This window comes from Phytophthora infestans, genomic scaffold (genome assembly GCF_000142945.1).
Source record: "Phytophthora infestans T30-4 supercont1.3 genomic scaffold, whole genome shotgun sequence".
Lineage (NCBI taxonomy): Eukaryota > Oomycota > Peronosporomycetes > Peronosporales > Peronosporaceae > Phytophthora > Phytophthora infestans.
The window spans coordinates 1,451,674-1,521,982 of NW_003303756.1; the positions used below are offsets into that span (position 1 = coordinate 1,451,674).

Consider the following 70,309-nt stretch of genomic DNA (forward strand, 5'->3'; position numbering starts at 1 on the left):
ATGAGCTTACCCATGGCTTGGTACTCCTGCAACTAGACGAGGTAGTCCCGGCGCTTTCGGTTGTTTGCATCAGTATTCATATACTGTAAATCTTTGTGCATTTGCTTTAGCGTGAAGCATGTCCCATCGACGTGATTTCCTACTGTTTGCGGCACGACTATAATCTCCATCCCGTGCTCTAGGAAGCGGCTCTGTCACTGGAGAGCTCAGGGTTTTCAGAGCAGTGAGGAGGTGCTGAATTTTTACTCGCTCCCACCGATCGAAACCGGTATTTCAGTCTAGTAGCTGCTTCAACCGATTCCAACCGGCTTCAACACGATTTGTCGTCGTATTTACAGCGGAGAAGCAGTGCCGACGGCCATAGTTGGCCTACATACTACTGCAGCTTGTCCATTTGCGGGAAAAGTACTTTGCAAACCCCGGCGCAACAGATGTGACGCGACATTCAAAAGCCTCCACTCTACTCGAGAGCCGCTTTTTCGCAGGGATATACGTAATTTCAAAGAACATGCGCTCAGCCTCATTGCTAAGAGCGCGACACAAATGTTTCTTTTTCGCTGATCATCGTTTTGACGCACGCTGGACATGAAATCGATAAAACAAACTGAAACAGTGTTAATAACAGCACATATACTACATGGATACTTTTGTAAGCGCACACTTGCTTGCGAAAATGCTTTCCGTATTGTTGACCACTCAGTGACGTCCTTGTCGATGACGAAACTATGTAAACAACTCCACGATGGGTTGTTGCTTTTGAAGCAAGTCAAAACGGCCAACAGTGTCTCTTTCTTCTGCTTTAGACAAAGCAAATCCGGCATTGGTACACCACACTCAGCTGGTACTGTAGCTACTAAACATCCTGCAGTCATACACCGGCATACAAGGGTAGATTAGCAAGTTATAGTTCTTGATCTGCTCAAGTACTTGCGCAACGGCTTGGAAAGCTGAGCAACGTTTTGAAGTTGTCCAACTTTAAAGTGCTTCGCAGCTTCGTGACGTATCCACGTAGAATCCTAAGTTGGCGTAATTGTGCGTCCAGTCTAGATCTAGCGTCCCACCCCAGGGAGAAAAGATCTCGCGTTGAGCATGCGTCTGGTGAACGACGCCTATAGTTTGGTCCCAGTCGCCTTGTAGAAGCGCTCCTTGTAAGTTTCGTCCGCAGCAAACTCGAACATGACGTTCTTCAAGCCTTGGCTCTTCCGTGTCCAAAACGAGCATTCATCAAGTTGCGTATTTGTTGGGCCGATACAGGAAGCCCTAGGTCAGAAAGGCGTTAGAACCAACTCATCAAACCGTTCCAACACACCAGTACTCATAATACCGATTGAATCTGCCACGTAGCTTGTGATCTGTAACGTTTCAGTGCTTGTTTGACACAACGCATCCAGCATGGCGAGTATGGACGCATTCAATAAACCATTACATTGATTTAAGAGCCGTGTAAATGGCTTCGTTCCTACAAACATTATCATTAAGGCACTGGTCGGCTTAGTACATGAAAACTATTAGACATTTATATTTACGTACAAGAAGAAACCTATTTTTTGTTTCTTTTTTTTCGTCCAAGCTGGTCTACCTTCATTATCAAGTTCTTCTGAACACACGAAAGCTACTTGAAACGTTGCCTTGCAGTCGCGATAAAGCTCCATATATTTGGCCTTTTTTCCGGTGGACCTAGACTTCAGCCGGCAACCCCATGTACATGCATACTTACGGAAGGTATATTCTAAGTGTGCTGAAACTTGAAGGTCGGGCCGCTTCATGCGCTTACTGCTGTACAACTTGGCTGTTTGATAGTCTCTGGAGCGGTAAGCAACGACTTGCTGGCGCACGAACCACTTCAAAAAACGAAAAGAACGCGACTCACGAATCAAACGTCTTGCCAAGGATACCAGGGATACCCAATAGAGTTGTAAAACACAGTAAAAAACTGTCCGTACTCGCGTCAATCCAACGAATGCCCGTTCCAAGTTGGTCACGTACACGCTTGATTCGGTGGAACGGACGGCTGCGCTGGCTTCACGGGATCGCTTGCGTCGGCATCAACGTTGACCTCGTCACTGCGCTCTTCGTGGCTGTGCTGCGGCGGCTGCTTGTGCCTCTTCATCAACTTGCGCCTCTTCATCATACGGGCGGCGGGTAGCAGTGGGGGGGTCGCGAATTCGGGAATGACCAAATCTTGAGCTCTACAGATCATGAACCGGTTGCACGGCTAACCGTAATTTATGGAAAGTTACATTTTTAGCAAGTTGCGCAACGTGTTTTTTTTTAAATTGTCAAATGACTGCGGTACCGCATCGATCTTTCAAGCCTCACAACTATTCATCCATCTCGACAAATTCGTTCGGAGTACCTTTGGATTGGAAACGCATACGCGTTGTGCTTTACAAAGCTTTAACCATAAAGTTGGTGATATTTTTATATCATCACATAAATAAGGGGGGGCTGACACTATATTTTAACTGTAACATGTGAAGTAACCGAGGCCCAACTCGACTACCAATCCCATAAGTGCAGCTGTAGCACGAATCGTCCAATAGCGAGCGCATTTGATGGCGACGATGCCGACACATTTACCCTATAGGCTTCTTCGTAAGCTCTCACCTTCAGGTTCTTCACAACACTTAGCTCTGTGACCTGCTCTAGAGCAAACCAAAGCTCACTTAGTAGAACCGTCTGCATTAGAGTCGCTTGAGCTTCCCGACTACGCTGATATCTGTCGAAAAACGCCTGTTTTTCTGCAGTCCTTAGCTCAGACACAATGTCTTCCAAGAAGAAGGCGTCTCGCTCGTGATCTTGATGATTTAGCTCTGGGTCAGCGACTTTAACTGCTGCTTCAAAGACCTTACTCTCTGTCTGGAAGGCAAAGTTCAGACTGCGAAGACCTCCGTCAAGCCGTACTTCATGCGTTCTCCAGCTGATTGCAGGATTATTCTCGTCGAAGAAAGGTTTGCCAAAACTAATATCATGTGTGGAAGGTAACCCCCACTCCGAAAGTACCGTAACGTTGAAAGCGTACCGTATTTCGCATGTAGACCGATACACCTCATGTTATGAGGGAAAGGTTCCCTTTCGATGTTAAAAGCTGAAAAACAAAATCTCTGTTTTTAGACAGCTGTCTTTTCGATGAGAAACAAATCTCTATTTTTAGACAGCTGTCTCTTCGATGATGTCCTGAACGGCGAAGTCATCACTTTCATCTACCAGTTGCCCTTCTAGTAGTGAGAGTTTCTCGAGCTGGGTCACCAACTGACTCGACGCAATGTAGCTCGCACTCGGCTCGAGCTTACTTCGCTTGAACCCACTAGAAATTGTAGTAGCAGGAAGTGACTTCCACGCATGCTGAATCCAGTCACATACCAGGATCCTGCTGGGTCGACGCAGCTTGAATGTTGTGCCAGCAGCTCATCCACATCCGCTGGCTGCAAGGCAGCGGTCGCGCTCTTCGGCACTTTCATTAGCACTACGTTGATTACTTTTGTACGATGCGACGGCTAGATTAGAATAGAAGTGATAAATGGTGGCTCGCATAGCTCCCGTCGTCTTTAACATCACTAGAACCGCGAGCTTCTTGTCAACTGATTCAGCATTCAGCTTGTATTGCTGCACGTGGCGGCCACGTGCTCCTCGTCGGGGTCTTCCTTTTGGCTTGACACGAACCATTTGCTTGTGGTGAAATTTCTAAAATTTGATTGTCGTTATTTCATTTTAGTGTCGTGTATTGATCGACATGCGATTTCCTGGGATCTCAAATCTAATCAATGATTCGCTGCTGTGTGGGTGTATCGCTCTAGTAGCGGTATCGGTCTACATGCGAAATACGGTACCCATCAAAGATGAAATCATCTTGTACTTCACAGAACCACCGCGCCTGTCTTATGAGCGCGCGCACTCGCGGTCACCACAGCAGAATGGCCAAGCCGTGGGCTGCCTCGTGCCCGAGCATTTAAGCCACGAGGATATGTTATGACCCTCCCATTATGATACTGGGCCTGCGTCAATGGAGATCGGTCAACGGCAATTCATGTCGCACGACGAGGGCTTAGAGGGCAATCTGTGTTTTTTTTCTGCATGAAACCAGGACATCGCATGTCCAGCTGCCGCAAGTTTAATCGGGATAAGCCTTTGGGAACGGACCGGATGAATCGTCCTTTCGACTGCATGTGGGCGACAGACAGGAAGCCTGTGAGCCAGACGATTTTGAATGCCTGACTATCAACGCTGTTGTGGTTCTAGCTGCTGAAGAAGCAGGGTTCGGTCGGCAACCGTGAGGCAGTTATTCTGCTTGACAATGGCGAGGATCATAATGTGATTCACAAGGAACTTGGCAGCAACGTGCTTCGCAGGAAACGTGCCGTGGTGGAATGTTTTGACGGTCTTAGAAACGCTAATCGCATCGTGGGCAATAGAATACCGATGGTAGATCATCTGTGCGCGTTCGAGACAGCGGCCCCAGGTGAATATGGCAATCTTGTCTATTTCACTCACGTCCTTCATGCGCATAATCATCTTTCGGTACCTCATAGCTAGAGCACAACGAGTGGTGCTCTCGTGCGTGTAGTCGATATCCGTGGCTTAAAAAAGCAGGCGCACTTGGTCAAGGAACAGCTCCAAGCTCTCATCTAATGAGCCGCTATACTTTGGCATTGCAATACCCTCAGCTCGTTTCTCGGGTGCTGGACGGCTCACTAACTTGTCTGTCGGGTTTTGCTGCTGGCGCAGCAGCGTAGACACTTCCACCATCATACGGGCACCCTAGACTGAATCCAATTTGATTCAGGCCACTCAGCGACCGAAACGGCACCGCGCTGGAGCACAGGAAGGCTCAAAAGCTCATCTACTCACCAATTGGGGCAATGCCGACTGAAGCTGTTCGATAGCGCGCATACCGTCATTTTATTGAGTTCTTCTTGGCATGTGATGATTATATGAGGCTTGCATGTAGGAGCTGGATGTAGCAACCTAGCGAACTAGAACCCCTTAATCGTTTTAATTCATTCTACAAGCTTTTACCTCAAATAAAAAAAAAAAACACTGCAAAGCAATTCAAACCCCCTTCACTACTATCGCTTCCTCCTCTGCTGCATCTACGTCGCGCTGCGCTCTCTACATTCGATCTCGATATTTTGGTAGCACTTGACCGAAGTGGTTTGGTGTACTTAAGTACTGTAGCGTGGGGCTCAGGCTGAAAGCCTTTCCCTCATTGCACTTTGGAGTAAATGCAAGTTGCATTTACTACCAGCTGGCCGTCCTTGCACTTGCAGTTGTAATTACTAGACTTGATGTTCCATGTCAGTGCCCAGGAGGTTTGCTGTGGCGAGAAGAGGAATCGGACAGAGTACTCTAGTCACTTTACCTTTTTCTTTCTACTGAGCAAGCAATACAATCGGCTAAACGCTCGGAAGTGCCAGCTTCCCTAACTGTGTCTACTGTTTTTGCCTCGTGGACGTACTACAAAGTCGACTTTAGTGAACCCGCGCTCACACGATGAAGAAACCGGATCGTCGCGGCAAGACCGCTGAAGAGGATGCTTCAATACCCGGAGACATCAGCACCGTGGGTGTACCGTTGCTCATTCCGGTGGTCGCGCCCCGATTGTCTTCTATGTCCCACTCTGCGCAAATCAAGTGGATGAAAGCTCGCGCTGAGTATGAAGAGAGTGTCAAAGCCCGCGGCAAAGGCGATGATGAACTCTATGAGAGGCGGAAGGAAACTATCAAGAGTACCGTCGACGAAAGACTGTTGAAGGCTCTTTGTGTAATGGGCCCAACTCCAATTACATAAGTAGGTAGATATTTCTTTAGTTATTACATAAGTAGGTAAAGTGGCACACGGGTAGCGTGTGCCAAGGTGTCATCATCTGATTGGTTGAAAGTGAGGAGCCAGACTCACTTATTGACCAATCAGATATAGACATGTGTTTGAGTGGTTCACACGAGGCCAGGGGTAGCCGCCCTGGTCCTAAATAAATCAGAGTTGAATTTGACACAAACCTAAGACTTGGTTTTATTATTGCGAGCTTCCTCCGCATTACAGTGTAAGCTAGTAACGGTATCTCTTACCCCGTTACACCTGGTAGCACTTTGTAGTCCTTCCAACGACCAAGTCTACGATGAGCCAAGTCCAGATCTCCGGGGCGACCCTGGAGCATGCTGCATTCCCCCATCTCACTCGCGTGGAGTGGGAAGCGCTTCACCGCCTCGTGGCGGTGTCCGGAGACGCTGTCGTCGCATCGCTGCTGAGCTCAGCGACGCCCGACCAGCAACGTCTTGCAGCACAAGAGTTCATGGAACGCGAGCTCGCCGATGCGAATCGGCGGGTGTCAACTCCCTCGCGTCCATCCCAGAATGACGTCGTCAAGATGGAGACGTCTACGTATTCTGGCGCCGGTGAAAACCGGCTTCCGCTAAATCGGTGGTTCCGCGAGATCGACATCGCTATCGCCTCGCGACGCATCGAGGCGTCATCGGCCAAGATGAACTTCCTCCTCTCCCAGTTAACCGGGAAGGCCAAAGAATGGGCCCTTGGGAAGCTGGTTGTCGACCCCGAGGCTTTCCCGACTCTGGAAACTCTCCAGAGCGACTTGCGCCTCGCGTTCGAGCCCCCGCAAGATGAGTCTCGCGTTCGCGCAGAGTTCTTCGCTCTGCGGCAAGGGCAGATGTCCATGCGTGATTACGTCCAGAAGACGCGACATCTGGCGTCATGCATCGTGACCAAGCCAATCGACATGGCCTCGCAAGTCCACGTATTTGTGTTCGGCATGCGCGAGGGTATGACCCGCTACTGCCTCACCAGAGCTGAGCCCTCCTCTCTCGAGGAGGCGTTTGCACTCGCGATTCGCGAGGATTACATGGTCGCTGCATCGTACGCCGCAGCCATACCTGCGGAAGCCCGAGAGTCTACCCCCGAGCCCATGGAGATCGACGCCATCAACGCGTCGAGCAATCGACGTCGCGGGTCCTACCGCGGCAGCGCTGGGCGAAGCAATCGCCCCCTCATTTGCTTCCGCTGTGGGAAGAAGGGTCATCGCGCGGCGGAGTGCCGCGCGCCAGCTCCCGTCGTCTCTCACGTCGACGCGGAACACGCCTCGGTCGCTCATTCAAAAAACGACCAGGACCAGTAGGTGCGGGGCGCCCTACTGGCTTTAACGAAGGACCGGGCCCTCCGGTGGCAGCCCAACCTTCGAGCCCTCCCGTGCTCCAAGCACACACCAATGCCACCACTACGCCGGGCGACTCGAGACTGATCATTGTCAGCCTCCACGTCACCGGTGCCCGGCGACCACTGCGCGCGCTCCTTGACTCAGGAGCGACCAACAACTTCTTTCGCGCATCGTGTTTGTCGGTACTACCCAAGAACGTCCGCGTCCGGAATGGTCCGGGCGAGATCCAAGTCAAACTCGCAGATGGTAAGGCTCGCCGCGTTGCGCGGCGTGACGTGTCTTTGTCGTACACGTTCGACGGCTTCCGTAGCAAGGACGACTTCTTGGTGATCGAGATGAACTACGCGTTTGACTGCATCCTGGGCATCCCTTGGCTTGCGCGATATCAGCCAGAGATTGACTGGCTGGCCCAATCAGTCAAGCGTCGACGTGGATTCGACGTGAGCGAGGTCTTCACACACCTCTTGGTGGCGCCAAGAGACTGGCCCTACGTCACAGTCGTAGACAAAACAGCAACGACACAAGCAGTGCACAGAGCGAGCGATGGCCCTCTCTGCATGGCTTGTGCTACGTTGTTGGACGAAGAGCCCTCGCGGATTCGCGAGGTAGATGATGAGGTGGTTGAGCAGCGGCTCCCACAGTACAAGACGGTGGTCGAGCAGGGGCTCCCACAACACGAGATGATGGTCGAGCAGGGGCTCCCACAACACGAGACAGTGGTCAAACAGGGGCTCCCACACAACGAGACGGCGGTAGAGCAGAGGTTCCCGCCGAACGATTCGGCGGTCGAGCATATTGGGCTCCCGTCAAACGATGCCGCGGTAGAGCAGGGGCTCCCGCGTGTTCCCGGCCCGGTCGAGTACGGTCTCCCGCGCCTAGAGGAGGGTGATGCATCGTCGAGTAGCAGTGCGTCAGACTCGAGCGTAAGCTCGAGGAAGTCGAAGAAGAAGTCGAAGCGACGACGCCTTAAACCTCGTCGAGACTACACGACCAGCGATAGCCCGCCGATGGAATCGGTCAGCGCGCTGGAGTACGTGGAAGGAGGCCCGAATCGGTCGCGCAGCATCGCAATCGCGAGCCCGCCGCGCGAAGCGGCGGCGATCACACGCCTTCCAGGCTTGTCCTGGAAGAACTTTCTTCGGGACCTCAAGGCTGGAGACGTCGAGCAAGTATGTTTGGTCACCGAGGCAGTCTCGGTGGATGAGGCAGCAAACGCGGTCGCAACGGACAGTGTACGCTCACGTCCGCTAGGTGCTGAACCTAAGTCTGCTCGAGAGGAACGATTCCAAACGCAGTCTTGGGAGGCCTTGCGGGAGTCAGCGAATCCCGTATACGACACCGCCTGCGAGTACGCCGACGTCTTCCCGGATGAGATCCCTGCGAGCTACCGGCGGATCGTGGAGTTCAGCATGAGATCGACCTCGCGCCAGGTACGAAGTACTGCGTTACCAGACAATGGCCACTTCCGCGTGATCAAGTGAAAGCGATCGATGACTTCTTCGAGGGCCGCCGAAAGGCGGGTCACGTGCGTGAGAGTACCTCTCCCCATTCCAGTCCAACGTTCTGTGTGAAGAAAGCCACAGGGGGATGGCGTATCGCTCACGCATTCAACAAGTTGAATGATGCCACCATCCCCGCGCAGACTCCGATCCCTCGGAAGGACATGGTACTGGACTCCATGGCTGGCAGCGTTATCTACAGCGCCATCGACCTGACCGATGGATTCTATCAGATTCTGATGAGAACATCTGATGTACCTCTCACCGCCGTAAGTACACCGAGCGGGATGCTCTGGGAGTGGCTCGTGATGCCACAGGGCCTCAAGAACGCGCCTGCCACCTTCAATCGCATGGTCTCCCATGTGCTTCGCCCGCTTCGAGACTTCGCGGGGAGTTACTTCGACGACATCTTCGTGCACAGCCGTGCTGAGGGCAACCTCAGTGCCGTGGACGTACATCTGAAACACCTGAGACAAGTCTTCCAGGTGATGCGAGAGAACAAGCTCTACGCAAACCTGAAGAAATGTGTCTTCTGCGCACCGGAGATTCCGGTGTTGGGATGCTACGTGAGCAAGAACGGTGTACGCGCGGATCCTGAGAAGGTATCGTCTATCTGTGCTTGGCCAACGCCGACAAGCCCCACTGAGTTGCGTCAGTGGCTTGGTATGGCCAATTACTTGCACAAGTACACGAAGAATTACGCTGGGTTGATCCAGCCGCTGTCCTCGCTGCTGAAGAAGGACGTGATCTGGGAGTGGAAATCGGACCACCAAGCTGCATTCGACTCGGTGAAGAAGAGCTTGGCGTCTGCGCCGATACTGAAGCTTGCTGATGACTCAAAGCCATTCCACGTCGTCTGCGACGCGAGCGATTTTGCCATCGGCTGTGCGCTGATGCAGTTCGACGATGACGAACACGAACGCGTTATCAGCTATCAGTCGCGCCAACTGAAGCCAGCCGAGAAGAATTACCCAGTCCACGACAAGGAGCTCCTGGCAATGCGGTACGCTCTGATCAAATTCAGAGTGTACTTGCTCGGTGAACAGTCATTTGCGGTTTACACTGATCACGCATCGCTGCGGACAGCGATGAAGAGCCCTCACTTGTCGCAACGGATGGCCCGTTGGCTGTCATTCTTCTCCGAGTACAACTTCGTTGTTCACTACAAGCCGGGCAAGAATAACATTCTCGCCGACGCGCTGTCTCGGCGTCCGGACTACGATCCCCGTGAGGCGCTAGGACATCAGCTCGCTGATGAGGACGACGACGAATGTGCGGTCTGCGTGTCGTCAGGCATCAACTTGACGTTGACCACGCCCACGCTCCCGCTGGGCGACGAGATTGCTACAGCGTACGCTGATGACCCTATATACGGCGCCATCATGAAGCACCTGCGTGCTCCTAGTAGTGACACGCTAAGTGCCCTGTCCAAGACCACGCGGAATCAGATCGATCGATATCGACTGGACGGTAATCTGCTCAAGTACAGCATCGACAGGTTCGATGGACCTCGAGTCGTCGTCCCAAACGACGCTGATCTACGTGCGCGCATAATCCACGAGTATCATGACGCCCCGACTGGAGGACATCTCGGTCGCGAGAAGACGTACGCGGCTCTGTCGAGAGACTTCTATTGGCCGCACATGTACAAGTGGGTACGCAAGTGGGTCCGCACATGTGAAACTTGCCAGCGAGTCAAACCGTCTTCGACGTCTCAGGCCCCATTGCGCCCTCTTCCGGTCGCCACGGAAGCCTGGCGCTCCATTTCGATGGACTTCATCTTTGGTCTTCCGCCCGATACAGCCGGGCGCACGGGTGTACTTGTGTTCGTCGATCGTTTCAGCAAAATGGTCCATCTCGTTCCGGTGGCGGCCTCAATCACCGCGGAAGAGTCCGCGGCCCACTTCGTCGACGTGATTTTTCGTCACCACGGCCTGCCGGAGTCTATCGTGTCCGACCGCGACCCGCGGTTTACATCCGCGTTCTGGTCACGCCTCTTCGAGCTCTTGGGAACCAAATTGCTGATGTCAACTGCGGCACATCCGGAGACGGATGGACAAACAGAACGCGTCAACCGCGTCCTTGAAGACGTTCTCCGCAGCTATGCAACTTCGTACACGAGCTGGAGCTCGTTCCTACCGCTAGCCGAGTTCGCACTCAACAACGCCGAGCACTCCTCGACGGGTATGACGCCGTTCTTCGTGAACAACGCACGCCACCCACGTGTTCCGGCACTTCTCGCCGTGGGTCACCCCACGGATGCTGGCGGCTCCACCCTTGGTGGGGGAGAACCTCCTTCGGTCGACATGGATGCTGAAGCTGCGCTCAGCTCTAGGGACAACGTGTCCGTGTCGTGGTCATCACCGGTACGTGAACCGGTGTCTCAGCACGCACCGGTAGCCTCACCGGTGTCAACAAGCCTGCCGGCGCACTCGACTTCAGGGTTATCTTCGGGTGTAGCCAGTGCGAACGCCCTGACTCGTTCTCCGTCCAAGCAGTCCATCGAGCCTCCTCGGCATACTGCATCTCCGATAACGAGATGGACGTCGCAGAACTTGATCGATCCAGGCCGCAAGATTCGTGAGCAAGAAGTTACCACGGCAAACTATACACCGAAACCCTCGGTGCTTCCTGCCGATCGCTCGGCAGTTGCGGAATTCGTCATGCAAAGGCAATCCATCGCAAGGTTCGTCCGCGACGCACTGCAGAACGCAGTGGACAAGCAAAAGGAACAAGCTGATAAGCACGGTCGAAAGAACGTGAATGTATTCAAGATAGGAGATCGCGTTCTCCTATCGACCGAGGGAATCCGCGCTTCCGCCGTGACCAACCTCGGCGCCAACAAACTTGCCCCACGCTTCATCGGTCCTTTTCGTGTAACCAAGGCTGTGGGCGACGCCTACACCTTGGGCATCCCGTCGTCACTTAGACTCCACCCGACGTTTTACGTCGGGCGACTCAAGCGGTACTTCCCTGCGACGATTCCTGATTCGATCCAGCAGACGGAGCATGCGTCGGGCGACCAGCCCGACGAGCCTGACGCGCCAAAAAGCCGTCAGCCCCTGGCGCCCGCTCTCGCGGACGATCTCCCTGCTGGGCAGAGCCAAGCACATGCGCCTCCAATCCCCGTAGGCGAGATAACAGCTCCCGATTCGACTGACGAAGCTCCGACGCGATCTGCTCAGCCCGCCAGGCACGATCTTCCGCCCGCTCAGCCCCAACCTGAGCGTCCAACGCGCGGTTCGAAGCTGCCTCCACCTCGCCCTGAACGTACAGGGCGTACGCCGTATCATCGTGAAGGCCCACCACCGATAATTGACTCGGTGGGTGACGCGCGCTGGATTGTGGAGCGTATCGTTGACCATGAAGATCCCCACAGCTCGACCGCTCAACGAAACGTCCGTAGTCGTGCTCCTCGCGCGGTTCCGACCGCGCGCCGCTACTTGGTACGTTGGCTCGGTTATCCCCCAGAACATGATACGTGGGAGTCCCGCGCCAACCTTCTCCACGACGTTCCGGACGTGGTCCACGAGTATGAGACCATGCTACTTGAGAAGAAGAAGTCCGCGAGTCACCCCGCGGAGACCGTGAACGAGATCGAGAACGGCCACGAGAACGACCCGCACGAGGAGGCGACAACGACGCCGCGCTCCGACGCGTGCAACGTCGGCGTGAGCCGCCGCGATTAGCCGCCTGATCCATACTGGACAGGGTGTGCTCGTACTTCCCGATCCATCCCGACTCCTCTCCGCTGAGTGGCCGCTCAGCGAGATGTTCCCTCCATTCGCGCTGAGTCGGACGGGTTGAAGTACCACAGGACTCACATCCCTCTCTCACGTGCACGAAGCAGAGTCGGTCCACATCCCATGCGTTGTTGCAGACCTTCACGCGTAGCTCTCCAATCAAATGATCCGCGAGGATCTCCTCGCGATACGTCAACCAGTCGACAAAACTTTCTCCAGCACGCGACATCCGGTTCCATCGCCGGATGAAGGCACACCAGGAGCGACGAAGTCCCTCACGATCAGCGCCTTCAATGTATTTCTTCCGCGTCGCGCGGAAGCGACGAGAGTGGTTCTTCATGGTGTCGAGCGTATCCGGATTCTCCGCTCCTGACAAGTCGTACAGGTCCCAGGGAACCAGGGCGTCGTCCATCACGCGCGACCGCGTGCTTCCGGCGCTGATCCTCGTGACTGTCGGCTCCGCCGGTGTCTCGGCTGTCTGGGTTACCGCCGCCGTTAGTGTGTCGATGCTTGCTGCTGTCACCAGCGTCGCGCTGGTGCTAACTGCGTCGTGTTGTCCTCGGCCATCTTCGCTCCGTTGGGTTTTCGAGTTTTCTTCAAATGTGTTCCGTGCGCTTATGTTGCGTAAGCGCAACTTAGAGAGGAGGGTGATGTAATGGGCCCAACTCCAATTACATAAGTAGGTAGATATTTCTTTAGTTATTACATAAGTAGGTAAAGTGGCACACGGGTAGCGTGTGCCAAGGTGTCATCATCTGATTGGTTGATAGTGAGGAGCCAGACTCACTTATTGACCAATCAGATATAGACATGTGTTTGAGTGGTTCACACGAGGCCAGGGGTAGCCGCCCTGGTCCTAAATAAATCAGAGTTGAATTTGACACAAACCTAAGACTTGGTTTTATTATTGCGAGCTTCCTCCGCATTACAGTGTAAGCTAGTAACGGTATCTCTTACCCCGTTAGACTTTGTACCTACCGCTGGGGCGGAATTTCACCCGACGCTGTGACTGATGATCGAATTATGTCTGAAGTCAAGGCGATTGTTGAACGTGTTATGAACGACACGCTACCCGACATTGATCAGCTCTTTGGCAAGAAGCTACGCCTCAAGATGTCTGAGACTGATGTCAATGAGCGTGTGCTACAGTTCATCATGCTGTGTAACCAATTGATCGACGAACACGGCTTGGTGACCTGTTTTGAGGGACAGCACGGCCAAAAGGAAAAATGTAAGCTGCTGATTGAGTCACTGACGCCCAGTGAGCTCAAATCGGATGTGAAAGCTATCCGTTTCCAAGTGACAGAGGCACGTTGTGACGAGTTCAAGCTCCACGACTTGATTCTTGAAAAGGCGTTGGAGCAGGATCGTGACTTTCGTCGTCGCAAACACTCACGCTATGAGGAGCAATTCGCTAAGTTTGCAAAATTGCAAAAACAACAGGATCATAAGGGTTTGAGTGATCAGCTTGGCCGCCACCAACGTGGTAATTAAGAACCTAAGGAACATGGAAGCGGAGATGCTCGAGCGGCAAGGTCTATCGTTAAGCAAGACTCGGAGAAGAAGAAGCGGTCTCCTGTACCGAAGGACGGTTGTCTGAAATGTAGTGGCCCACACTATGTATCGAATTGCCCAACTGCGTTCCCTGAGGAGAAGAAGGAACTACCGAAGAAGTTTCATACTTCTCGTCAGGACAAGAGCAGAATGAAGCGAATCAAGAAGCGTTTGGGTGGAGTAAACACCATAATGCTAAACGACGTATGTGAACTGCAGTACTGTGCGGACACGGGCTCCGATAGGTGCCTGTTGAGTCAGAGCAACTTCAATGATCTCATACGTCTCGACGACAACGTGAAGTCTGTCCCGTTGAGCACACCAGTGATTGGGAAAGCTGTCGGTGGCCATGATATGGAAGCTTGTGAATCTGTACTGCTTACAATCCAACTACACACTGCAGCTGGACCGGTGGAGCTTGCAGAACCGGTTGACTGTCTCATTATTGACGAAAATGATGACGAATTTATCGTAGGCAACGACGTGCTACTCTCTCTTGGAATTAATGTGGACCGACAACTCGAGCAACTTGCTGGTGGTAAACTCGAGGACAACGAGGACCCTATCTCGGGTGATGATGACTTTCGTCCTGGTCATGCAAATGATGTTGACATCCAGGAAGGGCTTGAGAGATTGTTCACTGCTGGGCTTGAGAATGGGTTTCCAGAGGTTTGCATTGAGGAACTGCGTCGGGTCACGAAGAAGCATGACATCTGGCGGCTAGTACTTTGTGACGACCCTCCTGCCAAGGTGCCGCCATACAAGCTTCGCTTAAAAAAGGATGCAAAGCCTTTCCGGTGCAAAGCTCGACAGTATGGTCCTTTGCAGAGTGCGTTCCTGAAAGAATTCAACAATACTTTGGTGGGCCTTGGCTGGGTTTACAAGAACCCGAGCGGCCACTGGGCTTGTGCAGCACTGCCTCTTAAGAATCCGAAAGTGAATGAGTTTCGCCAAGCAGTGAATTACAAGCTGCTGAACGCGATGACTGAAGCCATTGCCGGTGTCATGCCCAACTCGAAGACCAAGTTGGGGTGTTTGAAGGGCAGGAAACACCATGGTCTTTTCGATTTCATCCGCAGTTTTTGGCAGCTTGCTGTGGCGATGGAAAGCAGAGAGCAGCTCTCTTATATGACGGATGAGGGTGTGTTCACGCCGACTCGTGTGATGCAAGGAAGCTGTGACTCGGCTTTGCATTTTCAAGTCTCAATGGAAAACTGTTTCGCTGAGCTATTGGATCAGCACCTGCTGATATGGATTGATGATCTCTTGTTTTACTCGGATACAATCGAGGATTACCTTGTTGCGCTTGAGCGGTTGTTTGACTTGGTCAATGAACACGGATTGCAGCTGAGCTTGAAGACGTCTTCATTGTATCAACGCTCTGCTACCTGGTGTGGAAAAGTGATCAACGAGGAAGGTGTCCGCCATGACCCGAAACGGATTGAAGAACTAACTTTGATGCCGGTACCAGCCACAGCTGGACAGCTACAACAGTTTACCTGTGCAACGAGCTGGATGCGAGACAGTCTAGCTGACTATGCTCGTATTATTCGTCCGCTGCAATTGGTGTTGGATCGTGCACTAGCTGGTAAGCGAAAGACGAAGCGTGTTGCTCGAGGATCAGCATTTCTTTGGCTGATGGTGATTTTCACAGTTTTTAACAGGTCAAGAAGCTCCTGCAGAGCTCGGCCATGATGACTCATCCGCATGAAGACGCCATCTACTGCTTGTTTACATATGCTAGCGAGTGTCCTTACGCAAGTGGATAAATGGAAACAAGGAGTTGCAATTACAGAGCAGAAACATGAGCTACTGATCTGTAAGAAAGGTTTTTCACTGGTGCTCAACTTCATTGGAGCGTCATTGAGGAGGAGGCCCTACCGATCGTGCACTCCTGTGAAGATTTTGACTACCTGTTGCTGAGGCCCGGTGGTTTAAGTTTTTTTGTGACCACCGGAACCTCATCCATGTATTTGCTCCCGGACAAGCAGTAAAGAAGCGCGTACGCGGTAAATTACTTCGGTGGGCGATAAAACCCATGGAGTTTCGCTATACTATCGTTCATATCGAGGGTGCCAACGATTTGTGGGCAGATATGCTTAGTCGGTGGGGTGGGGCAGCTACTTCTATGATATCTACGACTACGATGCCTAGCCTGAAGCGAGTCACTCGCTCACAGACCAAAGTTTCTCGCAAGCCTTTGTTTCGATCTCTTGATCAAGAGAACTTCACCTGGCCGACGTTAAGTGAATCGCGGCTACGCAAGCGGCTCATGTAGCTTCTGTTCCTACAGCTAGTGCTGCAGATGAACATGGTGTCTACCGACTTGATGACTGTATTTGGATACCTGCTGCTGCCACATCTCTCATCCAGCGACTTCTGATTATCGCCCATTATGGGGCACAGGGTCACCGTGGTGAAGCCGTGGTCTTGAACCACATCCGCCGTGTCTTTTCGATTGGGAATTTCTGCTCTAGTTCGTCGCTTCCTACGCTCATGTTTGCTCTGCCAGCATGTAAAAGGGGGCAGGGTGGTGCCTAGACCATGAGGTGAGCTGTACCGCTCTGACATTCGCAATGGAGCTTTGCACTGGGATTTTCTCTATTTGGGTGATGGATTTGGCTCATGCAAGTACCTACTACTACTGAAGGACAACTTTACCCATTTCTGTGAGTTGATTGCATGTGATACACCAACAAGTGAGGTTGCAGTTGATGTCCTGCTTGGGTGGCACAGTCGGTTTGGTGTACTCCCTGTATAGGTCAGTGACAGTGGCTTGCATTTCAAGAGCCAAGTTCTTGCCGAATTATGCAAGCGACTGAAATGTGAACAGCAGTTCGTAGTGGCGTATAGTCCGTGGACCAATGGATCCGTGGAACGTGCAAACAGAGATATACTGCAAGGGCTACGTGCAATGATTATGGAGTACAAGATTTCGCACAACGACTGGATCTATCTTATACCTTTGGTGCAAGCTAGCATGAATCCCTCTCCGGTGGCTTCTCTAGCTAACAAAGCCCCTGTTGAGGTATTCACTGGCTTGCCATGCCCAGCGCCAGCGCCAGCCTACATCCTGCATGTACCTGACGATCAACCTAAGGCAGTATCTATTTCGAGTACAGCCATCGAGAAATCTTTGGCAAAGCTACGGTCTAGTATTGCAGACATGCACGGTGCTGTCAAGGACAAGCGTGAGAAGTTCACTTTTCTGAGCAAAAGAAAGTCCCGAGGTGCAAAAGAAGTCAACTTTTCTGTGGGTGATTATGTCCTAAGATCACGTGTCGATAAGCGACGACACAACAGGTTGCTAGTCACCTGGATCGGTCCCTACGTAGTTACCCGTGCGGACTCTCATTCGTTTCGTATTCGGCACCTCGTTACCGACAAGGAGCAAGATATGCATGCTTCACGCTTGAAGCTGTACGCGGACAGCGACCTGGAAGCTACGGAGGAACTACTGGAGCACGTCGCCTCCCAGGGCATTGTGTTGAAGGTTGACCGACTTAGCAAGCACCGTTGGAACGAACAGAACCAGGCTTTTGAACTCCTAGTGAGTTGGTGCGGCTTAGAGCCCATAGAGGACTCATGGGAGCCTTTGAAGCCTTTAGCACAGGATACCCTGTGCTAATACGTACCTACGTGGAAGCTGCCGAGGACGCCAAGTTGGCGACAGCTTTGCAGAAGCTGACCTCGAGCTAGAGATCTTCGTATGCCACGTTGGCAGTCACAGTGTGAACAAGATCCTTACTATTTCGGCAGTTGCCTTGAAGTAGTGAGACGTACAAGGTCAGTGGTCTGTGCATCTATGACTCAGCCTGTGTGATTGTAGGCATAAGGAAATATGAATTTTAGATTATGGTACAGTGTCCCAAACATGTGGTACAGTGTACCAAACTGACGTTGCAAGATTGTATTATGAAAATACCCATATTGCCTGTTTGCAAGTTGTGAACAAGACTTGGGAGGGAATTGTAGCGTGTGGCTCAGGTTGAAAGCCTTGTCCTCATTGGTAAATGCAAGCTGCATTTACTACCAGCTGGCCGTCCTTGCACTTGCAGTGTTAATTACTAGACTTGATGTTCCATGTCAGTGCCCAGGAGGTTTGCTGTGGCGAGAAGAGGAATCGGACAGAGTAGTCTAGTCACTTTACCTTTTGCTTTCTACTGAGCAAGCAATACAATCGGCTAAACGTTTGGAAGTGCCAGCTTCCCTAACTGTGTCTACACCATTTCAGGTTCGTTCGCCCCACCGCAGGAGCTCGATACAACCACCCCTGAGCCGACTTGCACATAGTACCAGGCAAATCTCAGTTCAAAACACCCAATGCCTGAGTTCAATACACACAGGTGTCTCTTTTTGTTTTTCTGCCAATTTCTGCGAAAGTACCAGCTTTTGTCATAACTTTTGTCGTTTCGAGACCATTCGAGAATTCGAGACCATTGAAGAATTCAAAGGCATCCTCCATCCATTCATCGCTTCGCCTCGCGCCCACTTTCGTTTTGGCAGAATGGGTAACACTTACCCTGAAGACGTTCGTGCACGTGTCCTCAAGGCAGCGAAGAAGGGTGAGAACTGGCGCTTGGTGCCAGCTGACAACGGCGTTGTGGTGGAGACTGCGCGGGCTTGGGTGCGACGGGCAAGACGCTTAAATGCCTTCACGGCTCTGGTAGGAAAATGACAAAAGTTGGTACTTTCGCAGTAATTGGCAAAAAAATAAAAGAGACACCTGTGTGTATTGAACTCAGGCATTGGGTGTTTTGAACAGAGATTTGCCCGGTCCTATGTGCAAGTCGGATCTGGGGTGGTTGTATCGAACTCATGCGGTGGGGAGAACGAACCTGAAATGGTGTACTGTTTTCGTCTCGTGGACGTGCTACAAGTACTTTGGAAACACCTGACACACCCGGGAGAAGTTTTCGTCGTTGACGTTAGCTACACCCATTCTAGTTTGTTTACGCTGAGGGCGTGGTCGTCGTTTTGCTGTTGGTAGTCGCCTTGCCATTTCGTCACCTGATGCACTGGCCTCCTTACCCATTGGTGTGATCAGAAGTAGTAGTTTTGTTTTTTAACTGCCAGGCTGTATTATAATACCTTTTAGGATATATAATCATAATACTGCTACAGCTACCTTAGTGAAGTACTAACGTTACGTTTTTTCAAGAATTATTAAGAATAACAACGTTAGTGAGAGAGATACTACTACTACAGTACTAGATACTCATTTTACTACAGATTCAGTAGTTGTACGTTGTATTATTTTAATACTACAGTATAATGCATGTACTGTAGCGAATGAGTCACCAGTCACTACAGTGACGACCACCAAAGTACATGTACCAGTTCTTTCTGCAACGTTTCTTAATTTGCTTTACTGATGGATATCATTCCATTCATAAAGCAATGACCACAAAACTCTTAATATTCAGCGACGTACAGGCACACTGCTGTTCCGATCTCGTACGAGTTACCAGTGTACTTCAGCAGACCCGTCTTGCTGTTCACCGCGAACACGTACATGTCATTCGAATTCTGGTTCGCCACGATCAGCCAGTCGCCATACACCGTGAAACCGCGCGGGACATTGCCACGAGTGCTTTCAAAGCCCAGAGACGTCAGAGTGCCGTCGTTCTCATTAATTTTAAACATCGCGATGGAATCGTGGCCACGGTTCGACGTGTACAGGAACTTTCCGTTGCTAGACAAGTGGATGTCAGCGCTCGTACTGGTGTTCTTGAAATCCTTTGGAAGTGTCGAGATCTTCTGCAGCGCAGTCTTTGAAAGCAGAGCCGCCTTCTTGTCGATATTGAACACACCCACAGTGTTGGAGATCTCGTCCACAACATACGCAATCTTTCCATTCGGGTGGAGCGCCATGTGACGCGGTCCTGATCCGGGCGGACGGTTCACGGCCTTCAGGGTCTTCAGCGTCTGTTTCTTCTCGTCAAGCTTAAATTGTAGCAGCTCGTCGCTACCGAGATTAGCTGCGACGACGTTCTTGGAGTTGGGAAGCCATGTGGTGCTGTGGATGTGACCCGAAGCCTGCTGGTCCATGACGACCTTGCTTCCCTTCGGGAATTCCTGATGGAAGGATTCCTTTGCAAGAGAGCCGTCCGCGTTCAATGGGAACATGGTGAGACTGCCACCGTAGTTGGAGATGACAACGAAGTCCTCTTGTGGGCTCAGTGAGATGTGCGTTGGTGACCCACCGTGCGTCTCGAGCGTGTTAAGCAGCTCAAGTGTGCCGTCATCGTTCAAAGTGAGAGCCGACACGAATCCGGTTTGGGTGCCAGGGTGCTTTTTGGACTCGTCACTGACGGCGTTAATCGCGTAGATAACGCGTTCGCCCGTTTTGAACGTCTTGGTGGTGCCCTGGACGTACATAGGGTTGATGCCAAGGGGCGTGACTCCCCAGGGAGTCAGAGATCCATCCGTCGTGTCAAATTTGTACGTGTAGATGCCCTTGCCCGTGCCATTAATCCAACCTTCGTCGCGCGTGTAGGTTGCAGCGAACAGAATCGGCTGCGGGTTACTTTGCTGTTGTGGGGGCGAGCCAGCCAAAGCGCCGGTCACCGCGGCCACGAAGGTAAGGGCGAGAGTCGGGAGGTGCATCTTGTCACTCGACGATTCGGTTCAGCGCGATCTCGCAAATAGAAGAGTGAAGCCGATTGTCCTTCGGCCGCCCGCAGAGTTCTATCCACTGATTAAAACCGTCACACAAGCACATGATTCTTCTAAAAGGTTACGTCGTAGCACAACCGTCATCTTGAACATCTTGTGTGCAATATGGGCACATCCGATTTTAATCATAGGAATCCACAGCGTTCTTTACATTTGCGGGAATGGAGGATGCAAAACTCCATCTGTGGTCGAAAAGAACAGAGGCCCTCTGTTCTTTTTACAGAGGCCCTCTGTTCTTTTTACAGAGGCCCTCTGTTCTTTTTACAGAGGCCCTCTGTTCTTTTTACAGAGGCCCTCTGTTCGTTTCGATCACAGATGGAGTTTTGAGAGGGTGCATTGGAATGGAGTTTTGTTAAATCACCTTAGTCACCATGGAATGAATCCTCCGAGCTGTGGTAACGCTTCCAGTAATAATGAGAGAAGTGTACTCGTAACTTTGAGCCTAAAATAAAATAATGCAGACATACAGTTGTGTTCTAAAACACGTAGCGAATTCTAAAACTCAGTCATTGACATACGGTTCACATACACACTTGGATGCTGTATTTGACTTACAACAACTCGGCTGCCATCTGGTACATGTAAATCACTAATGATGATCACGCGATTCCAGTAACGTTACAGAGAAATTGATCCCAACTTCCTTGCTAACAGCATTTGGCGGCAACCATCATGCCAGTTACGGTACCTGCGTCTTCCTACTATTGTAGGCGACATTGAACATTGGGCCAGAAATTATAACCCATACTATACAGACTGTAAGAAGTCTAATAATTGTCTGTTTGATATAAATAAAAGTGCTATATATAACTTAGTGTCTTGAGAGGGCGGTAGAACTCATCAATTAGCCAGAAGCATCCTTTAAGGTCAGCGAAAATGTCCGGCAAGCACGAGTTCTGCCCAGGAGAGAAGCGGGTGATTGTGAACAGCTACGAGTATTTCAAAAGCCAGAAGGAACAAGGCCTCTTCAAAGGCATCAGGACATGCCAACTGGTCTCTGATTGCCTTGGTTGTGCTCCCAACACCGTTGACTCCGTGGTTAATGAGAAAAAGAATAACCCAGACCCTGATTTTGAGGTATATCAATTATAACTGATATTGTAACATTTCCTTTTCAAACTAATATTTGTACAAAGCCCAGAAGGAATTAGAACAGTAGATGATAAAAACATAACAAAATCCATGTATAATACCTTTATCATTTTTTTCACCATCCTGCTGGCAGAATTGAATGTTAAATCGACAAGGGCAATCTGCGACCGGGCGATGTGTCATCTTCCTTTTTGACATATGATTTTAATTCTAGACCAATCATATCTGTGGATTTGGCGCGCCTTTCCCCCGAAAATGACAGTGTTCTGAGAGGGCATTTTTAAACGACTGTAGCTCCAAAACGGCTGGGAATTGGCTAAAAATTACCACAAATCGAAATCTAAACGCATGATTGCACCCTATATCTATATGTCGATATAGGTTTTCCTAAATGTAGACCACTTATGCCTCTCTACTGTAGATTCTGGCCCAATGTTCAATGTCGCCTACAATACATGTATTACATCAACGCAATTATTAAAATGTGCAGGGTGGAACGCTTTAATGGAGGTCGTACAAGCAAAAAATCGTTCTTAGTCCACGTAGGTTAGCCTTGTATCTAGACTCTGCCCAGAAGATTAAGTCTTGTCGTCATCATCGTTATCGTCGTCTGTAGTGACCTCTTGTACAACCGACGCCCACTGTGCCATTTTGTTCATTCCATCGATTGTCAGCAGCTCCACAAACTCTGGACGTGCCTGCCACGCGAACATCCACTCCTGCTCGCGGATGTAGTCGTCCTGGTCCAGGTCGGCTTCACGGAAGATCTGATTTACAGCGAGGGGGATTTCTTTTTCCACCTCCTCCATCAGTTCCTCAATGGCTTGGACGCTACTCGCCATGGCAGCGTCCTGGACAGAAGACAATTCTTTGACCTGCTCGTTCGCCATCTGGATTTGAATTTGGTCTCGCAACAGCTTAGGGAAGAGCTTCTTCACAGCTCGAATCCGTTGCTGCATCGCTTCAGTCAATTCTTCGCGCGTAATCTTGCCATCCCCTGTTTTGTTGACAATCTCAAACAAACTGTGGGCTTTCTGCTCGAACGTGCCCTTAGTCATCAGATACACGCCCACTACGAACTCATCCAGCGAGAGCCAATCCTTTGGGGTGGCATGGGTCTCGAAACTGGAAAACACGGCTCCTGCAAGAGCGGCGCTCTCACTAACTTCCTTCATATCTTCGTACTCGTCGCTTAGAGCCATACAAGCTGCTGTAAACCCGCCATAGTATAGTTTGCCGTCCTTGTCAGCGTAGTCGGTGAAAACATCCGCCAAGTCGCTGTACGTTTGCGCAGAAATACCACCTTTGATGCGGCGTGATGCATTGGCCTTTGCTACACGTTTAGCAGCTTCGTCGTCTTCGTCCATCGCAGCGGTAACCTCTGCGACGTCATTATCGGTACTCTCACCCGCGATAGTGTTCGCAGTGGACTCTTTCGTCATTCGTGGTGGCTCTGCCTTCTCAGCGGCTTGAGGCACTGGGCGAGGTGCTGTCCCGTATTTTTTTCTCGCACGACCAATAAACGCATTAAGTTGCGTAAGTGCGACGTCATCGAAGAAGAGCTGGATGGCATTCGCGTGGAGGAACGACGATACTTCGAAGGTCACTTTGAAGTCCACCTCACAGCTTCCAGGTGTAGCACACGGCTTGAAAACCCATTCACTGTCATTATCAACAACACACAATCCACCTCGCGATGAATAACTACACAGCTCCCTCAAGGAATATTAAGGCATGTACTAACCTCTCGATCCGCTTGAATGTCGGTGAGTCAATCGCTTTCGTTGCGATTTTATTGGGTCTAAAACATACCCCGAGTTAAGAACAATCTACTTGAGCACACGACAGATAGATACGACACGCACCGGATCATGAGCACACGGGACGTGTAGGACTCGGTAAAGAGTTTGAAGCCTACGCGTAAAGCCGCCTCCATGACGTTGTCATTGGGCCTTCGCAGCACGCGTGACTCAACGCAAAAGGGCAGGAACTCGTTGTAGCGATCCACATCCGCCACCACATCGAACATTTCGGTGCAGGAGAAAGGCACGACACGCGTCTCCGTGTGTGACTTGACCAGCGAGCGAGATGGCGACGGGAACAAGAAGAAGGAGGCGCGGCTGAGCAAGTACGGGCTTTTCGTCCTCAGCACGCGCAGGCGGTGCGGATGCAGCCGCATCGCCATCGTCACCGCTCAATTCAGAGTGAGACGTTTGTGTGATTAACGTCATTTACGGGTTTTCAACCAATCAGAAGACAAATTGCAAAATGGCTGCCAATCATTGAAAAGCTGCGAGACTGTGAAATGTCGTCGAGCTACTTCCCAGATGTGCGTCGAACGTGGCTGCAATGGCTGCTAGTGGGGTCTTCACTGGAGAAGCTGACGTTGCCTTCTCTACCGTGTAGACGATCCCGTCGACGGTTCCGTTGACGAAGGAGCTGGAGGCGCTGCTTGAGTTTTTGACGAACCAAAAGCCTGTGGGGGTGGGCGATCGCGAGTTCAATGGTTGGTGTCCGTGATGGTCTATTGCTGGCAGGGTTGCTAACTATTTCAGTCGTACGGACAGAGCTATCCCACCTGAGCGAGAAGGAGCTCGACGTCAAGATCCGCGAGCTTGAAAACTGGAACTTCCGCCTCAACCTCGATGAAGGTTCGTTTCATACACGCTCTAATTTAAGATTGAACAAGAATAGATATGACGGTCACTTTGCGACGATATCCCAGCAAAAGCGATGCAAGAGAGTATCAGCCTTGGCATCGCCGGAAACGTCCGAAAACCGTAAATCGCCCAGAACCCATGATAATAACTGTACGTGTCTATAATTAGTTAGAATTCCGTCGCGTTTTAGCGATTATTGCTGTTAATCAATTGAACCGCTGGAAGCATCGACTTTCTCCAAATAGTTTATAGTCTTTATCTACATTATGGCTTGTAACACAATACACCTCAACTTAGTAATAATTTATTGTCTGAGTTTCGCAGATTCAATATATTGTGGCTCTTCCAATTGTCAATATCAGCTATCTATTCTATGTTATAATTGGCAATAGATGATAATGCAGTATTGCTCAAACCCCGGCAGCACCAAAACCTTTTTCTTTCGGGATTGAGGAAAACACCTCGTCCGGGTCGATGCTGCCCATGTTGGGCACCACACCGTGTACGGGTAAGTGGAGCCATTCGATAAGGTCACGCAGACCCAATACGGCCTTGGGGTCCTGTGCGATATGCGTCTGGATCTTGCGCTCCACCCACATGGCCCAGCCCTCGTTGAGCCCGAAGTCTGTCCACGTGAGATTCGTCATCAAGCTGCCAGTCTACAAATGCGAGATCTTGCGCACCACCACGTCAACCAGCGAGCGGTCGCCGGCCAGCAGCGTGGGCGTCACGAACGTCAAACGAGGGTTCTTCATGCCTCTGTACGGGAAGGAAGGCGGCAGTCACAAGAGATGGTATCGTTTTCACACGTATTCCTGTCTTGTGATCTCCTCGGCGTGTTTTTAAAAGGGCCTCAGTCTGTACGAGCTCATGGGCGCCTTGCTTATCACCGTCGGTTCGGTGCACACGCGACTACGCGGCCTCTAGTCTACACTCTGTAATACGCCCGCTACAATGATCACGAGATACGAAGGAAAAGGCACAGACGGCTGGCAAGAGACATGGTACGTCACGTCCACAATGTTGTGGTGCTTAGGCCTGATGATCCTCAATGGCGCTCATGAGACGTGTGCACCCATCCGGGGCGGTAACAGTAGCCGAGTACATGAATTAATACTCCGGCGTGTCCGGACACGGCATGCGTGTATGGCTTGACACTGCCTGAAAAGGTACGAGCGCGTCTTGTCCTCCGTAGCCACTGCGTGCCGTGGAGATGGTGCAATTCACACGGATCTTAGTGGCGGGGTGGAGCACGGACACGACAAGAGAGCGGCCGGCTACAAATATTCTTGACAGTAGCCGATGCTCGATCGTCAACGCATCCATAGGCTCTGGTCGTACTGCTCCATACAGTAGTTCCCAGTAGTATCAAATTAAGGAGTGAAGACAACGAGCATAAAGGAAACCAAAGTACGCTCGTCTGCTTGAATATTCCTCATGTGCTGTGAATCTGTTTCAAATGAGATCTGTCGATGAATGTAATGCACGAGCACAAGCCCCATCAATCAGTCACCATTGGCTCACCACTCTCTGGCATCTGACTGGTTCTGGTGGTACAGTACACATCTCGAATTCGCAGTTTGATGCATTCCGGAGCACGACACATCGTTCGTGAGTGGACATTTTGGGTGCAGAATCCGTTACCGGCTCGGCGCTTGCGGCAACAACCCGAAAATGTGCAATTCGATCTTCCTTGACTTATGCTGACGGCACAAACCACTTAAAAGCGGTGACGTACTGCACCCCAGAGCACTGTAGCTGGGTCTCACCCCTCCAAGGCCTACGTAGCTACTACAATCAATCCGCCACTTGTGACATCCTGGATCTAGGCAAAGGTTTCTTCCCCCTTGTAGGTGGCATCGGCCTCGGGTCCGCGCAATCTTGGAACAGCTACCATAACTGCATGGAGGTAGAGCTCTGCCGTGTCTATTGCTTCCCGTTAGCGACGGTAGTGCGGTCTTCGCGCTGTCATTTGCCCGAGCCGTCATGGCTGCGACATGACCCTCGTAGTTTTGTTGCAGCATTCGACTTTACATCTGGGTCTGCCACTATCCTTATCACACACACATCTCGGAACTGATCAATGCTGGTACATCCTTCCACGCGGAAAAGGCCGAAGCTACTGCGCTTGTTACATAAACCCCTCGAAACTGCGGATGAAGAACGACTTCTCGGCTACCGAGCGATTGACCACCGTGCTTCCTGCAAAGCCCACCAGATCGGGCGATGTTGCAACAACCTTCATGATGACATTTGCAAGTACCGTTGAGCTGGGCGTTGCGCTTCCGGAAATTCTCGCTGACTCTGCCCTCGGAAGTACAGCTTTCGTGCTTACAAGGACTATAAGTACGGCAGCATTTTATCGTTGCGCCCCACTTTTCTAGAAGTTGTATTTCTGCGGTGGGTGTCCCAAACACGATCTTGCCAGAACCCGAACTCGACCGTAGAAACCTCACCGAATGCAATGTCACGACATCTGAATTGCTTCTAGCAACAATTGTTCGTCCACTGGGCTCGCCAAAACCACTTCCAGTCGGCAAACCCTCTTCACCGCCAAAATTACTTCCTGTCGCGAAGGCTCTTTCTCCGCTCAGTTCACCTTCAGAAGCAAGCAACATTTCAATGAATGTCCTTCCGTCTAAACCGGCCAGTGAAATTACGCCTCTAGAAGCCATTTGTAGCTGTAGAGCACCCAAGACGCTCAGCTTCGTGGCATAGCGAGATAATTCGGCAGTGTAGATCCAGCGCTTCCCTCTTCAACCGCTTAGTCTTGTTCTGATATCGCAGAGCTTAAACGTCTCTTTTCTCGATGTAGTGACACAGCTGCTCATACCGAAGCCGCTGCGCACTGCTGTGATTTGAGGAATGCCAATCTACAAGCATTGATCAGTTCCGAGATGTGTGTGTGATAAGGATAGTGGCAGACCCAGATGTAAAGTCGAATGCTGCAACAAAACTACGAGGGTCATGTCGCAGCCATGACGGCTCGGGCAAATGACAGCGCGAAGACCGCACTACCGTCGCTAACGGGAAGCAATAGACACGGCAGAGCTCTACCTCCATGCAGTAATGGTAGCTGTTCCAAGATTGCGCGGACCCGAGGCCGATGCCACCTACAAGGGGGAAGAAACCTTTGCCTAGATCCAGGATGTCACAAGTGGCGGATTGATTGTAGTAGCTACGTAGGCCTTGGAGGGGTGAGACCCAGCTACAGTGCTCTGGGGTGCAGTACGTCACCGCTTTTAAGTGGTTTGTGCCGTCAGCATAAGTCAAGGAAGATCGAATTGCACATTTTCGGGTTGTTGCCGCAAGCGCCGAGCCGGTAACGGATTCTGCACCCAAAATGTCCACTCACGAACGATGTGTCGTGCTCCGGAATGCATCAAACTGCGAATTCGAGATGTGTACTGTACCACCAGAACCAGTCAGATGCCAGAGAGTGGTGAGCCAATGGTGACTGATTGATGGGGCTTGTGCTCGTGCATTACATTCATCGACAGATCTCATTTGAAACAGATTCACAGCACATGAGGAATATTCAAGCAGACGAGCGTACTTTGGTTTCCTTTATGCTCGTTGTCTTCACTCCTTAATTTGATACTACTGGGAACTACTGTATGGAGCAGTACGACCAGAGCCTATGGATGCGTTGACGATCGAGCATCGGCTACTGTCAAGAATATTTGTAGCCGGCCGCTCTCTTGTCGTGTCCGTGCTCCACCCCGCCACTAAGATCCGTGTGAATTGCACCATCTCCACGGCACGCAGTGGCTACGGAGGACAAGACGCGCTCGTACCTTTTCAGGCAGTGTCAAGCCATACACGCATGCCGTGTCCGGACACGCCGGAGTATTAATTCATGTACTCGGCTACTGTTACCGCCCCGGATGGGTGCACACGTCTCATGAGCGCCATTGAGGATCATCAGGCCTAAGCACCACAACATTGTGGACGTGACGTACCATGTCTCTTGCCAGCCGTCTGTGCCTTTTCCTTCGTATCTCGTGATCATTGTAGCGGGCGTATTACAGAGTGTAGACTAGAGGCCGCGTAGTCGCGTGTGCACCGAACCGACGGTGATAAGCAAGGCGCCCATGAGCTCGTACAGACTGAGGCCCTTTTAAAAACACGCCGAGGAGATCACAAGACAGGAATACGTGTGAAAACGATACCATCTCTTGTGACTGCCGCCTTCCTTCCCGTACAGAGGCATGAAGAACCCTCGTTTGACGTTCGTGACGCCCACGCTGCTGGCCGGCGACCGCTCGCTGGTTGACGTGGTGGTGCGCAAGATCTCGCATTTGTAGACTGGCAGCTTGATGACGAATCTCACGTGGACAGACTTCGGGCTCAACGAGGGCTGGGCCATGTGGGTGGAGCGCAAGATCCAGACGCATATCGCACAGGACCCCAAGGCCGTATTGGGTCTGCGTGACCTTATCGAATGGCTCCACTTACCCGTACACGGTGTGGTGCCCAACATGGGCAGCATCGACCCGGACGAGGTGTTTTCCTCAATCCCGAAAGAAAAAGGTTTTGGTGCTGCCGGGGTTTGAGCAATACTGCATTATCATCTATTGCCAATCATAACATAGAATAGATAGCTGATATTGACAATTGGAAGAGCCACAATATATTGAATCTGCGAAACTCAGACAATAAATTATTACTAAGTTGAGGTGTATTGTGTTACAAGCCATAATGTAGATAAAGACTATAAACTATTTGGAGAAAGTCGATGCTTCCAGCGGTTCAATTGATTAACAGCAATAATCGCTAAAACGCGACGGAATTCTAACTAATTATAGACACGTACAGTTATTATCATGGGTTCTGGGCGATTTACGGTTTTCGGACGTTTCCGGCGATGCCAAGGCTGATACTCTCTTGCATCGCTTTTGCTGGGGGATATCGTCCGTCATATCTTTTCTTGTTCAAGCTTAAATTAGAGCGTGTATGAAACGAACCTTCATCGAGGTTGAGGCGGAAGTTCCAGTTTTGAAGCTCGCGGATCTTGACGTCGAGATAGCTCTGTCCGCACGACTGAAATATTTAGCAGCCCTGCCAGCTACATGAGCTCGCGATCACAGGCTTTTTGTAGTAGTTCGTTTCATACACGCTGTAATTTGTAGAAATTTGAGATTGAACAAGAATAGGTATGAAGGTCACTTTGCGACGGTAACCTCGATGCAGGATAGTGATAGTATCAGCCTAGGCATCGTCGGAAACGTTCGAAAGCCGTAAATCGCCCAGAAGCTATGATAATAACTGTACGTGTCTATAATAAGTTATTAATAGCCTCTCGGCGAACGTAGAAGCTGCTCGTCTTGCTGAGCCGTGCGGTAATCCCAGCCTCGGGCGATTATTGACAGGGCACGTTTCCCTGAAACATTCACCTCAACTTCGTACTGTACCCATTAACTTGCCTCGTCATATCGTACTTAACGTTAGTGCATACGCCGAAATTAATCTGGCGGCGGTGTGACCCGCTCGTCTCCGCACATTCCTCGCAACACGCTGACATGCAAACACGGCGAGCGGCCGGCAGCAGCTCCGTGGCCGCAGTGTCTGCATCTGCAGCTGTAGCAATAGCTCCCGCTTCAACACCCAAAATTGTCAGCAAGAAACGCACACGACGCCAATGCTCAAACCCCGACTGCACAAAAGTGGACGCTGGCGGAGGCTTCTGCGTGGCTCATGGTGGCGGCAAGAAGTGCTCGTTCCCGGGGTGCACAAAAGGCTATCAGACCGGCGGCTTCTGTAGACAACACGGTGGCGGTGCTCGCTGTCAGGTGGACGGGTGTGGGAAGGTGGACGCTGGCAGAGGCCTGTGTCGAGCGCACGGCGGCGGAAGACGCTGCCAGATCGCTAACTGTCCAAAAGCTGATGTTGGCGGAGGAAGATGTACAGCCCACGGCGGGGGTAAGCGCTGCTCAGAGCCAGGATGCACCAAAATCGACCAGGGAGGAGGCAAGTGCCGAGCTCATGGCGGCGCAAGACGATGTCGCCGACGCAACTGCCAACAACCAGCTCGAGGCTCGACGGGATTCTGCCCGGAGCACGGTGGCGCTCGTGTATGCTCAGTATTGAGCTGTAGACGACTGGTGCGTTCACCAAATGATACTGGAACGATGTGTGCGACGTGTGCAAGGAGTCAAAAGCAGAGAGCAGCAGTAAAGCCCACACAGGAAGACAACAGTGATCACTCCAATGAAAGTCCAAGAAATAGTGCAATACCTACACCAGAAGGCTCGGGTGCGTCAGTCTTGGCGTCGTTCATACCATTGTCTCCGAATTCAGCCAATGCGCGCTGTGACGGCTCTCAGGCTGCCAACTGCTTGGACAATGGCTGCGCACGTAGTTTTGGAGGCAATTGCAACTGTGTCGAGGGCTGCACGTGCAATAGTCCAACCTCATTGTCTACGTCCCGAATGCTTCCCATGCTGGCGAGTAGCAACACCATCACACGCGTTGCTGCATCCACGAATCAGACAATCGGCACCGAATTTGAACCCCTTGGCTCACCGACGCCGAGAGCTACAATGATGCCGCGAGCTATTCTACAGATCAAGCCACATTCGAATTTAATGGGGATCGAGACTATAATGGCAATGCTGGGGTCGATAGCCGGAGTACGGAGTATTCACCTGATTCCAGAAACCCCATCTCGCCCAACTTCCACTGATTTTGACCCGGATAACGAGAGAGGAGGTGCTGATTCTACATGTAGGTCACGACTTGTCGCTGTGCGTGGAGGGCAGTCATTAGACCTAGAAAAGAGCTTGGCACCCCTGAATACTCTCCAGGTTGCTGAGATCAACGTCATCGAACAGTCGACAACTTCATGGACGCGAAAAGAAGTGGTGCTTCGTGTACCTGACATGATGTGTCCTGCCAACTGCGGTTCGTCGGTGCTGAATGCTATCCGAGCACTGGGAGGAGTGGAGGCAGCTAGACTGCGCTTTGAGCACCGTCAGATTGTTATACGTGGAGATATGAACGTCGACGCCATTCAAACTGCTGTGTCTGACATTGGATTTGACTCGGAGGTAAATGCTGAGACTCCTCTGCCTCGTCGATTTCGGTTTCGCGTCGATGATCTGGGTGACGTGGGTCTGAATGGCGTTAAACTCAAAGATGCCTTGAAGGCCGTGGAAGGTGTTGAAAATCTCGTGCTGTTGACGGATCGAGTTGAAGTTCTGGTAGTGGCGATGCTGTTGGACGCCAGCCCTCTCTTGAAAGCTGCTGAGCGTGTTGGGTTTGAGATGTTGGAGTTGTCAGAAGAAGCGTGGGGGATCCCGATGGAGGTTGTGCCGACATCATCAAGCGATACAGGATCCAACTCAACGAATGAGTACTATCAATCCCACAAGTGCGATATGCGCGTTTGTCCTCAAAACGGTTGTCCGAGGTATATGACTACCGTAGCACATACGGCCGCGCTTGCTGTTGGCTGGGCCGTGCCAGGGTGTGGCATGTCCGTCGGAGGTGAGTGCACATGCGGCGATAGCTGCAAGTGCGTGGGTTGTCCGGAGCATAACCCCGTGTCATGAGTTGCTCTATGTCCTGGTGTGCGTGCTGTTTTACCCATCTTTAACGTAACCTCGAGAATTAAATATTCTTTCTCCATGCTGGAATTGCGCGTGGCTGAATTGGAATGTGTCCGAAGCTCTTGAACTTGACGTCGGGGATTGCTTTCTTACCCGGAATGTAAGCGTCATGCGCGCTTTGACGTTCTCTTCGTCGTTCTTTTCTCCGAATCTCTTCCTTACTAAGACCTCGCGCTTTGGAAGCTTCTGTCGCGTTAAACACCATCGCTTGTTTTGGCACAGGGCTAGCATGTTCGTCCGTTGTTTTAGTCTCTGGACGAGGAGGTAGCTGTTGTTGCCGCTGTTTTCGTTCTTCAATCTGTTGAAGCCGTAGACGTTTTGCCTTCGCGTACTCAATAGCGATTCGAGACCGCTCGACTAAATCCTCGTTCGATGTCTACCGCACAAAACCACCATTAAGTCAGGCAAGCAAGCGCAGCATGGACCACGTGAATGAAACGTACTGGAGAAGAAATTGGCACGGGTCCTAGCGACAGATCATCATTTGTACAAAGACGGTTTACAGTGCGATCCAACATCATGGCCTCTTGCTCTTTCTGCATTTTGTACAGTATAATTTTCTGCTTGGCATCCAATTGCTCTTGTTTCCGCTACAATAGTTACGAAGGAACCATACGCTTTAGCAGGACAGCACACCGATAATCACCCTCGTATACTTTACCTTTGCTTCTACCGCGTCGCGTTTCTTTTGTAGCTCTCGTCTTCGCTGTTCCTTCTCCACTTCTTTCTGTTTCTTTTCTCGTTTCCACTGTTCTAACAGGCGCTCCGTCTTCTCTCGTGACTTCAACTTTGCTCGATCACTATGTCCACTGGAGGAAATATCACGAGTTTCTGGTGTTCCATCACGATCTAAATTATCAGTTCCGTCGGCGTCAAAACCACAGCTAATAATATGCTGGCGGTCTTCTTCCTTTCGCGCTTTCCAGTCCTGGATCACGCGCTTTTTCTCCTCTACCAGCTCGAGATGGCGAAAATACCACTCGAAATGCGATCGTACAGAGCTCTCTGTCTGAGTGACAATCTTTCTCATACACCTGCGGAGGAATCGTGCAACTCTTGTTTCATAGTCGCTCAGTGTATTGGTTTGAGGTTGCCCCTCAGAGGTGGAATCTTGGTTCGAAGCACTTTTTCGCAGTAGGCTAGTCTCCGAGTCTTCGGGACCAGAATTCTGCAGTAATACTTCGTCGGTGAGGCCGCATCTTACCAACAGTGAGGTAAATGCGGCATGCTCACGACTATCCCACCCACCCTTTAGTCCACCGGACCGAAGAATTGCTTCGTTTAGCCTACGTACCCGATTCATCATACCAATCTCATCTGGAGTACCTTCTCTCACAGTTCGATCTTCCTCTCGGTTTTTATTGCTGCAATTCACACTCTCACCGCCATTATTGCTGTTGGGTTTCTCGGTATGTAAATTAGACGAGCTCTTGGTGCTTAGACGTGTCATTCTTGGACCCAAATACGCAGAGCTGGCACCACCTCGACTTAACCTCGACGGCGTCTCATTCTCCCAACCTTCCATCTTCTCCATAAATGCAGATAATTCTTTCTCGATCACCTTCTCCTTTAGCATATGCCCCTCAAAATGTTGCAGTTGGTCCAGCTGAAACTGCGCTAGAGCTGCTTCCATGACGTCAATTCTTTCCTGGAGCTCCGAGAAAAATTGGTCTCCATTCGCGATCTCCTCTACCTTCGCCTGGACATCGCGCAGCTTGCTACTCAGCTTCGTTAGCTGATGTTTCATCTTACGTACATCTTCCACTCTTAACGTATCCATCTCTTCAAGCATCTTATTCACTTCTGCTAGCGAAACAAAACCTGAGGATGAAGTGGAGGTACCCGCGCTAGCAAAGAAACCCTGCCATGCTGTCCTATACTCTTTCTCTAGCGTCGCCACTCTAGTCTTGTACTGCAGCTGCTTCTCAATCCATTCAGCCTCCAGTTTCCCCATCCGTTGTCTACTATTACTCTTCTCGTCTTGATTTCCTCCTCTTCTCCTTACTGCAACTATCTTTCTCGTCGACTTGGTCCGTTCTGGCTGTCGCGACTCATCGCCTGGCCTTTCACTGCGCTCTGTTTGAGCTCCTCGACGAGCAGCTGTCACTTTATCTCGCAGTCTAGCGGATGTAGAGCTATTTCCTTTATTCTGCAGACGCTCTTCTACTATAGCATCCACCGTACGAGAGGCGATGGGATCTACAGCCTGCTGAGCGTCGTAGAGAGAGGTAGAGACGCCCCCACGCTGCTTCAGATGCTCCTTGTGCACCGCGTTGTCGTTAGCCTCTCGTAGCCGACGCAGACGTCGGAGCTGCTGTCCGCCTAGCGGCTGCGGGTGTATGGTCTGGTGCATGGCGGACGTCGAGTGCGGAATGCAGAGTGAAGGTCAGCGTCGCTTCAACTTACGTGTTAAGAAAATTCAGAGAAAAAGCAAACGACTATTAATATTAATAGCGAAAATGAAAGCAAGGCCTGGTTACTGGATTGGTTGCTGTGAATTCGTGAAGCTTAGCGGAACTGAGACTTGAGCACCAGGAGACGACCGTCAATGGCATCTACTTCCACATCACAAATCGTGCGAAGAATGTCCTTGAGCAGCGCCTTGTCGTTGTCCGTGATGATCAACTTCTTCAGCTTGCGAAGCAGATCACGCGTGCGCATACGTCCACCGTAGCGGATCAATTCCTGCTGCACACCAGCCTCCGTCAGTTTGTTCTGCGACGAAGCGGCTGATGTCTTAGCCGCCTTCGCCGGCGTGTCCTCCTTCGCGCGACTATCGTCTTCCTTGCGCTTGCCAGTGACACTACCACCAGCTGCTGCCGGGCCCTTCAACTTGCTATTCGCGTCCACAACATTGCCATCTGCGGCACTAGTTCCAGTCTTGACCTCGCTAGAAGCAGCAGTCTCACTCGGTGCCGTGGAGCGGTCCCGGATGATGTTTCCACCCAAGTCGCGCTTGATGACGTCCATGTCCTTGGCGGTGAAGTTATCGTCTTCTTCGTCATCATCGTCGTCTTCCTTCTCCTTGTTGTTCTCCAACATCTCTCCGTTCTGGGCACGCTTGAGCAAGTCCTTCATTGCCTGGCCGGTCTCTGTCAGCTTACCTGTTCCTTCCGGGTCCACTTCAAACTCGTCTTCTTCCGAGTCGGACTCGAGTCCCTGGGGTTGGTCATTGTGAATCTCCGCGTCACTCTCGTCGTCATCAAATTTTTCTTCAAAGTCTCCTCCATCTTCGCCCGTAGCTCCTTCTCCACCAAGAGGCTTGGGACGCGCAACACGACGAGGACGCGCCTCCGTCGCACCAAAGATGTCGTCCCCCTCAGCCTTGGGCTTAGAGGAAGCCGTGGGCAGCGCACCGGTGCGTACACGTGAAGCACTGACGGTGTCCCCTCCAGCATCGTTTTTATCCTCGCCTGCGAGCTTGTGCTTCATGAGCCAGCGCTCGACGGCGCGTTTCTTCTCATTGTTCATCTCCTCAGCCTCATCCAGCGTGAGCGTACGGTAGTTCAAAGGCTTCTTAAAGCGGAACCATTGCTCCACGGGCATGACGCTGAACTCGTCATTGTGGCGATTCTTAACCAGCAGCATGTACGTGGACGACTGACCGCCCTCAAAGGTGCCGTTATACTTGTTCTTCCCCTCGCTGTCCTCGATGACCCAACCAGCCGTACGTGTGTCCTTACGGCGGCGACGACGGCGCTTGCGCAGAGCCGGGTTGTAGCCAATGGGCGTTTCGTCCTCCTTCTCTTCCTCCTCGTCCACGCGCTCGGGCTCACGATACATCATGACGGGCTGTGCACACGAGCTGAAATGCGGAAGTTCCGGCAAGTCAAAGCGAGCGATGTTGTAGCGCTTGATGGAAGGCGTCGCGCGCAGCACCAGCGTATCCATCTCAGGGGTGGAGGAAGCAGCAGCGCGACCATTGCGGCCATTGCGGGAGTGTGGTGGACGACTCATTTTGAGGACGGAAGGTAAATAGCTCGATGCCAAGAATAATACTGTACTTCCTCTCCGCAAATTAAAAAAATAAACTTTTTTAAATTAAATTTTTTACGAAAAGAATCATAAAGCTTATTTTCACAAAAAACAAAAAAATTCGGAAAAATAGGGAGCTGGAGCTGAGGATCCAGAGACAGTGCGCAAAATACCCAAAATTACATAATCACGTTGAGCCAAAATACTAAAATTCAATTTTAGATGAATTCGTGAATTAGTAAGAAAAACGCAATGCCCAAATACCATATCGAGGAAAAATAGATTGCAAAGTTCAATTTAACTGAGCCATACTCTAAGTACGACAACAGCTATCGCACGGACGGTCGTTACATTCGTGCTGTACCAACGAATTCGATTTATTCTCGAAGATGTCCAGCTCTGCAACAAAGACACCGACGGCAAATTTAAACAGCACAAACTCGTCTTAGGCCTTCAAAACCTTGCCAATCACTGTGCAGGAATTTAAAAGCTTCAGCTTAGCTGGAGCTGCACTCCACGCATGGAACAAAGCTCGTGGACTCGACGTACCAGCTTCGCACAACAAAAATAATCTACAGAAAAATGTCAACGCGACTATCATTGCGATTGATATGGGAAGTCCGAGAGCACACGGGCCGGCATATGCTGCATCGGGCCAGCTCTCCATGGGCTATGGCTACTACCGCTGCTGCATATTGTACACTCTCGTCTTTACTCCATCCATGCCAGTAGGGTGACGCCCTACCTCGTTAGTTGCCTTCGTCTTGCCCATATGTGCCGAGAAGATGTCGGCGTGCCAATAGTGTAGAACGGTTTTGATTAACGCCAACGGCACGACTGAAACGCTTATCGTTCTGGCTAGTCTTGCACGCACCCCCAAGTGGACGAGTCACGTCAAGGCCGCTCTTGTTTAGGTAGTGCGGCGACATCTTCAGTACGCTTCTCCGTCCGTTTGCGTAATCCAATCCAAGCGCATCAACCAGAGGAGCACACCCCTGCAAGTCTACCCCCTGTTTATCCTATGTGAGAGGCCCCAGATTTCCTGGAGCGCTCACTATCGGCCGGCTGCTCTCGTAAGTCGCACCCAGAACGCCTGCTTCAGGGATCTTCCCGGCTGAGATTGGAACGCGGGGGGGGGGGGCGTCGTTTCAACTAAGTGTTTTGTAATCCAGAGTAGCTGTTCCATCTGGCTGGGGCGTCGTGTCCTGAGTCGGCGTGTTACCTGAAACAGCAGGGCACCCGTGATCCCCATGGAGCAGGTCGGCCATTCAAATAGCAACCTACATCGTGCGAGTCCGTTGGATGGTACAGCCGCGACAAGCCATACGCGTGTCCCGTCGACGCCCCCCGGGTTGTGATGAATCTGAATCGTAGCTGCGATAACTCCATCGGCCAACGAGCCTACTTGGCATGTCTAGCCTAGTCATTTTACCAAAATTCCACGTCAGCGCTTAATGATCAGTGTACAAGTCTGAATTAGCGTGGCTGATATAACGCCTGAGCTTGCGCGTCGCCCAGTCGATCCCCAATCACCTAATCTCGGTTTCTTTCCGCTTATCTTGTAGATACAGTTTCTTTGGGACCCTACCAACATCTTGCTCACATACGCAGTGGCCCTGTCATGCTTGAATGAGGCACGCCCCTACCTTCATGTGTAAAACGTCTACATACATCTTAAAGAGCGCCTCGAAATTGAAGTTAACCAGGATGGGAGACTTCATTAAAGCTCGTTAGAGTTGACGGAACGCCACCTCATAGCCATCCTTCCATTGAAATGCAGCTTCTGCTTCAGCTGTCCCAGAGGTGCTGCAATGACCGCAAAGCCCGGTATGTAACGCCTAAAATAGCTGGAAATGTCCTGGAACGCCCTTACAATATGCAGATCATGAGGCCTCTTGATGTTCATCATAGCCTTCCCTTTTCAACATTCGGCATGATGCCAGTACGCGTGCCAATATGACCTAGGAGCGCTACTTCGTCGCGCCCCCATGACACTTGTTCATCTTTAGGTTGAACCCCGCAGCTCTAAGGCGCTCCGGAACTTGACGTACGCAATTTAGGTGGGTCCGGAAATTGTTACCGAACACCACACTGTTATCGAGACACACGAGGCAAGTCCTCCACTTAAGGTCGACGAGAGCGTTCTCCAGCGCTCAAAAGCTGGAACGGCGTTGCACAAGCCGAACGGAATGACTAACCAATTATAGAGTCCAAAACTTGCTCGTAAATGCTGTCTCTTCGCGCTGTGTCTAAGATCCTTAAAACGTTCCAATACCCAGAAGCAATATGCCTCGTGTATAACTAGGAGACGTTCCCAATAACGTCCAAAATGTCATCTGTCAACGGCATCGGATAACTGTATTTCACAGTGACAACGTTCTGTTTATGCCGAACTGATGAGTTCCGTCATTTCTGGCTTCTTCAGGATCTCGACAAAACAGTCTTGCAGGTCCCTCAGCATCTTCCCAAAAGTCCACTCTTCTCGATACCTATCGACAAGTCTTCAAAATCCACATCAAAGCTGTCTTTGGCAACGTTCTCCATGACCGCGGCCATTTCTTTCACAGGCGTTCCAACCTCGGTAGCCAAGCGATCGCTCACAGCCCTTAAGGCAGCTCTGACATTCCTAGGCGTCCTCCCTCTCGTTTGGAACGCGTGCCACGAACGCCGACTTTGGAAAGATAGTCACGGCAGCGACATAAGCACAAGACGGATCTCAACTACTTCAGTAGAGGCGTTACACACCCGTCACGGTAAAAAGCGTCCTAGCGACTCTCAATGACCCGTCCGCTCCTGGAACGACTTCCACCAACACGACGGAGTTGTTCTTTACCGTTCCGAAGAACACTCGATCTTACTGGCGCTTGACAGCCAGGTTCTAAGCATACCGACTATGATACCGTGGCCGCATACGTTTCTTCCACCCTCCTTTAGCCCAAAGGGATCACATCCCCAGTCCTTCTGCTTAGGGGCTGCCGTAACTTTAGCATCAGAAGAAGACGTTGACTTGAAGAGTTTGTAATGCAAGTTCGTTATCCTAAGGAACTTTAGTACAGCTTTACAGCCAGGGCCAATGCGTTATTACCTTGGACTAACGCTTCTGCTTCAAAATCCGAAGTTTTTTTATTTACTTTATTGCGGCCAGACCGCCTAGGTGTAAAATGTGTACGTTTAACTATATAACATAGTTAAACCTAAACAAATGTATAACGTGTGCCTTTCCGCCAACGTATTGAGATACATTGTTAGCTCTTCACCTTATGTACTGAGCATTTGTTAGATCTCGCGTACACCGTACACTGTGAGTCCCACATCGTGTAATCCCGTCCCCCCACTAAGATGGGAACCCACCCCTTCTCAAAAATTCCTTAACCAGGTCTTGTCTTGCCAAGACGTTAGAGATCACTACCTCTCACGACACGTTCCATAGCTCACCGAGCTCATTAACGCTTTTGCATCTTGGATGCACAACTCCACACACTCGACCCACGGCCCAACTGCTTCCGCATTCCTCCCCAGATGGCCTTCGACCGTCGCTCACAGCCAGCGCCAGCTCGCAGAGAACCGTCCGTCCTCTCCGTTTAGAAATCCAACTCGGGAGTACCATCGCCGTCACGGCACGCGCTCCACGAGACGCCACACTGACAAGAACAGCACTCCGTGCTCGCCGGAGCCGCGTACCCAGGGTAGCCGACCTCCTATTCGAAGACCTCTAAGTGGGACATGTTGATTAGGATGATCCCATGGACAGTGAGTCACACTCTAACCCTGCACCCCCTAGATCTAACATCAATGAGTGACGCTCGCCACCACAGCGTGTGCTTCAAGCATCCTATCCGCTACCAGAACGTGACAAACCGTGTGCACCTTGCGCTATACTACGCCCCTACTATCTCGGTATGAAGAGACTGATCGCTTCGATTCGATCACCAATGGCTTGGATATGGCTTAAAGTCAGCCGGTATCCGCGCAGCCGCTCTCCCCCTAGTCATTTTGACCGGTGGTTCGGCCACTCACGAACCCCTCGCGTCGCGCCTATGGGTTTGCGACCCGTGATTCTGCTGAGAGGTCGCGCCATGGTGCTCAGCTGCTTGGACACGTATGGCTGTAGCCCGGCGGCCTCTACCGCGACTGGGGGAGTGCGGCATCACCAGCTCCGTGGGCGTTCTCTGACACTACCTATCACAGCTCCCCAGGAGTATCGGGAGCGCCTTCGGCCCCAGCTGAACCAACCGTCGGATCCAATCATGCTCACAGTCCTTGTGGTCCTGAGCCCAGGCGAGGCTTCAGTCTCTTACGAAGCGCCGTTTGTGAACTGGACCGAGCACGCTCGACCCCTCCCCCCCCACCCACCCAGTTATGCGGCTCTCCGAGCGAGTTTTGCTGAAACTGACATTCGTTTGGATCGGCGTCAACGCCTGGACTTCGCACAGTCAAAAGCACGACGACGGCCCTGGACCTCGTCCTCAACACCATGAGGCCCCTCGTCCGTCCGCCTCCGCTGCGAGCACGACTCTCGCTTACGATTCTGCTTCTCCAGCCACCGAAAAGATCCTAAGCTTAGCTGCTGACATCTCATCTTCCCTGTCTACCGGGAAGCGCTCCGCGCCTGGCGACGTTGCCGTACACCGAGGTCGAGGGCCGAAATCGGATTTGCCCGATCATAAGCGTCCACGACGTCTGGGTAACCCTAAACTCCCACGGTTTTTGTCAATGCGGATACCTTCGCCACTTCACCCGAGACTGGGATTGGCCCTAGCGTCGACGTCGCGCCACAAGGCGTCCCACATGATAGTGTGGAGCTGTTCATGCTCGTCGAGCAGCGCAGATGAATGGGCCTCCGCTGGAGAACCGCGCTGCAAGTCGTAGCGACGTATTTGCGCTGGAGCGACGTGTGGGATCGGTGAGACGATATCTGTGGGATACGAACGACGCCTTGAACCGGTTTGCGGGCGATCTCGAAGAGATACATAACCGTGTGGACTTGGTTTGTCCAGCGGCGATTGGTTTAGAGCCGGGTCTCTGGTCTCGAGCGTGAGGTTGCTCAGCTGCACGGCCCGCTCAACCTGTTGCTACGGTTTCGGCAAATAGCCCCTCGGGCTGTGACCCTGCCACCCGCTGTTGCTTCTGTCGTCGTGGCTCAGCCACTCGCTTCTGCCTCGCCTATTGTCGTGGCCCAGCCACCTGTAGATCCCGCTTCAACGCCTCTGCGCTCACGTGAGCGGGATCTCGATATAATTTGAGCAAGCTCCGTAGAAGGCTGGATGCGCCCGCATCTTCTTCGGAGGTTTAGCGTGTACGCCAGGCCCTTCTTTCCTGCGACTTGAGCGGTCAGATGAGCCTAGGTCTCAGTTTGGTCTTGAAAACCGCAGACACTGCATGTGTAGGTAAGTTTTTGGCGTTTAACAGAACAAATTCCCCAACCTCAACTTTTCAAGAATGCCTCTGCTTGTCGCGTCCGCATGCTCTTCTTGCAGGCTTGGCTCTCGGCCATAGTGTCGTGTACCTGACGAATAACGCTAATTCTCAGCGAGACAAAGTCATTGACTTGTTTGTGAAACGCAACAGGGTTGATATTAGCAGCCGCTCGGCTATTCCTCCACCACTAAGTAACATCTCAGCAACTGGGTCGGGGGACCGAAAACGTTTTCGTAGGAGAACGAGTAGATGGTGCAGTGCACTGAAGGCAATTTCATGTTTGTTGGCGGCGGCGTATAGCTGCGGTGAGAAATGAGACGCACACTCAGAGGGAATGATCCCCGGGAAGTGAACCAGTAACAGTAGCCAGCGGTCGAGCCCGAAGTGGGGTTGTGAGCTCTACAAGAGCAACACCTGCGCGTGTTGCTGCCTTCAACGTTTCAAAATCCCGTGGATTCGACGACGATGAAGTCGTACGACGGCTCGGCTTAAAAGGGCAAACTGAAGTTGGTGTTGCATGGCATCTAAGCTGATACTGAAGCACATGCATGATATGCGTTGTATAATCATTTCAAATGGATGCGTTTGTCAGCGTATCGGAGATGTTGCTCGAACGTAAGTGCAGCTGGGTCATGATAAGTGGTTCAAGGAGACTTCAGTCCTGGGGGGTATGAAATTTTCAGCTGAAATCCGAGTGTCAATCTCCTTGCAAGGATCATCTGGCTTTAAAAACAGATTGAGAGCAGCCTACCATCTCGTAGATAAATGGGATAAAGGGGTAAATACGTCTGATGCTCTTCTCCTCGTGGATGCTCACGCGATACATAACTAATTCATTTACTATCGACTTTACGCTCGGCTCAGAACATCCACATTAGCTATTTCATTGCTCACTAACTCGTTGCGCTAAAGCTGTTAGCAACGGATTGAACAAGAGCATCGCTTCTCGAGGCCAGCAAAGCGCAACTCCTCACTATGTCCAGGTCGCTGAGATAGATGCTCTAGGAGGCCACCCAGCTACTCTCGGTTCCCGAGTGCCTCCAGATCGGACACGATATCTTACCATCTCCAGTATTCTAGCTTTAACGCTTCGAGCTTCCTCCTCGGTGTCGCTCCAATTTCCAGAGTCAGCTAAACAAAGCGTTCCAGCACCTGCAAGAACACGTATGCCCCTATCAACGCGAGTCGCTTCCTGTGCGTCGCTTCCAGCGATGCTTGGCGCGAGTTTGTCCTTGTCTTTCGTGGTTGGAGCAGCGACTCGGGTAGTAGCGGTGACGATCATCCTCCGCTTTCGTCTCTTGTACTACCCTCGTGTCCCTCACCGGACCAACCATGGGCACTCATGGTGTTTCCCCTTCCTTTTTTTCTTCTTTTTCCTTTGCCAAGGGGCGGCTCAATTCGCACTTACGTTCCTGCGATTCTTCGACAAGAAAACATCCTGCTTCTCCACCAACTTGTCACGGTAATCCTACTTACTTGTATCTAGCAGGCTGACGTAGGAACTTAGGATAATCACGTAAATGTAAATTGTTGTTGAATTTCTGAGCACTTCTCTCGTAAGAAGGAAAACTATGACTGAACCTCTACCTAAAGCCCCAAACTGAGGACTACGCAACTTACGTAATCGTAGACCACTCCCACGTGGAGGTCCTAAGTAGAATTTCGCCTCGAGCGCTCCACTCTAGACTTAGAGCGCTATCCATTTTGTCCGAAAATGCAATTGCTTGGACGTGGTGTACAATATCGGCAACGAGCAGACTTTCTGCATACGGTCGGCGAGAATGGCGAGTCCCCCTTCTAACTTTGCCCCATGATATTTACTTACTATTATTAAGGCCAAACAGCTTAAGGGGTAAATGTGTCTGCTTAGCTATCACCATCGATAATGTAGCGGGGTTACATGGTGTGGCGCACACAGGAGTACGAGGTAGCCGTGGAGCTATCAATCTCTCAGTACCTAACTCGGCGAGACAAAGACTCTGAGTACATAGGCTGACAGCCACGCGTCATGCATGTGATTAGGCTTAATTATGATAGAGTAGAAATGAAGAAAACTGGAGAGTTATGACGTAGAAGGTAAGCTGTAAAAGAGAGTTGCCCAAGATCTCGGTTAGATCGCTAGCGCAAGGTCTACACAAACAAATGCATGTCATAGGAGCCACCAGGGTACTCCCATTAATCTGGATATTGTTGATACTGTTCTAATTCGCAACCCAGACTGTGTCGTGCCAATCGGAGTGTTGATCCTGCAACTAGCGTGATGCTGTGGTGCTTGAAAGCAGAATGAGAGACGAGCAGTGCCTTGTTTCTGTGCGAATATGGTACCCAACTGGCACCCCCTTTTAATTTGGACGCCTTTTATTTCATAAATGAGTCAAAATAAGGAAAACGTCCGACAGAAATGATGCCTTTGCCTTTGTTCTCGAGTTTGCTTCCAACGATCTCAACGTAAAAAAGTATCCAGCTCCTTTAACACTTTAGATAGCTCTTAAGGTCAACGAAAACGAAGAAATTAAGTCTGAATCGGTGCTCCACTGCTCATGCATCATCGAAGAAGATCGGTCTACAGTATGCCATCCATGCATGTTTTCACTGAGGTGCCTTTTGATATATCATAAACGTTTTCCGGTTTGTTTGGGGCATTGATAATACTAACACTGTACGCACCGCTAGGTCGCAGCGATCATTTATTATTATAGCTCTAAGGGCATCTCCACCGACGCAAGTAAATAGTAAATAGCAAAAAGCAAAATGCCAATTTACCACACTCATTCCCAGCTCGAGTAAAAATAAGTAAAAAACACCTTCTCGTGTTTCGATGGCGTGCTTTAGTGTTCTGCATAGCCAAAACTTGACAAGTTTTGTTCATCACAGATTTTAAAATATCTGTTTCCATAGCGTGAGCAAGTAAAGCAATATGATTAGGAGCTTACAAAAACAATTAAGACATGTTTTACCAGCATTATAAATAATAGCCGGGTTGGCTGTGTATTCTACTTTTTCTTGCTCGGAAGTAGAATCATGTGGACCCTGGACGTCCGGGCTTCTTTATACTGACGTGCAAACGCTTGGTGGCTAGCGGAGTACCAGGTGGAGGATGAAAGTGAATGCTCACATTAAATATTTAGCACTACCAGCCCAATCCCTCTCGCACGTGCGTTTTATATGAGAATAGATCACCGAGAAATGCAGCCAGTTTTACTTTTGTCTGTGGATTCATTGTGAGCGACTCTGAGGTGTCATCTAGGATAAAGCTGTGATCTTACCTCCAGCTGTACCCAGTACCATCGCTGAAGTTATTGCGTCAAGTTTGTAGCTGTTGAGGCATGGAAAATTAACTTACGGATGGAATTAAGAGGCCACGCTGTAAGTACTACGCTCTAGTCTACAGGTTCAACCCCCACAAATAATTATTATACGGGAGACTACGTCGCAGCAATCGTTTATGAGCTCACGGAAAATATAATTTTAGACAATTGTAGTTTTCTTTGACGTTTGTTAAAAAATTGCCCGCACCACCGGGAGGTAACTCGGCTTTTAAATCCAACTCAAGTATTATAGACAAACATCTTTAAACCTGGCATTTGCCGATTCTGACCTTTATACTGTGTATTGGGCATCACGAAGGAATCAAATTGGGCATTGAAGGGGCAACATACATTACTTAGATAAATGATTCGCAATACAGTAGACGTAGCACGTATGGCTCACGCTGGAGCAGTAAGCTAAAGTGTTCTCAGACGATCGAACTGCTTGGAATGCAAATCGCCTTCATCGTCCAGCAAACACACATCCAATGAAGACACCCACAATATCGCTGTCTGACATGTAGAGTAGCCATCACTTGCAAAGGCGACGATGCTAGACCCATGGAAGTGACGTTGTCAAAATAATTACTTGATAGAGCTGCGTAATGAGCCCATATATATGAAATGCTGATTTTTCAAGTGCTTCCGATAATGCTCCAATCTAAACGGAAACTGTTGTAGCTACAGCTACAGCGTGCGACCATTGCAAGGTCTCGCCAAGCAGCAATAGCACACAGCCGAGTAGTTTCGCAACTGCTGCGACCTGTGGGCCACTCAGGAATGCATTTGCAGAATTCATGAGCTAGTACAGACTAACAATAAGCTCAGTGCATTTATTTCTACATTTGCAGCGAGCTACAAACACCAGAGACTTAAAGTACTTTGGTTTTTATATTAGAGCCCACTTTATCTTCACGCCCGAACTTGATGCAGAAACGACATGCAAGTTGCGGGTTGCATGATGCAGCAGCAATAACTGCACTTTTCCCAGGGTCCCCCTCATTAACTCGTAGACTAAATCCCAGTCTGTCACCATGTCGAAATGGTTTTGCTCGACGGGTCGCACCGGTGCGTTGTATTGCCTCCATAAGTGTGACGGCGTCACACAGCACCTTGCGCTAGAGAAGGCTCCCGAGAGTATACAAACTCTCAGTGAACGGCAGTTCCCAGATTCTCTTTTGCCTAAGGGAGCGAAGTGACCAACTTAAGGTAAGTTGTAAGCTGAGTATATATATAGGTAGGCTAAGCCTGAGTTAAATTTACAAACTATAAGTCACCTATCGAAAAGCAATGTCATCAGCCATTGGTTGGCCTCGGACGACCCTGGTACCATGTACCAGATATCCCGAAGTTTGACACGTCACACTTCATGTAACTAGGGGTGCACTAATGGCTACGTACCCCGTTAACCCCCATTAATTTTGTTTTACCGATCGATCAGAATAAGGAATTGTACGTCATAAATTCTCGTTTTCAAAGTCGAAATACATTGACTTGGCTGCGCGAGCGCGGCGGAGGCCCACTTTACAGTTAGAGCCTCGAGCAGCATTTGAGCGCTCTTCGTCTCGGTCTCCACTTTGACCTTTAGCATGCTTCGTGGCGCTGCGAAGAGCGCTGCGAAAACACGCTTTAAGGCAGCTGCCGGAGAAGCGCAAGCCAAGAGCACTAAGCCTCGGGGCAAAGACTCTGCACTCCAGGAGTCTACTAAGGTGGCCTCGGAGGCGATCGGTTCTTCCGGTGACACGGCTACGAGCAAGCGTGCAAGCAAGCGTCGCAGTCCGTCACCTTGAGTCTCTCCCGATAACCGACCGAACCCGCGGCTCGTTGCACATGAGTGTGGTTCGAGCAGTGAGGACGAGTCCGAGTCCGGGAGCATTCACGATGCTCCTGTGGGCTGTGCTGGAGGGCACAGCCCAGTGCCCAGCGAGCACAAAGACGACAGCGTGCATTTGCTTGCTATTAATCACAGTGACCACAGTCCCAGGACGTCTGTGCGCTCTATGAGTCCTGCCGTCAAGGCTAAGGGCTCTCCCAAAGCTGGCGACAAAGAGGAGGAGAAATCTCTCAAGCATCTCTCGCTTGCCGAGGGTCTTGCGCGTGGTATGGCCGCCAAAGCCAACGACACCGAACCTTCTTAGAAGCGTACGGCTTCGAAGCCTTCACTCCGCGAGGAGAAAGAGACTGGGTACTCCTATCGGAACCTCTTTTGCTCCTCGGATGTAGAGGAAGAGGAGGAAGATGGTGCTATTCATGAGCCCCGGGAGATCACTAATGACCTTGACCAGCAGCAGGAGGACTTCCAAGCTGCCCAGCGCAAGCGTGGGGTCCGGTGGTGACACCCGTCCGCCAGGGAGCTGCCATCAACACAAGAGGTTATTGGCCTCCCAAGGAGAGCTCTGGGGCTGACCTCTTTCTGGAGATCCTCGTCGCTTCTCGTGGCCTTGTCGGTGTCCACACTTCTACGGGCGTTTATGAACATGCCCTGGTCCAGAAGGGGCATTTGTTCGCCAACAACTTGAAGGCGGCCCGGTGCGTGCTTTTCGCGCCGCACCGAATCCCTCTGAAGGACTTCACGTAAGACACCCGAGAACTGGGGTGGTCTCTACCCTCTCTGGGGATTCCCTTGGGCTCTTCCCGAGAACCGTTCCAACTGGGACTCGTCTGAGGACATGTTCTGGGCCTGGGAGGAGTATCTCAAGTGCTCACCCTCGGTGTTACGGGAGCTCCATGAAGATCAGCTGCTGTCCCGCATCCTGAACCGGCGTGATCTTCGCGTCCGGTTCGCCCACTTGGTCAGCAAGCACATGCTGCCAAGGGACATTCTGAAGCGTGCGGCTTCTAGCGCTCACGATGAGCGCAGGTACGGAGTGTCGTCAACGTCCGTACCCCGTTCGGAAAAAAAAGCCCCGGACTACTTACGAAGCTGCCGCCGATTCTGGTCCCAGATTGCGACAGCCTTCGGACAGTCTATCAGGAGCCGTTCAATCAACTTCCACGAGTTCTCGGAGTGGGCATAACCCCTCCACTTCACGAGGAGCTGTCGCTTACCGCGTCGCCGTTGCTCCTGGAGAATCTGCTCCACGTGGAAGTGGACTTCTCCATTCTGGTCAAGCAGTGGCGGAGGTGCCCTCGTACGAGTACGAGTACTCGTGCCTCCCGAACGCTACTCTCGTCCGGGTTCTTCTTCTGTATGTCCGACGCAGGGCCCTGAGGTCAATTGCCTCCGGCAACGCGTCCTCGAGCTTGAGATTGCACATGGCCTTGGGACTGGCGATGATGCTGCCACCCAGACCGGGAATCAGGGCATGCTCGCTCGCCTTGCGGACCGCCTAGACCTGTTGAAGCGTGAGGTCGCAAGCCTGCATCTGCGTGTGGGCCGGCGGGCCTCTTCGTCCAATCTTGACGAGGCCTTCCGCATGATTCGACGTATTGAGGATCTGCTGCCTCGTGGGGGCCGCATTCGGCACACTCCCAGTCGTACGCGTATGCGTACCCGACGTACTCGGCATATAACTCTGGGGTCCGTTCGTGCGGGGGCCCTCCGGCGTACGGTCTCGACCGCAGCCTTGCTGTTCAGCCCGAGGCTTGGGTGCCTGCTCTGACGCCTTCGTCGACGTCTGCGGTCGGTCCTCGCTTTGAGGAGCTGGGCCAAGGTGGGTCTGTGAGTCAGCAACCCCCTGCGGATCATGAAACCGCTTAAGGCGTCCATCGTAGAACGTTGGGTGCGTCGTCATTGACTTGGGCAGGTCGGTGGTGTACGACGCACCATATCTGACCAGGACTGCGAACGGTTCAATGAAGCGGTGCTTCAGCTTGTTGCTGCCGACAGATCTTACAGTGTTTAACGATAGGTTCCTCATGTCCAATAACACTATTTCATCCACTTTAAATACACTTAAATTTCCTCTTCCATAATTGTCAGAATACTCGTTCTGTCTCTCCTGGGCCGCTGCCATGACATCGCGGACCCTGTGATCACGCTCAGCTTGGTATACACCAAAGGATTCCACTTGTTTCCGCAGCGAAACCGGTCTCACATCTGAGACCTGGGAGGAAAGAGCTTTCGGAGCCTCTCCCCCGCTTAGAAAAAAGAATGCAGTGTTTCCTCGAATCGTGAGAGGCACTCTGGGGTGACGGAAGTCATTCAAGTAGAACGGCTTGAGCCCCGTGGACGCGTGCACCGCGTTGTTGAGCGTAAAAGCTACAGCTGAAAGCCGCGTCGACCACGTACGTGGTGCTTCCGCTCCCACACTACGCAGGGTGTCCTGGAGGCTGACGCGCTCTGTCTAACCGTCGGCCTGTGGATCGTCCGCAGTGGACACCTGCAGACGTGTTATCAGTAAAGGAAACAGTGTTCTCCAAAACGCAACCGTGAACCGCGGGTCTCGGTCCGAGTCAATAGTCTCCGCGAGACCATGATAGCGAAACACGCCGTCGACGAACAACCTTGCGGTCTATTCGCCTGTGATAGTGACAGGTACTGGAACAAGATGTACCATCTTGCTCAGCCGACACACGAGCACCAATATCCCAGTGTTGCTGTGTCCATCGGCAATAAGCCCAAAGATGAAGTCCCTGGAACGGGCAGGCTCTGTAGCGGAGCCGAAGCGTGCTCTGCGGGTTTAACCCGCTGACGTATTTCGCATGCCTTCACGTATCGGGCGGCCCACTTGTACATGTGAGTCTACCAGAAGGACTGGAGACCGACAGGAAGGCCGTCTCGCGACCCAAGTGGCCGCTGGAATGTGCGCCTCCGCGAGGATGTACTTCAGATCCTACCGTGACGTGGAACTTCGTTACCCACGTCTGGTGAAGTCGTATCGCCGACATCCGAGGCACTAGAGGCTTTTGTGGTACTAAGTTCTCACACAGGAAGCGCACTCGAGTCTTCCTCTTCAGTCAAGGTCTGGGCGACCGTGTATGGAGCTCTGTTACCCACCTTGTACCAGCGATCGTGATAGCGGCAGCTGTCTGCGGAACTATGTTATCCGCTTGTGGACCTAAGTTACCCACTTGGCCAGCGCCTCCTAGCGCCGCCACTGTCGAAGCGTCCTCGGAGTCGCCATATACGTCAACGTCCCCAAGCATCTACTGAATGCTCTGGTACCCTGGCAACCCTTGCGGGCGCCCCGGGTCCTGACAGAGGTGGGGGACCATGACTCACCAATGCTCTGTCGGACATCGCAGGGCGGCTGCCACCAATAGCCTTGCCTCGCCGGTCGATCCAGGGCCTGTACTTCTCAAGCCAGGGCATTCCCAGAATCATATCGTAGGGATCCATGTCGAGAACAGAAATCTTGCTCTAGGCTGTCAAATGCCTCAAACTTGACGGCCAGATACACTTGGACGTTGGGGACAGTGACGACCTTCCCGTCGGCCAGTCGCACTGACACCGTCCTGTAGCCCTTGCTTTCTCTCAAAGCATTGGCCAACTGGTTGCTATTACGAGCAACTGTCTGGCGGCGTTCGAAATTCTTCGACGCCCCAGAATCGATCAAGATTCTAAAGGGAAGATCGTATCCCCGTACACATCCGTGTACTACGAGCAGCCCGCCGCTGCTCTTCGCCGATTCGAAAGTGCGAAGACTCTCAGGGGCTAAGTTTCCGTCGTTCGCGCCACCCGCGCAGCCCTCACGAAGACTTAGCTCTCTTCCAGTAGGACGCCCCGCTCCTACTGATCTCCGGCGCTCCCCTGTCCCCGGGATCCTGGCATCTGCCAGCGACCCTTGAGGAGGGGCTTGGGGAAAGTCTGCCTGCGGTGTCTCTCCGCGGGACAGTCGCGCTTGAAGTGGCTCAGCTTCCCGCAGACGAAGCAGCGAATGTCGCTCTGTTCGGCGGTCCTGAGTTGCATGGGAACTGGGCCGGTGGGGTTTGCTCTACCGGGGTTCGACACGGAATTTCCCTGGCCATGCTGAGGCTGGCGTGTGCACCTGACGATGGCTGTATTCTTTTTGAAAACCCACTTGAATCGCCTCTTCGAGGGTGTTTGACTGCACCCGGAACAGCTGAGTTCGCGCCGGGCCCACTCGAAGGCTGTCCATGAAAACAGTCATCTTGACATGTTCGTTGAGTGGGTTCCTTACTAGGGACGCCGTGAGCTCCCGTATCTCTTGAACGTACTCGTGCAGCTTGCACCTTCCTTGCTTGCATGAGAGGAAGCGTGGACGCTGCTGGTACTAGAGGCTCGCCGGGAGGAACGCGGCTCGGAGCTGTTCGCACAGCTGAGCCCAGAATGTAAAACATCCAGGCGATGTCGCCTCCGGTGTGTACACCCAACTCTTAGCACGATCGCTAAGGTTGGAGAGCGCAAAAGCAGCGCGGAGTTGCTTGATCGAGATTAAAGCCGCGTCCATCGCGAGCTCTACTTCTCGACCCAGAAGTGAAGGTTCTCACCTTCCTTCCCTTCGTACGGCTTCACCTTCAGACGTATTGGCTTCGGGTGCGACAAGCTTGTTTTTGCCGCCGGAGCCTTGCTCGTAAGCGTCAAACGCATTGACACACTCGAGCTGCTCGGCCGGTGTTGACGCCATCAGGCTCTGCAGTGCCTCCATCCCGAAGATGCCAGCCAACTTCCGAACCGACTCGATTTGTGAGTCGTTCAGATGGGAGAAGTCGTTCCTATCCGTGGCGACGAACTTCAGAGAGGTTCTGGTAGTCTAGCCGCGTTGGCGTGAATTGACTACAATGCTACCAAGGGTTACGGGGTCAGACAGCACCTCGTGCTAGAGGAAGTCCGTTGCCGATAGCAAGTCGTAAATGTCATAGCGCATAGTAATCTCGAGCAGATCCCGCTTTCGTTCTGCTGGAAACCCGTTCGACACAGCCTCATTTATCAGCTTACAAAGGCGGCAATAATTCGTTTCTTGTCCGGAGGATCAAAGCTCAGTGGTACTATAGATTCAAAAGGATCATAATTCACCACCTCTTTATTGGCCAGTGCTGCTAGCTGCTCGTCAACATCGATTCCTAGAGTCTTCACAGTTGAATTTTGCTAGAGAAACTCATCTTCGTCTGTCTCCGTTATTACGCATGTTACATCACACATCCCCACCTTTGCTGCCACCATGAGAGGCTCTGGATCCAGTCGAACTGATTCGTTGCATTTGATGATTGCACTTCCTACCGCCTTACCTTCAATCCGTTTCGAGAGCCGCTGTGTCTTCACACTTGGACACTGTAGTTGGATCTCCTCTTCTTTATGTCTAGGAACGACGTTGTACTTCGTACCATTAGCGAGATGATATGGCATCGTCACCGCCTGGTTGAAAGCTACATATTTTGGCTCGAGCTCTTCATCTTCGCAGATTAATCGCTTCATCTTCGCAGACTCACCTTCTTTACGCTTCTCCATAAAGATTCTGCGTGCAGCCTTCTTATGTTCTTCCGTCGCTATTGGGCAATCACTAACCCAATGTGACCCCTTGCAGTGCAAGCACGCTTGTGCTGGAGCTCCATCACGTTTTCGGAATGGTGGTCGCTCATCTCGACCCTCATCACGTGGAGGGGTTGGTCGACTACTGCCTTGAGATGTGTTGTTGTCACGTTGTGTCAGCAATGTTGTCGAGTTCGACCTTTATCCTTATTGGACAGGTAGAGATTGAATGGCTGCTGACTCTTGAGTGCTTCTGCCTTCGCCACGTCAAATAAGCGCATCACGGCCTCACGTGATTTCTGTGAAAAGCTGTACACACTCGTGAGCGGAGTGACAGGGGAGGTCAAAGGCGACATCAGCCTTGACACTCTGCCCGCTGCAGATGCTCTGATAGAGCTGGACGAGATACCCATTGCCGAGTTTGGCGAAGCCTCGAAGGCAGGCGAGCTAGCCGAGGTGGTCCTGCTGGAACCTGAGGAGGAATTGAACGCCTCATCCGTCGTGGACGACGCGGTCGTAGAGGACACCAAGAAGGCGCTGAGCGCTAGAAGTGGATTGGCGATCCTAAAAAATCCTTCGGATCCCTTCTACCCGGTGGTGAAGGAGTATGGAGACGTTGTCTCGAAATACCCACCGACGGGCCTGCCTCCGGTTCGTGGCGTGTGTCACGAGATTGACCTGGTTCCTGGAACCAAATACTGCGTAACAAGGCAATGACCTTTGCCGAGAGATCAGTGTGACGTCATTGACGCATTCTTCCGTGCGAAACACGAGGCAGGGAAGGTGCGTGAGAGTAAGCCTCCGCACTCGACACCCCCGTTCTGTGTCAGAAAGCCGAACGGCAAGTGGCGCATTGTTCATGCTTTTAACAAGCTAAATGCGCCCAGTATCCCGGCGCAAACGCCGATTCCTCGCAAGGATGTTCTGCAGAACAACATGGTAGGCTGCAGCGGGGCTGCCGTAGCTTTAGCGTCAGAGGAAGACGTTCGACTCAAAGAGTCACTAATACTAAGTTCCTTATCCAAAGGACACCTACAGCCCAAGACCAGGGCTCAAAGTTAACACCTTAACTTTTATGCTTCAAAACCAGAAGTGTTTTATTTACTATTATTGCGGCCAAGCCGCCTAGGGGTAAATGTATCTGTTTAACTATCTAGCATAGTTAAACCTAATCAAATGCATAACGTGTGGCTTTCGGCCAACGTACTGAGAGACCTTGTTAGCTCTCCAACTTATGTACTGAGAGTTTGTAAACTCTCCGGGTACTTCGTACCCCTGTGTTCCACACCATGTAACCCCGTTACACTCTCCCCCACTAAGATGAGAACATTCCGTTCTCGAAACTCTCCTCAGCGAGGTCACGTCTTGTTAAGACGGCGGAGGTTACTACACCTCACACCAGCGTTGTACAGCTCCGTGAGCTCACAAACGCCTACGCATCGTTGATGCCCAACTTCTCGTCGTCGGCCCACGGCCCAATGCTCCAAGCGCAGCGCGCGTCTTGCTCTCAAGCGGTCTCAGACCTACGCTCGCGCTCCGCGCCTACTCCAAGAGCTGCAAACCGCTTAGAGCAATGCTCTTGACTCATTCGAGTCGTCGACAACAGCTCAGCGGTTGAACACTCGCTTCACAAGCGATAGGTCGGTGGTTCGAGCCCACTAGGGCACAGCCCTCTCGTTCCATGAACGATTGTTCTCGCTTGGACAAGCTTAAGGGCAACACTTTTTTAGCTCAATGGTTGAGCGTTGGCTTTGGAAGCCACAGGTCGGTGGTTCAAATCCACCCGGGCGCAGCCCTCTCATACCATGAGTAGTCCGTTCTCGGACTGACGTACGGGCATCGCCCTTATAGCTCAGTGGTAGAGCTCCGTCCTGTCAAGACAAAGGCCAGTGGTTCGATCCCCGTCCGGGACACCACTTTCGCTGTTACAGCGTATCCACATTTGGATCATGCTCATCGAGCAAGTTGTTTCAAAACAACTATGCGTCTATCGAGACGCTTGCTTGTTCAGCACAACACGAAGCACCTGCTTCCTTCGGGACCATGTCTCTAACACTACGAGGTCTCTCCACCTCCTGCTCCCGCTGCGAGCACCGCTCATACGTACGAGCTGGCTGCTACAGCCACTGGTCAGAGCCTGAGCTCAACTACTGACCTGATCGCTCCCCACTCTAGTGGGAGGCGCCCAGCGCCTTGAGACGATCTCGCACGCCATGGTGGCGCTTCGGCACATGACGTGCCCGGTCGTAAGCGTCAACGACGTCAGGGCAATCTTGCCGGAGGATAGCCTCAAACTCCCATGAGTTCTGTGAGTGAGGGTAACCCCTCCACTTTACCAAGTACTGGGTACGACCCTGGTGTCTACGCCACGCCACAAGGCGTTCCACGTGAAAGTGGAGCTCACCATGCTCATCGAGCAGAGCTGGAGGAGGCCTTGCCTCAGCTGGGCTCTCGCGGGGAGAGTCAGCACTTGCCGGAACGGCGTCTGCGTCCATATGACGCCGGCGTCCACGACGCGAACGTTCCCGTTCACCGTCCATCGGTCGATCGCGAAGAGATGATCCACCTTGTGGATAGGTTAGAGCCACCGCTGTTGACTCACAACCAGGTCTCGGACCTTGAGCGTCCAGTCGCTCGGCTGAGCGTTCAGCTTGGCTTGCTCCTGCATCTCGAGCACTTCGCTCCGCGACCTGTGGCTCTGCCACATGCTGTTGATCAGCCATCTGTGGATCCACCACTTGCTGTCGTCCATCCTCTCGTGGCTCTACCACTTGCTGCCCTGCAGCTGTCCGTGGTCCAGCCACCGTTGGTGCCAACGCCTCCGCGCTCACCTGAGCAGGGTCTTGATATGGCTTAAGCAAGCCAGCATAGAAGACCGGATGCGTGCGCATCTTCTTTGGAAAGGTTGAGCGTATACGCTAGGCCCTTCCTGGCCACGACCTTAAACGGTCCTATGAACCGAGGTCTTAACTTCGTTTTGAAAACTGCAGACACTGCATGAGTAGAGGCAGGTTTTTAGCGTTTAATAAAACTTAGTCTCCGACCTCAAACCTCTCAACATTGCTTCTGCCCTTGGCATCTGCATGTTCCTTCTGCGTGTCTTGGCTTTCAGCCATAGCGTCGCGTACTTGACGCATTAAGCTCAGTCTCAAAGAGACAAAGTCATTGACTTGCTTGCGAACCGCAACAGGGCTGACATCAGCTAGCCCCTCGACTATCCCTCCTCCATCAGGCCCCGAGCCACTACGTGGCGGTGCCAGTGGGACGCGATGGTTCACCAAGCCGTTCGCATAGAGCGGAGTGTAGCCTGTCGAGGCGTGCACTGTATCATTTAATGGGAACTCAACGAGTGGGAGCATCTGATTCCAGCGTTTTGGCGCCTCAGCGCATACGCTTCGGAGGATATCCCCCAAAACGCGATTCACGCGTCGGTTTGACCGTCGGTCTGCGGATGGTCCGATGTGGACATGTCCAAACGAGTGCCGAGCACTCTGAAGAGTGACGTCCAGAACTTCGCGGTGAAGCGCAGGTATCGATCCGAGACAATTGCCTCAGGCAAGCCATGTTGGCGAAAGACTCGGTCTAAAAACAGCAAAGCTGTACCTTCTCCATCAATGGTGTCCGGCACCGCCGCTAAATTTGCTTAATCGGTCTATAAAGACCATAATACTCGTGTTTCCTGCCTTGTCCTTGGGAAGGCCAAACACAAAGTCCATATTCATGGACTGCCAGCATCCCTTGGGGACAGGCAAACTCGCCAATGGCGCTGCCGTGCTCGGCGCGGACTTTGTCCGTTGACACGTCTCACACGTGCGTACATAGGTGCCGACCCACTTATACATCTTGGGCCACCAGTACATCGAGCTCACCGAGCCATAGGTCTTCTCCCAACCTAAGTGCCCGCCCACGGGCGTATCATGAACCTCGTAGAGGATTCGATACTTTAGATCCTCATCATGAGGAACGACTACACGAGGGTTATCCTCAGAGTCGGTGCTGTAGTACAGCAGGCCGCCATCGAGTGAGTATCGATGCAGCCTCGCGCGTAAGCGCCCAGACAATTCCTTGTCAGAGTCTTTAAACTCTTCGCTCCCAAGTGCCCGTAGCAGCGCTACGCACATGTCGTCTTGTGCATACGCCCTGCGTATCAAGTCAGGCACTGACGACGTCACTGTCGTGACATGAGCTAACTCGTAGTCCGGCCTGCGCGAGAGCGCATCGGCCACTACATTAAGCCGCCCCGGCTTGTACTTCACCTCAAAGTTATACTCGGCAAAGAAGGAAAGCCATCTTGCCATTCTCTGAGAGAGATGAGGCGACTGTGTCGCAGTGCGTAACGACGCATGATCAGTAAAGATCACAAAAGGCTTAGAGCCTAGCAGGTGTACCCTGAATTTGACTAGAGCATACTTCATTGCAAGTAGCTCTTTGTCATGAACTGGATAGTTCTTCTCTGCAGCTTTGAGCTGGCGAGACTCAAACGCGATCACGCATTCACGCCCTTCGATGTCTGCTTGTAGTAATGTACAATCGATTGCAAAATTGGAGACGTCACAGACTACGCTAAACGGGCTATCCGGGTCCGGTAGCGCAAGGATTAGAGCCTGGAGGAGGCTCGCCTTCACAGCCTCAAAGGCTCCGTCGTGCTCGACGTTCCAGCACCATGGTGCGTCCTTCTTAAGGAGATCTGATAATGGCCGAGTCATCTCCGCGTAGCTCGCGCTGTACTTATACGAGTAATTGGCTAAGCCTAGCCACTTCCGTAGGTTGTTTTCTGTCTTGAAAACTGGCCAGTCCACGATGGCCTTGACTTTGGCAGAATCTTCCCGCTAGCAGTCACGCTTCCCAATGAAGCACCCGAGGAAAGGTATCTCCTCCGCGCGAGAGACGCACTTGTCCAAGTTGCCATACAACTTCTTAGTGCGCATGCACTCGGGCACCGCTCGCAAGTGATCAATGTGGCTCTCCACGTCTGACTTTCCGTGCTCAGCACGACTATGGACGAATATATCGTCAAAGTACGTCTAAGCGTAAGCCCGGTGGGGCCTAAACAACTGCGTCACAAGACGTGTGAATGCTGCTGGTGTGTTCACCAGCTCCTGGGACATGACCAGCCACTCCCAGAGCATACCGCTCGGAGTACACACCGCTGTCCGCGGAATGTCGCTCGCTCTCATGAGCAATTGGTAGTAACCATCGGCCAAGTCGAGCGCACTGTACAACGTACAGCCTACCATTTTGTTCTGCAGAACATCCTTGCGAGGAATCGGCGTTTGCGCCGGGATACCGGCCGCATTTAGCTTGTTAAAAGCATGAACAATGCGCCACTTGCCGTTCGGCTTTCTGACACAGAACGGGGGTGTCGAGTGCGGAGACTTACTCTCGCGCACCATCCCTGCCTCGTGCTTCGCACGGAAGAATGCGTCAATGACGTCACACTGCTCTCTCGGCAAAGGCCATTGCCTTCTTACGCAGTATTTGGTTCCAGGAACCAGGTCAATCTCATGACACACGCCTCAATCCGGAGGCAGACCCGTCGGTGGGTCTTTCGAGACAACGTCTCCATACTTCTTCACCACCGGTTAGAAGGGATCCGAAGGATCTTTGAGGATCGCCGATCCACTTCTTGCGCTCAGCGTCTTCTTGGTGTCCTCTAGGACCGCGTCGTCCACGACGGATGCGGAGTTCAACTCCTCCTCAGGTCCCAGCAGGACCACCTCGGCTAGCTCGCCTGCCTTCAAGGCTTCGCCAAACTCGGCAATGGACATCTCGTCCAGCTCTAGCAGAGTCTCTGCAGCGGGCAGAGTGTCAAGGCTGATATCGCCTTCTACCTCCCCCGTCACTCCGTTCACGAGTGTATACAGCTGTTCACAGCAATCACGTGGAGCATCACCGCTCGTCACGTTGGACACCTCGTCCGACGTCGAAGACGTCACAGACGCCCTGCGTCTTCTTCTCCTCTCCCTCCGCGACTGAGCCCGGCCGGATGAGGGCGGTGTGGCGACATCTCCGTCACCACCACCGGGTGCAGCAGCACCATCCCTCCTCGAAGAGGATACAGTGTCTCGCAAGACACACGGCTAAAAGCCAAGAGGTCCTCGACCTTCACACAGTGAACTAGGTGTCACTTCACCTGCATCTTTTGGGCCACGCCCATGATGCCTCGACTCGCAGTCGACCGCGACCCTCGGGTCACGCAGCGGTAGGTCATCGATCAGATTCGTACCACTCAGTGGATTACGCGCCACTCCGCGCTCGTCCTCACCAGGACCCAGCCGTTGGTCATCGACCTGACCTGCACCGCTCAGCGGATAACGTGCCGCACCCCGTACGCCCTCAGGGCAAACAGCAACCTCGTTGCTAACAATTTCGGACATACCAATGTCCAGCACTACGGCCGCCTCGACCTCGTGCTCGCGCCAGAAGCGCTTCTGCTTCCTAGCAGAGGTGGGTTCGTGACTCACCAAAGCTTCACTAGGAGCAGGGTGCGACGCACCCAGCGTTTTCGACTTCCAGTCGATCCATGGCTCATGGCGTTCCAGCCATGCCATGCCAAGGATGAGGTCATACCTCGCATCCAGGTCTAAGACAAAACAGCGTTCCACGCTATCGAAGTTCTCAAACTTCACTCCAAGGTCGACAGAGACCTTCGACACAGTTACCAGTGTCCCCGTCGCGAGACGGACAGAGATCGTATCTCTCGTTGGCACTTCCAGTGCCTCAGCATACAGCTGACTCCCTTCCAGGGTGGAGTGACGGGCGTAGTTGCCCGAGGCTCCCGAGTCAATCAAGACTCTCCATGGCTTTGCAAAGCCCTTCACGTTCGCTTGAACGACCAGCAAGCCCGGCTTGCACACACTCTTCTCGTAAGAGAGCTCAGCTCTCTTCGGGGCTGAGCCCCGTTGCCCTCTACCTCTTCGAGGCACAACAGAACTCAGTTCTTCCCCAGTAGGCCGCCCCGCGCCTACTGGGAGTTGTCGTTTCCCGGCGATGACCCGGAGGGTTGGCTCGCCGGAGCCTCGCGCTTCATGCGCAGAGGGCAATAGGCCCTCCAGTGCTTAGTGCTATTGCACACAAAGCATCGGCGGATGCCGGCGCGCTGCTCCGCAGCAAGAAGCTCCGCTTCTTCATCTTCAGCATAGCTGAGGTCCATCGGCTCTGGACCGCTCGAAGAGCTTGCGCTACCAGCGCTCCAACCAGGTCGCGCCGACCTGAAGTTGTGCTCGGCATTCAATGCCACATCCACCGCCTCTTCAAAAGAGTTAGGGTGTACACGGAACACTTTCCGTTCGAGCTGCGCTCACACGAAGTCCCTCCATGAACACGGTCACGCTGACCAGTTCCGGAAGAGGGTCCGCCGCCATTCCGGCGATAAGAGTTCTCAACTCTTGGACATAGTCCAATAAATCCTTCTTACGCTGGCGGGTAGCAAGGAACTTTGACCGGATACGGTACGCCTGATTAGGCGGCGCGAACACGCGCGAAAGCTGTTGCTTCAGCTACTTCCAAGTGGGAAATGCAGCGTCAACAGACGTGCCGCACGTGAGTGCCCATTCGCGAGCGCGACCTCCAAGCCTGGAGATAGCCAGCGCCACGCGCTGATGCTCAGACTGGAGCAGGGCCGATCCCATGGCCATCTCGACCTCACGGGTCCAGAGAAGGAGATTCTCTCCATCCTTCCCCTCGAAGGTTTTTACGCTCACCATGAGCGGTTTCAGTCTCATAGACTCTTCACGCGTCATCGACGCCGCCGCCGTTGCGGCGCTCATCTTCTCTTGGACATGCTCCAAGAGCGCGTTCTCGTAGCGGGAGAACGATTCCAGCCTGGCAGTGACCGCCTCTGGACCTTGCGATGCAAGATGAGCCACGCCCTCCGGGCCAAGCAAGGACATAAGCTTAGTAAGCGCGTCCTGCTGCGCCGGGGGCAAATTCGCGAACACGGGGTGTTCCATCCTCGCAGAGGATATAGTCAACCGGCTCAGGAGCGGGATTGACTACAAGTGCTACCAAGTGCAGCGGGGCTGCCGTAGCTTTAGCCTCAGTGGTAGACGTTCGACTCAAAGAGTCACCAATACTAAGTTCCTTGTCTAAAGGACACTTACAGCCCAAGACCAGGGCTCAAAGTTAACACCTTAACTTTTATGCTTCAAAACCAGAAGTGTTTTACTTACTATTATTGCGGCCAAGCCGCCTAGGGGTAAATGTATCTGTTTAACTATCTAGCATAGTTAAACCTAATCAAAAGCATAACGTGTGGCTTTCGGCCAACGTACTGAGAGACCTTGTTAACTCTCCAACTTATGTACTGAGAGTTTGTTAACCCTCCGGGTACTTCGTACCCCTGTGTGTTCCACACCATGTAACCCCGTTACATAGGTTGTACGTTGTACAGCGCACTTGACTTGGTCGATGGCCACTACCAATCGCTCATGAGAGCAAGCGACATGCCGCTGACAGCGGTGCGTACTCCGTGCGGTATGCTCTGGGAGTGGCTGGTCATGTCCCAGGAGCTGGTGAACACACCAGCAGCATTCACACGTCTTGTGACGCAGTTGTTTAGGCCCCACCGGGCTTACGCTTAGACGTACTTTGACGATATATTCGTCCATAGTCGTGCTGAGCACGGAAAGTCAGACGTGGAGAGCCACATTGATCACTTGCGAGCGGTGCCCGAGTGCATGCGCACTAAGAAGTTGTATGGCAACTTGGACAAGTGCGTCTCTCGCGCGGAGGAGATACCTTTCCTCGGGTGCTTCATTGGGAAGCGTGACTGCTAGCGGGAAGATTCTGCCAAAGTCAAGGCCATCGTGGACTGGCCAGTTTTCAAGAACCAAAAAGACCTACGGAAGTGGCTAGGCTTAGCCAATTACTCGTATAAGTACAGCGCGAGCTACGCGGAGATGACTCGGCCATTATCAGATCTCCTTAAGAAGGACGCACCATGGTGCTGGAACGTCGAGCACGACGGAGCCTTTGAGGCTGTGAAGGCGAGCCTCCTCCAGGCTCTAATCCTTGCGCTACCGGACCCGGATAGCCCGTTTAGCGTAGTCTGTGACGTCTCCAATTTTGCAATCGATTGTACATTACTACAAGCAGACATCGAAGGGCGTGAATGCGTGATCGCGTTTGAGTCTCGCCAGCTCAAAGCTGCAGAGAAGAACTATCCAGTTCATGACAAAGAGCTACTTGCAATGAAGTATGCTCTAGTCAAATTCAGGGTACACCTGCTAGGCTCTAAGCCTTTTGTGATCTTTACTGATCATGCGTCGTTACGCACTGCGACACAGTCGCCTCATCTCTCTCAGAGAATGGCAAGATGGCTTTCCTTCTTTGCCGAGTATAACTTTGAGGTGAAGTACAAGCCGGGGCGGCTTAATGTAGTGGCCGATGCGCTCTCGCGCAGGCCGGACTACGAGTTAGCTCATGTCACGACAGTGACGTCGTCAGTGCCTGACTTGATACGCAGGGCGTATGCACAAGACGACATGTGCGTAGCGCTGCTACGGGCACTTGGGAGCGAAGAGTTTAAAGACTCTGACAAGGAATTGTCTGGGCGCTTACGCGCGAGGCTGCATCGATACTCACTCGATGGCGGCCTACTGTACTACAGCACCGACTCTGAGGATAACCCTCGTGTAGTCGTTCCTCATGATGAGGATCTAAAGTATCGAATCCTCTACGAGGTTCATGATACGCCCGTGGGCGGGCACTTAGGTTGGGAGAAGACCTATGGCTCGGTGAGCTCGATGTACTGGTGGCCCAAGATGTATAAGTGGGTCGGCACCTATGTACGCACGTGTGAGACGTGTCAACGGACAAAGTCCGCGCCGAGCACGGCAGCGCCATTGGCGAGTTTGCCTGTCCCCAAGGGATGCTGGCAGTCCATGAGTATGGACTTTGTGTTTGGCCTTCCCAAGGACAAGGCAGGAAACACGAGTATTATGGTCTTTGTAGACCGATTAAGCAAATTTAGCGGCGGTGCCGGACACCATTGATGGAGAAGGTACAGCTTTGCTGTTTTTAGACCGAGTCTTTCGCCAACATGGCTTGCCTGAGGCAATTGTCTCGGATCGATACCTGCGCTTCACCGCGAAGTTCTGGACGTCACTCTTCAGAGTGCTCGGCACTCGTTTGGACATGTCCACATCGGACCATCCGCAGACCGACGGTCAAACCGACGCGTGAATCGCGTTTTGGGGGATATCCTCCGAAGCGTATGCGCTGAGGCGCCAAAACGCTGGAGTCAGATGCTCCCACTCGTTGAGTTCCCATTAAATGATACAGTGCACGCCTCGACAGGCTACACTCCGCTCTATGCGAACGGCTTGGTGAACCATCGCGTCCCACTGGCACCGCCACGTAGTGGCTCGGGGCCTGATGGAGGAGGGATAGTCGAGGGGCTAGCTGATGTCAGCCCTGTTGCGGTTCGCAAGCAAGTCAATGACTTTGTCTCTTTGAGACTGAGCTTAATGCGTCAAGTACGCGACGCTATGACTGAAAGCCTAGACACGCAAAAAGATCATACAGATGCCAAGGGCAGACGAATTGAAGAAGGTTTGAGGTTGGAGACCAAGTTTTATTAAATGGAAAAAATTACCTACTACTTTTGCAGTGTCTGCAGTCGTCGAAACAAAATTGAGACCAGGGCTCATAGGACCGTTCAAGGTCGTGGCCAAGAAGAGCCTAGCGTATACGCTTAGCCTTCCGAAGAAGATGCACACGCATCCACGCAGAGTAACATTGTAACTCAAAAGCACGAATGAGTAAGAACATCTTTATAAGCGCCAGAGCATTTGCTACATGTATGCGACTGTATCGCCTGAATTCATTGTCATACGAGAAAAGGAGCCCTCCCTTGCAAACAAAAAATCTGGCAACATTTGGTCAGCAATCAGCTTCCAACAAAATGCTAGCCGAATATTGAGCGAAATAACAAAAATCGAGCTACGCAGTGCCATGAAATTAATTCGGTGGGATCTGTTTATAACTAAAGGTATATTCAGTATAAAAAACTTTGATTTCTGGAATAACGCAAGGCTTGGAATAACGAGTATCTAAATAAAATTTGAGTAAATGACGGATAGATTACCGATCAGTATTCCAATAGGGTATTCCAGTGGACTAACATGACCCTTCGCTCAGTTTTACACGGGTATATATTTCTGGACAAAAAAATCTTATTTTAAAGCCAGAATTATTCCCGAAACTAAAGTTCTCAAATAATCATGTACTGAATATTTACTAAACTTTTATAAACTATAGTTCTCTAAAAGAAAACATAAGTTTGAAATATGCAAGAACATGGCTACAGTGCAGTAAAACAATCGATGACACTACTATTATTATCATGTGGTGCTCTAAGACTTCAATATTCAATATATGAATATTGAAGCCTTACAGAACACACAACACGGGGCGGGCAGATCAATCGCATTATTTGTCCCGGTTGAGAGTTTCAACTTGAATCATATAAGTACGTAGTAATGTCGCCACTTAAACGGTTGAGCGAAAATAACTTCGTTTTGCAGATACCTAGGTAGCAGGATAGATTGGTGATGATATTTTCCATCATTAACTATCAGTGGTACCTTGACGCCGAACCAAAATACGTGCTGTATCAAAAACCGGGTGCAGCAATCGGGAGCATTTAATGCAAAGAAATAGCAATACCAATATATGCGACAATTATTTTGATAAATGACGGATGCTACAGCCCATGCTTTCGGAAAGGGTTAGCTCTTAAAACATGGGCAATTGCCATGAACTCCTATGTTTTGTTCATGAATCCACTGAATAAAATACGGCGACTGCGTAATTTACGCTGCACGTATTTGTGTCATGTGCTGACATGGCCAATCATATTCACAGTACGGCTTAAAAAATAGAGAATAATTCCACTATTGTTGTATCGGGTGCGTGTGTCACCATTATATGGCATGACCAAACTAATTATCTTTATGGCCTACATCCTGCAACCATGCTAGTACATGCCCAAAACATAAAAAGGCATTTTAGCATGCCAAACACGGGAAAAGAAGCGAAACAAGAAAAATCGTGTTTGGCTAACAAGATGTGGCTATTCAGCTACGATCTCCTTTTCTTTCTTCGCGTCACTAACGTCCACAATTGCTCTTAGAAGATCCTATCGCCGGCGCAACAACCCAGTCTCAGTATCGTCACTTCCTGCCTCCATCCAGAAACGTCTCCAGAAATATAGGTAGACAAATAGGCCTCAGCTATCGCTGTCCTTATGGGTGGGCGTATGCACGGACGTAATGGTATACGGCTGGGTTAGACTATCTCGTCCAAGCTTCTTCGCCAGCAAATGGTGACTCGCACGTTTGGCCATACTATCGTAACACTCGACACTGCCTGAAGCGCCATCCACCATAGTGGTTCAGTGACACTCATTAATGTTTAAAGGTAAGCAGACCAGCCTCAAGAGCAACAAAAACTTCCGGAATATTTACTTTGACTCTTTCTGCCCAAGCTCTCTTCAACTTCACTACTACTGGTGGTGGCTTGAATATTGGGGGCGCGCAGAATCTTGGATGTATTCTTCGTGCGAATCGTGTCGGCAAAATAACACGATGCTACAGCAAACATGGTTGGAAACATGTTAGTAAGATTGACAATGGGGAAGAGCTACAACAATAACGGCAAGACATACCTCTTCCTATGCAAACGTCTCGCAGCTGTCCATAAAAGACAAGAGCCGTGTTAAAGACCAGACTCTTTGCTTTAAAAATCACACACAAATTATAAGCAAAAACACAACCACAACAGGCTAGCAATCGTTGACCGTCGGCGCTAGAAACGTTATGGCAATACACACCTCGTGCTTCGCAGGGACCTGGTGGCTGCTCGCTCGGCTTCCAGTCTTTCTGTTGGCTGCCACTAATCTGCACTACCACCGGGGCAACTCTTAACGAGGAGAGAAAAGTATTCTTTTTTACTGGGGAGTGGGGGCAAAGAAAATGTGGCGATACAAAACCGGCAAATCAGGGGCGTGGGAGAGGAACAAAGAAAAGTCTCCCCCTCCCCCACCAGAGAGAGTTTTTTTTTAACAAAAGCCGCGAGCGAGTTATCTCATCTACTGGCACTTTTTCAAACGCACTTAAAACATATGGGGGAAAAAGTGGCTGCCTAAGTCCCTCCGTACACACGAGGGGGGGGGAGAAACGCGTGGTCGGGGTGGGGTGTCTTGAGCTGTTGAGAGGACTAAGGAGCTACATGTGCGCGTGGAGAGGAAGGGTGTATGTGTATCTCTGACGAGTGACAGGACGTTGATGATTAACTAATCAGTAATTAAACCCTTGAAGATCGCAGCGTCCGGGAGAGTCCCCCTCGGGGACTTTACGAATCTGACTAATAAGAGTGCTGTATTTTGCAATTTCTGCTAGTACTGTGCCGTTTTTTTACTACAACGTCACTAGGTACTTTCTACTAGAGTCCCCCACACTGTGTCCCTGTGGGCCACAGGGACTTTGTGTAACGACGCACCAACATCACAGCCAGCGATGGCCATGACGTTGGTACCAATGCGTCCTACTTTCTTCTTTTTCCTTTCTACTTGTCTTTGCTGACTGTCAACTGCCTTCTTAAGTTGCCAATGAGCGGCCATGCAGACACACGCCTGACCGGAAGGCAATCACCTTGTTTGGACGAGTATTGCCAAACATGGAACTTCAATGACAGTCATTCTGTTTCATTTGAATTCACTATGGAGATTCTGACCCGGTTCAAATGAACCGCGGTTCACTACTACGCTACGCTACTTCAAGATTCGACTCAAGGACTACTTAGAATCTAGTTTAGTGAAATGCATATACTTACATAGGATACCAAAGGAATGCTAACAAGCACTTCCTCGTAGCCGACAAACAACTAACCATTTCAATCTCACTTTCCCATTTACCTTCTTCGAGGCACATCAACTGCCTCCTACGCCTTACCTTCGAGTCCCCATCGTTGGACTCTCGCCGCCCTCCTCCGCTTCGCTCCTCGCCACGCGACTCGTTTCTCGTCGCTGTTCCTCTGCGCCGTGCTCTCACCAGTCGTCACATCTGGTAGCACTTGCTGTTTTTCGTCCGGAAGGGGGTTCTTCATTCTCTATTCGATACGCGACACGTGGAAAGCCGCTCGTTAAGCGTGTGTCGTCATTCTTCGCCTCCACATTCGTCGGATTTCTTCGTTGCGACCTCATTTCATACGGCTTGCCGTTTGGAATTTTTGCGTGTGTACTGCACTAAGCGTCTGGTCTATAAGAACCGGATCCAGTTAGTACCCGTACCTAACGTCGCATCCCTCATCAGCGTTATCGTTGATTGCGTGTGTACTGTAAGTGTCTGGTCTATAAGAACCGGATCATTTCAATACCTGCACCCATCGTCGCTGTCCACCTGTCCCCGACTTCCTTTTTCGGCACTTCATCGCTGAATTTTTCGACAATCAAATATGACTTCCTTGAATCCTCAAGGATGGTCTACTGATGCTATCACGCAGAAACTCATCGAAATGGTTGACAAGCAGCAACAACTGCTTGAAGCCATGAGTAAGCGTGAAGTGAAGGTGGAAGGTATCCGTCTGCCTGAATTTCATGGCACGATGGAACACCGCTACGTCTGGTGTCTCACAAGTCACTCGGTTCAATGGAACTTCTACAAAAGCGCGTTCTGTGAAGAAAGGTCAAGCGACTATTGAATTCGGTCGCTACCGTTTCCGCAAACTTCAAGTCATGGAATGGTCACTTGGATCTGCCCATGATGTCATCTTGGGAAAACCTTGGTTTACCAAGTTTCAGCCATGTATCAATTGGCGTTCGCATGAGATTTCGTTTCCAAGTGTGTCTTGTGCATCTCCATCAACGATTGCTAGTCAATTAGCTGTGGAGATTGCTGCTGTTAACTTTAAACGTAATGTGAAGAAACATGTGTACAAGGAAGTGTACCGTGTCAAGATTTGTGCGGTCACGCCCGTTAGTGAGTCGACTTCAATGACAGTCATTCTGTTTCATTTGAATTCACTATGGAGATTCTGACCCGGTTCAAATGAACCGCGGTTCACTACTACGCTACGCTACTTCAAGATTCGACTCAAGGACTACTTAGAATCTAGTTTAGTGAAATGCATATACTTACATAGGATACCAAAGGAATGCTAACAAGCACTTCCTCGTAGCCGACAAACAACTAACCATTTCAATCTCACTTTCCCATTTACCTTCTTCGAGGCACATCAACTGCCTCCTACGCCTTACCTTCGAGTCCCCATCGTTGGACTCTCGCCGCCCTCCTCCGCTTCGCTCCTCGCCACGCGACTCGTTTCTCGTCGCTGTTCCTCTGCGCCGTGCTCTCACCAGTCGTCACATCTGGTAGCACTTGCTGTTTTTCGTCCGGAAGGGGGTTCTTCATTCTCTATTCGCTACGCGACACGTGGAAAGCCGCTCGTTAAGCGTGTGTCGTCATTCTTCGCCTCCACATTCGTCGGATTTCTTCGTTGCGACCTCATTTCATACGGCTTGCCGTTTGGAATTTTTGCGTGTGTACTGCACTAAGCGTCTGGTCTATAAGAACCGGATCCAGTTAGTACCCGTACCTAACGTCGCATCCCTCATCAGCGTTATCGTTGATTGCGTGTGTACTGTAAGTGTCTGGTCTATAAGAACCGGATCATTTCAATACCTGCACCCATCGTCGCTGTCCACCTGTCCCCGACTTCCTTTTTCGGCACTTCATCGCTGAATTTTTCGACAATCAAATATGACTTCCTTGAATCCTCAAGGATGGTCTACTGATGCTATCACGCAGAAACTCATCGAAATGGTTGACAAGCAGCAACAACTGCTTGAAGCCATGAGTAAGCGTGAAGTGAAGGTGGAAGGTATCCGTCTGCCTGAATTTCATGGCACGATGGAACACCGCTACGTCTGGTGTCTCACAAGTCACTCGGTTCAATGGAACTTCTACAAAAGCGCGTTCTGTGAAGAAAGGTCAAGCGACTATTGAATTCGGTCGCTACCGTTTCCGCAAACTTCAAGTCATGGAATGGTCACTTGGATCTGCCCATGATGTCATCTTGGGAAAACCTTGGTTTACCAAGTTTCAGCCATGTATCAATTGGCGTTCGCATGAGATTTCGTTTCCAAGTGTGTCTTGTGCATCTCCATCAACGATTGCTAGTCAATTAGCTGTGGAGATTGCTGCTGTTGCCTTTAAACGTAATGTAGAAGAAACATGTGTACAAGGAAGTGTACCGTGTCAAGATTTGTGCGGTCACGCCCGTTAGTGAGTCGACTTCAATGACAGTCATTCTTTTTCATTTGAATTCACTATGGAGATTCTGACCCGGTTCAAATGAACCGCGGCTCACTACTACGCTACGCTACTTCAAGATTCGACTCAAGGACTACTTAGAATCTAGTTTAGTGAAATGCATATACTTACATAGGATACCAAAGGAATGCTAACAAGCACTTCCTCGTAGCCGACAAACAACTAACCATTTCAATCTCACTTTCCCATTTACCTTCTTCGAGGCACATCAACTGCCTCCTACGCCTTACCTTCGAGTCCCCATCGTTGGACTCTCGCCGCCCTCCTCCGCTTCGCTCCTCGCCACGCGACTCGTTTCTCGTCGCTGTTCCTCTGCGCCGTGCTCTCACCAGTCGTCACATCTGGTAGCACTTGCTGTTTTTCGTCCGGAAGGGGGTTCTTCATTCTCTATTCGCTACGCGACACGTGGAAAGCCGCTCGTTAAGCGTGTGTCGTCATTCTTCGCCTCCACATTCGTCGGATTTCTTCGTTGCGACCTCATTTCATACGGCTTGCCGTTTGGAATTTTTGCGTGTGTACTGCACTAAGCGTCTGGTCTATAAGAACCGGATCCAGTTAGTACCCGTACCTAACGTCGCATCCCTCATCAGCGTTATCGTTGATTGCGTGTGTACTGTAAGTGTCTGGTCTATAAGAACCGGATCAAGTCAGTACCTGCTCCCCTCGTCGCTGTCCTCCTGTACCCGACTACTTTTCGGTACGTCATCGCTGAATTTTTCGACAATCAAATATGACTTCCTTAAATCCTCAAGGATGGTCTACTGATGCTATCACGCAGAAAGTCATCGAAATGGTTGACAAGCAGCAACAACTGCTTGAAGCCATGAGTAAGCGTGAAGTGAAGGTGGAAGGTATCCGTCTGCCTGAATTTCATGGCACGATGGAACACCGTGACGTCTGGTGTCTCGAAGATCGCTCAGTTCAATGGAAATTCTACAAAAGCGCGTTCTGTGAAGAAAGGCCAAGCGACTATTGAATTCGGTCGCTACCGTTTCAGCGTAATCCAAGACGCGGAATGGTCTTTTGGGCCTGACCATGAAGTCATCTTGGGAAAAACGTGCTTGACCAAGCGTCAGCCATGTATCATTGGGCGTTCGCATGAGATTTCGTTTCCAAGTGTGTCTTGTGCATCTCCATCAACGATTGCTAGTCAATTAGCTGTGGAGATTGCTGCTGTTGCCTTTAAACGTAATGTGAAGAAACATGTGTACAAGGAAGTGTACCGTGTCAAGATTTGTGCGGTCACGCCCGTTAGTGAGTCGACTTCAATGACAGTCATTCTTTTTCATTTGAATTCACTATGGAGATTCTGACCCGGTTCAAATGAACCGCGGCTCACTACTACGCTACGCTACTTCAAGATTCGACTCAAGGACTACTTAGAATCTAGTTTAGTGAAATGCATATACTTACATAGGATACCAAAGGAATGCTAACAAGCACTTCCTCGTAGCCGACAAACAACTAACCATTTCAATCTCACTTTCCCATTTACCTTCTTCGAGGCACATCAACTGCCTCCTACGCCTTACCTTCGAGTCCCCATCGTTGGACTCTCGCCGCCCTCCTCCGCTTCGCTCCTCGCCACGCGACTCGTTTCTCGTCGCTGTTCCTCTGCGCCGTGCTCTCACCAGTCGTCACATCTGGTAGCACTTGCTGTTTTTCGTCCGGAAGGGGGTTCTTCATTCTCTATTCGCTACGCGACACGTGGAAAGCCGCTCGTTAAGCGTGTGTCGTCATTCTTCGCCTCCACATTCGTCGGATTTCTTCGTTGCGACCTCATTTCATACGGCTTGCCGTTTGGAATTTTTGCGTGTGTACTGCACTAAGCGTCTGGTCTATAAGAACCGGATCCAGTTAGTACCCGTACCTAACGTCGCATCCCTCATCAGCGTTATCGT

General features: G+C 51.4%; 9 protein-coding genes across 9 annotated transcripts; 3 read left to right on the forward strand and 6 right to left on the reverse strand.

Annotated features, from left to right (window-relative positions):
* Positions 1-1,109: 1,109 nt before the first annotated feature.
* Positions 1,110-4,500, reverse strand: PITG_02319 (uncharacterized protein; the record flags this gene model as incomplete). Its single annotated transcript, XM_002907212.1, has 7 exons — positions 1,110-1,260; positions 1,297-1,333; positions 1,987-2,215; positions 2,608-2,859; positions 3,294-3,425; positions 3,664-3,684; positions 4,270-4,500. 7 exons carry the CDS (start codon positions 4,498-4,500, stop codon positions 1,110-1,112), a joined length of 1,053 nt encoding a protein of 350 aa, XP_002907258.1.
* A 14,801-nt stretch (positions 4,501-19,301) lies between these two features.
* On the reverse strand, positions 19,302-20,598 carry PITG_02320 (uncharacterized protein; the record flags this gene model as incomplete). Its single annotated transcript, XM_002907213.1, has 1 exon — positions 19,302-20,598. The coding sequence occupies one exon, from the start codon at positions 20,568-20,570 to the stop codon at positions 19,377-19,379; it is 1,194 nt and encodes a 397-aa protein (XP_002907259.1).
* Positions 20,599-21,515: 917 nt separating this feature from the next.
* On the forward strand, positions 21,516-21,731 carry PITG_02321 (uncharacterized protein; the record flags this gene model as incomplete). The annotated part of the gene is made up of 1 exon (XM_002907214.1): positions 21,516-21,731. One exon carries the CDS (start codon positions 21,516-21,518, stop codon positions 21,729-21,731), a length of 216 nt encoding a protein of 71 aa, XP_002907260.1.
* A 578-nt stretch (positions 21,732-22,309) lies between these two features.
* On the reverse strand, positions 22,310-23,924 carry PITG_02322 (uncharacterized protein; the record flags this gene model as incomplete). The annotated part of the gene is made up of 3 exons (XM_002907215.1): positions 22,310-23,393; positions 23,476-23,532; positions 23,597-23,924. The coding sequence occupies 3 exons, from the start codon at positions 23,758-23,760 to the stop codon at positions 22,310-22,312; spliced, it is 1,305 nt and encodes a 434-aa protein (XP_002907261.1).
* A 100-nt stretch (positions 23,925-24,024) lies between these two features.
* Positions 24,025-24,627, forward strand: PITG_02323 (uncharacterized protein; the record flags this gene model as incomplete). Its single annotated transcript, XM_002907216.1, has 4 exons — positions 24,025-24,060; positions 24,138-24,237; positions 24,299-24,382; positions 24,457-24,627. The coding sequence occupies 4 exons, from the start codon at positions 24,037-24,039 to the stop codon at positions 24,513-24,515; spliced, it is 267 nt and encodes an 88-aa protein (XP_002907262.1).
* Positions 24,628-28,162: 3,535 nt separating this feature from the next.
* PITG_02324 (uncharacterized protein) lies at positions 28,163-28,760 on the reverse strand (the record flags this gene model as incomplete). The annotated part of the gene is made up of 5 exons (XM_002907217.1): positions 28,163-28,181; positions 28,257-28,292; positions 28,333-28,378; positions 28,498-28,508; positions 28,564-28,760. 5 exons carry the CDS (start codon positions 28,758-28,760, stop codon positions 28,163-28,165), a joined length of 309 nt encoding a protein of 102 aa, XP_002907263.1.
* A 1,153-nt stretch (positions 28,761-29,913) lies between these two features.
* Positions 29,914-31,944, forward strand: PITG_02325 (uncharacterized protein; the record flags this gene model as incomplete). The annotated part of the gene is made up of 2 exons (XM_002907218.1): positions 29,914-31,010; positions 31,122-31,944. 2 exons carry the CDS (start codon positions 29,914-29,916, stop codon positions 31,942-31,944), a joined length of 1,920 nt encoding a protein of 639 aa, XP_002907264.1.
* Positions 31,945-32,002: 58 nt separating this feature from the next.
* PITG_02326 (uncharacterized protein) lies at positions 32,003-33,955 on the reverse strand (the record flags this gene model as incomplete). Its single annotated transcript, XM_002907219.1, has 6 exons — positions 32,003-32,365; positions 32,505-32,591; positions 32,663-32,793; positions 32,884-33,071; positions 33,210-33,318; positions 33,445-33,955. The coding sequence occupies 6 exons, from the start codon at positions 33,953-33,955 to the stop codon at positions 32,003-32,005; spliced, it is 1,389 nt and encodes a 462-aa protein (XP_002907265.1).
* Positions 33,956-34,425: 470 nt separating this feature from the next.
* Positions 34,426-35,958, reverse strand: PITG_02327 (uncharacterized protein; the record flags this gene model as incomplete). The annotated part of the gene is made up of 1 exon (XM_002907220.1): positions 34,426-35,958. The coding sequence occupies one exon, from the start codon at positions 35,956-35,958 to the stop codon at positions 34,510-34,512; it is 1,449 nt and encodes a 482-aa protein (XP_002907266.1).
* Between the last annotated feature and the right edge of the window lie 34,351 nt (positions 35,959-70,309).